The 71,532-nt window shown below is 39.2% G+C and overlaps 5 protein-coding genes across 12 annotated transcripts; all 5 read right to left on the bottom strand.

The window, feature by feature from the left end:
- Positions 1-882: 882 nt before the first annotated feature.
- LOC115756606 (probable carotenoid cleavage dioxygenase 4, chloroplastic) lies at positions 883-4,423 on the bottom strand. Its single transcript, XM_030696441.2, has 2 exons — positions 3,658-4,423; positions 883-2,126 (listed from the first exon to the last, which is right to left on the bottom strand). The coding sequence occupies exons 1-2, from the start codon at positions 4,316-4,318 to the stop codon at positions 997-999; spliced, it is 1,791 nt and encodes a 596-aa protein (XP_030552301.2). The 5' UTR covers positions 4,319-4,423; the 3' UTR covers positions 883-996.
- A 7,135-nt stretch (positions 4,424-11,558) lies between these two features.
- On the bottom strand, positions 11,559-15,950 carry LOC115756609 (pentatricopeptide repeat-containing protein At1g31790). Of its 5 annotated transcripts, XM_048285748.1 has the most exons (6): positions 14,197-15,950; positions 13,510-13,608; positions 12,614-12,679; positions 12,238-12,337; positions 12,022-12,143; positions 11,559-11,811 (listed from the first exon to the last, which is right to left on the bottom strand). In XM_048285748.1, exon 1 carries the CDS (start codon positions 15,909-15,911, stop codon positions 14,592-14,594), a length of 1,320 nt encoding a protein of 439 aa, XP_048141705.1. In that variant the 5' UTR covers positions 15,912-15,950; the 3' UTR covers positions 11,559-11,811; positions 12,022-12,143; positions 12,238-12,337; positions 12,614-12,679; positions 13,510-13,608; positions 14,197-14,591. The 5 variants fall into 5 exon arrangements, with proteins under 5 accessions (XP_048141705.1, XP_048141704.1, XP_030552308.2 ...); XM_048285747.1 differs by having other exon boundaries at positions 12,022-12,337; XM_030696448.2 differs by having other exon boundaries at positions 12,078-12,337.
- A 5,015-nt stretch (positions 15,951-20,965) lies between these two features.
- Positions 20,966-27,766, bottom strand: LOC115756605 (protein root UVB sensitive 1, chloroplastic). Of its 2 annotated transcripts, none has more exons than XM_030696440.2 (7): positions 26,902-27,766; positions 25,851-26,126; positions 24,924-24,980; positions 24,549-24,747; positions 22,934-23,046; positions 22,185-22,362; positions 20,966-21,845 (listed from the first exon to the last, which is right to left on the bottom strand). In XM_030696440.2, the coding sequence occupies exons 1-6, from the start codon at positions 27,679-27,681 to the stop codon at positions 22,279-22,281; spliced, it is 1,509 nt and encodes a 502-aa protein (XP_030552300.2). In that variant the 5' UTR covers positions 27,682-27,766; the 3' UTR covers positions 20,966-21,845; positions 22,185-22,278. The 2 variants fall into 2 exon arrangements, with proteins under 2 accessions (XP_030552300.2, XP_048140918.1); XM_048284961.1 differs by having other exon boundaries at positions 20,966-21,815.
- A 4,342-nt stretch (positions 27,767-32,108) lies between these two features.
- On the bottom strand, positions 32,109-36,540 carry LOC115756608. 3 transcript variants are annotated; one of them, XM_030696444.2, is made up of 10 exons: positions 36,314-36,540; positions 35,766-35,831; positions 35,342-35,507; positions 35,056-35,133; positions 34,406-34,769; positions 34,121-34,233; positions 33,869-34,033; positions 33,610-33,749; positions 32,567-32,659; positions 32,109-32,483 (listed from the first exon to the last, which is right to left on the bottom strand). In XM_030696444.2, the coding sequence occupies exons 2-10, from the start codon at positions 35,813-35,815 to the stop codon at positions 32,327-32,329; spliced, it is 1,326 nt and encodes a 441-aa protein (XP_030552304.1). In that variant the 5' UTR covers positions 35,816-35,831; positions 36,314-36,540; the 3' UTR covers positions 32,109-32,326. The 3 variants fall into 3 exon arrangements, with proteins under 3 accessions (XP_030552304.1, XP_030552303.1, XP_030552305.1); XM_030696443.2 differs by having other exon boundaries at positions 35,766-36,540; XM_030696445.2 differs by lacking the exon at positions 35,342-35,507 and having other exon boundaries at positions 35,766-36,537.
- Positions 36,541-45,746: 9,206 nt separating this feature from the next.
- Positions 45,747-51,334, bottom strand: LOC115752921 (probable aquaporin NIP5-1). Its single transcript, XM_030691336.2, has 4 exons — positions 50,400-51,334; positions 47,714-48,133; positions 47,493-47,554; positions 45,747-46,401 (listed from the first exon to the last, which is right to left on the bottom strand). The coding sequence occupies exons 1-4, from the start codon at positions 50,604-50,606 to the stop codon at positions 46,206-46,208; spliced, it is 885 nt and encodes a 294-aa protein (XP_030547196.2). The 5' UTR covers positions 50,607-51,334; the 3' UTR covers positions 45,747-46,205.
- Between the last annotated feature and the right edge of the window lie 20,198 nt (positions 51,335-71,532).

Here is a 71,532-nt window from a genome sequence, read left to right as displayed (position 1 = left end):
ATATTTGCTAAATGAGAATCATCCGGATCTCTTCTTTTTGGTAAAATGTGTCGATCTATATAAGTATAATTAATTCGAAAGCATATTAGTTCAAGAAAAATTCGAAAACAAAATAGTTTATTTCTAAATATAGCATAGTGCATATTTCAATTTTCTTTTTTCTTTTTAATTGCGCCTTCTACAATGCTGGTCTTTTTCCTTTCATTGCCAGAGGGTCGAGATAAAGGCAATGCGTTGCATGAACAATTCGTTCATGTCTGATTAATAAGGACACGTATGATAACGTTTTTGATTATTTTTTTTTTTGTTCCTTTATTCCTCAAAACAGAAAAATAATAGAAATCCGTTTGGAAACGTACATTGATTTTTTGCTCTCGAGGAGAGAATAAGAAGTAAAAAGAATTTCACTTCTTTGTTCTCACGAACAAAAAGAGAAATAATGACATTTTAGAAAAACAAAGTCAATGTGACTTAATACTTGTCTTTACAATCACGAGCTTACCGCCCTTGGCGACAATCCGTAATCACCATTGCCGGTCACCGATCACCGCCGCCTCCACATATATATTTATAGTTAAATAAAAAAAATTGAGAACAAAATTTTTAGAGTCGTACCAAACGTATTTCTTTCTTTTTCTACTTCGGGAATAGAAATTTTGTGTAGTTATCAAATGCGCTCTTCTGTTCAGAAAATGTTTCCGTGAACGGAATCATAAAAAAATCATTACCGATTGGAAATTGTTCCCGAGAACAGAAACGTTGCCAAATGCACCACTCCGTTATTGAATACTTCAAAAATACAAATTTTCTAGAGCATTTCCTAACTTAAAATCGATCTAATGTGCAAGAAAATTTTTAAATCCCGAATTTTATTAGTTGGTGCGGGTAAAAAAAAGTTACATCCTTTGTCACATTATCATGTAACTGTCTTCTTCGCTCATGATATCATAACTTGTAATGATTAACTTAATACCATTTCGATCTACATCCTTCAACTTAGTAACAATCCTGGAGCTTATTTAGGTCACTATTCCTAACGAAAATTCCATGGAAGCCATAAGGAACGCGCTGGGGTAGCCTCACAGCAGCCACCACATGAAGGTCCGGCGACTTGGCATCCATCACCAAGAACCTCGACTCGTTAACTTTCTCATCGTGGACATAGGACACGATATACCCATCGTCTTCCTTGGCCTCTGGATATTCAGGATCCCTCGCCACGAAGAACGGCTCGCCTCCGTAGCAACCTGGCCCATAATTCCGACTAGCCACCACACATCCGCCGATACCCACTCGTTTCGCCAGATCTAGCTTTACTATCCCGGACATTTTTGGCGTCGGGTCGGCAACCCCTGCATATACATATCTACTATATCTCCCTATATACGCCGGATTTATCACCGGAATATCCAAATTCATAGCCGAAATCGGTCGCCTCAACGCTCTTCCGTCCTTGAGGTTGATCGTAATCTTCTCCATTAAGCCATGGACAAGGTCCAACCTCTCCAAAAAATGTTCCGCTGACATTATGTTTGACGCCACCATCACCACCACATCATTGCCATAATCGTCTTCTTCATCCCATGCGTTCACAATGTGCATGATATTGCAGCCCGGCACATCGAACCACCTCATCTCGCACCCGCTTCCCGCGTCTCGACGGACGATCCCAATCCTCGGCACTTTGCGTGGGTTCAGGCCCACTAAGGATCCTCCCAACACCAGTCCCATGGGGTTCACTCCCATCTGGGTGTCGGGGAACACAGTATACTTCCTCGTGATGGCGAAGTCGTGGATGAACGGCGGGCAAGAGAAGGAGAGGACTGGCATGTCGGTATGTTTCACTCCCTCCCGGTCAAACTTGAAGAGGGTCAGAAATGGAGGGAAGAAGGGGTTATACTTGTAAGCGTAGGCCTCACCTGTTTCTGGGTCCACCTTGGGATGGGCAGTCATGCTCATGGAAAGCATGCCGTCAAAGTCATGCCGACCGAGGGTCTTGATGTCGCCATCCGGCATCAAGCGCACGGAATAAGGGAGGTCGGACTCAACGAGCGCGTAGAGGCCGTTGCCAAAGAAGGCCAAGCTGGTGTTTGCTTGACCAAAGCCATTGAAGGGATTGAATTGACCTGCAAAAGTGTGCGAGGCAAGAGTCATCAAGAGTCATTACCAACAAGCATAGAACCACATACGTAGTAAGGTTAATCTTTTTGGGATAGCCTGCATACGCTCTTTCTATGCTTATGAATTTTTGGGTAGGGAGCTGCTAGCCCGATAGTTAAGTTATCATGCTAGCAGCTTCCTTAATTTATTGTGTTGACTAGACCCGTCAAACAGGTGGGCGATTAAGTTTCGATCAAATCATAAAGGTTCGATATAAATAGATCCATTTAATCTATTTATGACCCATTTATTACAATGCAAATCTAGTCACTTATTCCCGATCCGAGTCATATCCAATCAATACCAAACTGAATTTATATTCCTAAAATACATGTATATTTAATTCAGTCTAGAAAAACTCATGGCTAAATTGAGGTGAGAGTGCGGAATAAGTGAACGCTCGAGATCAAGTGAGGACTAGAGAAGATGAAGAGAGAGTTATAAAAGTGGATTGGGTCTAAGTAAGTTGTACCCCCATTTATGATCCATCCGACACTTATTTTGTGTTTAAACCCCATTTATTCTCTCTCTCTCTCTCTCTCTCTCTCTCTATATATATATATATGTGTGTGTGTGTGTGTGTGTGTGTGTGTGTGTGTGTGTGACCCATTTTGACAGATCTAATTCTGACGAAACATGTCGAGACGCACATAAAGTGGGGTATATAGTTTTCAACGAAGTTTTTTCTGTTCATGAATCTATGATTATCCTCATGGACCATATTCAATCTTGAATGGGTCCAAAAGTGCTTTTAGTCCCGTGTGTATTTTATTTTATTATTTGTCACAACTAGAAGCAAATTAAGACGAACATTATATTAACACTATAACAAATGTATGAGGTACAAAATCTAATTTATGAAATGAACTTATATGACTGATAAGGCAATACTCAATAATGGGTGTACGAGTCTGGTCCATATATAAATTGACATTGACAGTTTGACACAATTTCGAGTCGATTAAATTATTCTTGAGTAACTAGTAATATTTGGTGTGAAGGAGCTTTCACCGAAAATTTCTCTTAGCCTTAATAAAGGTTTTCTTTACTACAAGGATCCATTTGTCTCAATTTACTTGTTTCCTGGTTGGAGAGAAATATCTTCATGAAAATCGCTTTAAACAAGCCCCATCTTTCTGCACCAAAATCACTTAAACATTCTCTACTTTGAAAACCCTAATTTTGCTTCTGGGGACGAAGCTCCATAGCCAGACCAGGTTTACATTATTTACTTTCATAACCCTACCATTTTCCATAGTAGATAGGTATGGTCAAATTACCCTCCCTAGAGAAAAAGGAGAAAAAAAGAAAAGAAAAACCCTATCACCGAATTGTCACAAAATCTAATTGCCAAGTAGCCAATTCCTAACTACATTGTGTGTTTGGCAAACTCAATCCAAAAATTTAAGTCATGAAGTAGGGGAGACTAAATGAGTGCAACCTCGAGACTTTAAGCAATTAGGGATATGTGTTTAACATCAATAATGTCTCACTGACCGGTGACCGCTCTTGCTAAGAAGAGAGCGGTACGAGCCACCGAGGCCATTCCTCCGCTGAAGCCCGAGAAGATATTGGGAACCACAGGAAAGCCCAGATTGTGCTCGACGGTGTACTTGTTCGTCTTCACGTATCGGCTACAGAACGTGGCACGGCCTCGAGAGATCCGAATGGAGTGAAGCATGCCATCGCCGTCGAAGAGATGATAGGCCCCACGGGGGACGAACTGCGGGTTCGGGCCATTGCGGATGTATGCGCCATCAAGGCACTGCGGTAGCGAGCCCTCCAACACCTCGCACTCGGTAGGAGGGAGCTCATCGACCGGTGCAAAGTTCCCGGAGAGCACAGTTCTTGGGTCAAGGGACGGCTTGATAGGAGGGTCCAAGAAGTCTACTATGATATCATCTAGCGCTTTAAACATCAACGCCGGCAGTGAGGGGCTCTCTCCCTTCTTGCGTGATGTCGGCGAAGGAACATGGGACTTTGAGGATTTCGGTTTTCCTCCAGTTCTATTGGAGGATATGGTGGTGATATAAGCACAAGACGAAGACGACGGCAGCGGCAGCAGCGCTGGTGGTAATCTCACGGTTGACATGGGCAAAGCTTTGGTGATCAACTGATGTTTAATGTCTCGGACGAAGGAGGAAGGCAAACTATCCATTTTAATGAAGTTGAGGACCAAGAACAAGAGAGAGCTAAGGAAAGAATTCAAAAAGATTGAAGTTACGAGAGAGAGAGTTCTGCAAGGGGCCAGCGAAACCTAGCGTGGTGCAGTCCTCAATTGGGTAAAAAGATTGAAACTTGCTAGTAGATACATGCACGTGATTTTATCGACAATAAAAGAGACATAAACGTGATGTTGTCGGCAAAATAAAAGAGTGGCACGACTTGGTTACAAAAAAAAAAAAAGCTAAAGAACACTAGAAGTGTCAAAACTTGTGTATGACGCTCATTTTAATGCCAAAACTTTCAAAACGATCACTTAAGTGTCAACTTTTTTAAAAAACGATCACTTAAGTGCTAACTTCTTTTAAAAAACGATCACTTAAGTACCAACTTTTTTAAAAACGATCACTTCGATACCAACTCCAATTTGAGCCGACTTAGCTTGTCAGAAATTCGACACGTACTATTTTTTATTAGTATTTGCGCCGACATGGCTCGGTGGAGTTGATACTGAAGTGATTGTTTTTTTTTAAATTACAATTAAATTATCGTTTTTAAAAAAATTTGACACTTAAATGATCGTTTTGAAAGTTTTGGTATTGAAGTGAGCACCGTACACAAAATTTTGTACTTGTAATGTACTTAAGCTCCAAAAAAAGAAGTGGAGTGACCCCTGTAACATTACCCTTTTGTTAATTCCCAAAAGTGGGGTTGAATACACAAAAGGAAACGAAAAAAGGAAGTGGACTTCAGCCTTTTGAAAAGGCACGCATGGACAAGAAAGAGAACAAGATAGAATCAAGGAGAAAGAAAGGGAAAGGAGAGGCAGAAGGGAAAAAGAAAAAGGAGAAGAGGGACTCGCGCATACAAACGCCGCAGACACCTTATCAAGCCGGATTTATTTCGATTCGCAACACTCGGTGAAAATTCAAACCCTTTTTTCGTCTAATCGGAATAATTATCGAAATTAAGCCACAAATTCAATTGGGAAAAATTATCTGGAAATTTTTAAACTTATTGCACTTTTTGTCAATTCAGTACTAAACCTTTTAATTTTGTCAATTGATTCATAAACGTTTTCACGTTTTGCCAATTGAATCCATCCAATCAATTTTGATAGGAAATCGTTGACGTGCCACATGGCATAGCTAGTGATGCGTGCACGGGATGGGCCAAATGTTATGATGGATGAAGGAATGGAGGATAGAACAGAATGTATTAGACGAATGCCAATGGATGAATGCGAAATGCCGGACAGATAAGATCTACACCGAGGCACAAAGAACACGCCACCAACCAACAATACAGATCATAATTGACGAAGCTCACCACGACGATCTAAAGGCAACGCCATCGACTAAGGATGGAAGGCTTAGGGATATAAAAGCTCACCACCAAGGCCTAAAGTATATCCACTAGCCAAGGATAAAGAGCTATTTGGCTCATCTCTAAGGAGTAATTCACTCTTCAAGGATAAAGAGACCAAGGAGTTATCCACTCTCCAAAAATATTAACTTAACAAAGAAAAATCTCACAAGTTTTTATATTCATCAAATCATCAACAAGTCTGCGTTGTAATTGAGATTCTGTCTCTATTTATAGAGGGACTAGGACATAGAAAATAGAAAAAATAATAAAAACTCCAACTAATAAAGACATAGAGACTAGACGAATATAGATACTCCTTGAACAGTAAAGACACATGGGAACTACCAGAATATTAAAAAGACACGAGAACTAGAAAACAATTAAATTCCTAGTAACTAGAACAACATTAAATAACATGGAGACTTGTAGTCTTGACTGTTCAGCCTTGTGGTTCTTATTCAAAATTCGTCTATAAGTCTAGTCCAACAAATAACCATCTTAAGTATCACCAAATGATCAAGGACATTGCTCAGAATAGCCTTCCATTGATATGTTGATGATTAGCTTCAAAATTAGCAACTATTCTGGTGGACCAAAACTTAATTGGCTAGCAAGAATCGACATCTTTCTTATTTGGTTTCTTGGTTGCTAACCTTCATATCAATAACTTGAAACATAATCAGCATGTAAGAATCAGCAACTCCTTAGTCCGCATCTTGGTCGTCGGCAACTCCATTATTGATCCACCACAGTAAGTTATAACCAAAATTTGCTTTGGCTTGAATGCACACCAATGTTGCTTGACTTTCTGATGGAACCATGTTGGAATTCGAATTGTTCCGATGAATTGACCGCTTCTGCATTAGCATCTTGACTAACCGATGAGAACCGTGTTGAGCTTGCGAATGGTTGAGATTAGACTATTGAGATTGGACCAATGAAGTTCGATGCTCCCGCATCGATTAGCGCTAACGTTGATAAATTTTAATAATTTTTTTAATATTTTTGCAATTTTTTATTCTTTTTTTTTCTTTGATTTTTTTTTCTAAAGGTGGCCAGCGAGGGAAGGCCTACCACTTAAAAAAATCAATAAAAGAGAAGAACAGAAAAAAAGAAAAAAGAAAAAAATTTAGTAAAGAATTCCAAAAAAAAGTACAATAATATAAAAATTGTTCATGTCGGCATTGCTCGTGTCATGTGGGACAGCCTGCATCTACATTAGCGACTTTAGGCCAAAATTGGCCGAACGGACTCTTTGGTAAAATGTTAAAACGTTTAAGAATCAATTGGAAAAATTAAAAGTTTTAGAACTAAATTGATAAAAATGTAATAAATTTATGGCCGTTTGAATAATTTTTCCCCAGGAATTTTAGTTGAGTGTACCCACAAGACCAATCGTAACAGATTATTCGAATAAGTTGAAACAAACCAAAACCAAGAAAAATCGCGATTTAGCTCTTAATTTAAATTTCTAGACCAAGAAAATGAAGCTCCCGGGGGTAAAAATTACATTACCCTACTCTAGTAACAGTCTTTTCACAGTTTCCATGGAATGAGGAATATCTATATCGATATGATTGCTAAAAACCTATATCTTGATGATGTACTTCGTGCTTCTTCCATGGTACATTTTCTTCGACTTAACTTTGTGGTCGCACCAACCCAACTTACAATCGAACTCAGAGCTTGTTGAGGTCACTGTCACCATCCCAAATTCCAGGCAAGCTATTGCGGCAGCTTTCACTACAAGCACTAAAAAAGCGTGTCTCACAAATTACAAGAAGAGATTTTTCCTTTTTTAATTTCTCTTCTTCGCTAAGTTATACACATAATATTATTCATGTTTTTTCTAATATTCAATACGAAATATAAAAGAAGATCTATTGTACCTTGGAAGGATAGCCGCTAAAAGCCTTACGCACCAACTTTTGTACTTCGAGAGGCGAAATTATTCTTAAGGACAGTACTTGCACGCCTCGGATAATTTGTTCTTATTTTCTCGTCTTTTATAATATATTTCCTACAATTGTTATTTTTATATGTTATATAATATTTTTCCAACAATCTTAAGGATAATGCCTTATGTATTTCGAACTGCCACAGCCACAGTTGATGTGTAGAATGATCGTGTTGTTATCTTGGAGTTGCGCCCTAGAAAAGTTATTGTTGATATGAAGAGACCTCCTAGAGAAGGGTTTATTGCACCATGGGCTTTTGCCTCAGCTAACGGATAGAGAAAAAGTCGTGCATATGATGGATCCTGCATCAGATGTCGCTAGTGTCATCGCTCAACTGCTAAGCAAAATCATGGGCGAACTTTGGTTGTCGTTCGCGCCGTAACACCACACGAGAAAGCGATGGACAGTAATTACGACAGAAGCGTGGTGAGGTCATCGATGGGGAGGAGTAGAATGATTAATCGGATAACGATATTACTGATTCAGGTAAGTGAATGCTCTCTTGATGATGGTAATTGGTTGTTTTCCGTTAACGAATGAGGTCAAGCTTTTCGGATCATTGCTCTAGCACATGAAGTCGATGAACACACACGTAGCTTGTCATCTTTTCATTCCAATTTTTGAAATTCGCCGTCATGTAAGCGAGTTTCTGTTGAATTCTTGTCATGTGTGTTCTCTTCGAATTTGATTTGATCGAGTCAAGCGTATTTCATGAATTTGTGGCTTTATGCGCTTTATGGAGGATGCTTACACATTTTGGAATTACTTATTGGAAAAATCTTTATAACCACGTTGTGATTCTGAGTGGCACAATTGTGGTGGAGGTATGTTGTACCGGCCTCCATGGAGCTGACTTTGACCATTGCACCTTCTATAAAACTTGATGCCCAGTGCAAAATTAGTTATGCCATTGTCTTCTTGCTATTTTTTTTTTTTTTGGGGGGGGGGGGGAGAGAGAGAGGGGCTGGGTTGTGTAACCTGCTTGATACAGATGGAACGTGATTATTTATGATCCTCATTGTCAACATTGTGGAAGTTCCTTCCCTGAATCGTGTCGTCAAATTTATAGAATAGCAAGAACAACATATGTCTAGCTTTATAGCGTCGAGTTGTTTTCAAGGTCGAAATAAGTCGCACGTATTGGTAACATGTATTTTATTTGGTGGAAAAATGATGTTTGATTCGGTGGAAAAATGTTGCTTGATCTATTATTTTTCAACACATAAAGTAGTCTGGTAGATTGCAATTGAGATTTATAGTGATGCACTTGGAGATAAACGTATATAATTGGCATCGTTCGTTTTATAACATGAACATGAACATGAACATGAACATGCACATTTTATTTGTTTGGTATGATGTCAATATAAGTCAAATTACGTGTTTATGACATGGTGAATATTTGTATATGATATGGGCTCTAGCCATGGACCATTCTTCTCTTTCGATTGACATTTTCCGTTATTAGGGATGTCTCATTTATCGAGATTATTTTCTAGTCTGACAATATGAGATGGAAGCATGGCTAAAGGCTTATGTTCCTAACTCTTGGAATGCCTTGCTATGATATAATCAAGGAATTTTATGTCGTGGATTTTTCATTGTATCATAAGGATACTATAATGCCAACTCGAACTTAGATTCGAATGAGACAAAATCCACTATTTAATATGTGTTCACCTTTGGTGAAGATACTGTAGTTTGGAACTCAGCCAAACAAAATATAGTATGGGAAATGGAAATCCTGCTAAATTAAAAGTTGACTTGGTTAAAGCAGATGATTCTAATGACGGAAATTGTTGCGGTCATTTCTCAAGCTAATATTGTGGCCAATGTGAAAAAAGATAAGTGGTAGACTAAGCTGCTACCAAGCATATATGTGAAAACATAATGCTTTATCCTCCTACACTTTAATAGGAGAAGAAGGAGAAAAATATATTTATCTTGGTAATTCGAGAATTCCTCAAGTTCTTCAAAAAGGGTATGAAACCGACACCTTACGTGTCTATGCATTGTGATTGCCAAGTGACAATAGCCATTGCAAAGAATGACACTTTATATGTTAGAAAGAGACACGTCCGCTTGAGACGTGATGTGGTAAAGCAATTGCTTAAAGATGAAATTATGTCCATTGATTATATGAAGTCAGAAGTGAATTTGGCCAATTCTCTAACTATTCATCAAGGGAAGTGGGACAAGCTAGTTGAAGAAAATCAACGGTGATGGTAACCCAACCTATGTGATTGGCGATCCCATGAATTATATTCATATACGTAATAACAGATCAATTGTTGATCAAGCTATGCACTATTAAAATTTCTCTCCTAATGTGAGAATAATGGAAGACTACAAGAAAAAGAGGTTGAGCTAAGCTCTTAATGAATTCCATAGCTATTACTAGTGGTATATTAAGCTGTAGAACACACTTAATGGAATCATATATAAGTGTGGAGTGGGGCCGCTTATATGAGAATTATTGGCGATAATCTCTAGAGCACCGATGAATAAACCAAGCATGCGCATGGCCTATAGGGCAAAATCATGTTGAACAACAAACCTTATAAGAGTGTAATGCGATTGGTGACAATTATAATCCACAAAAAGGAATTCTTGGACCATAAAAGTTTCAGGCTTCACCAATGATTTCGTGTATTATATTTCATTCTTTTTAGGTCTGGTTCATAACCTAATAAGCACCATTTCCGATGCATTGCGCTCCAATAACCTAGCATTATTCTATTTTTACTTTTTAAAACTTTTTGAAATATGTGGGGGATTGTTGGATATTTCAATAGTTTTGAAGTATTCTTTTACAAAGGTTTTGATAGAATTATCGTAGCAATGATTAGCCATCATTATTTTCAACATTGATTTTGTAACGGTCGTATAACAATTTTCTAACGGTCAGATTCCCAACGGACATATAACGATTTTTCTAACGGTTAGTTTTCTAATCATTTACTAACGGTCTTGTAACGATTTATTAACGGCTATTTCTTAACGGCTCTTTCCTAATTGCTCTTTTTGTTTGAATATAAATTCGCTAATCACAACTAAAAAAGAGTGTCTCACAAATTACAAGAAGAGAACTTTTCCTTCTTTAGTTTTTCTTCTTCGCGGGGTTATATACATAACATTGTTCATATTCCTTCTAATATTCAGTGCGGAATATAGAAGAAGGCATGTTGTATCTTGAGAAGAGAATAGCCACTAAAAGCCTTATGCACAGAGTTTCGTACTCCGAGGGGCGAAATTATCCTTAAGGACAGTGCTTGCACGCCTCGGACAATTTTTTCTTATTTTCTAGTCTTTTCCAATATATTTCCTACGATTGTTATTTTTATATGTTACCTAACATTTTTTCAACATTTATATGCCATGAAGGACTCTTCAGTTTTAGGAGGAACAATATTCATTGATATGGAGTAGCTGGGAAGGAGGAAGATAAAGCACTCACTATTGTTAAAGCCATGAAGACACTTTTAAAAGGGAAAAAAAAACACACACACTCAGAGTGACCTGAAATAACGTACAAATGGCCTAATTTCCTAAAAACCTTCAACTTTAGGTCAAATCCTAAATCTGGCCCGAACTTTTTTTGGTCTAAAAAAACCCCAACTTCCATATCTATCGCCCCATTAGTTTACTAATGTGGATTTTTTTATCAATGCGGAAATATCACGAAGTTGGGACTAGATGAAGAGGTAGATTTGAGAATACATTGAAAATTTGTGATTTTTTTAGATAAAATAAAATTCGGGGCATATTTGAAACTATACCTTAAGTTTGAGGTGTTTTCCAAAAAAAAAAAAAAAAATTGGGACAGAACCTAAAGTTGGGGGTTGTTTGGGAATCAGGCCACAACTTAGCAGGGTAAAAAAGTAATAATGTCATTGCATCCAAGTTACCCAGCTGAAAGCGTAATTCCTATAGCATTTAAAATATCGTATTATTCTATCTCTATTCACAAGGCCAATAAACAGGAAAGTTGCTCATATCTACCGTGACTTAGTTCTTCCGGTTTATTTGGACTATTCCTCTTAGTGTCGGCTGTTGGATTCTTGTTTTTTTCTTTCTAGACAAACAGGGTGTACACATTCCAGTAACAAGAAATTGTTGGTTTCGTGTACTCTCTGAGAGCGTCCGATACTCCATAGAAGATCTGCCAGCACCCAAACAGTGATGTGAACCAACTGAAATTCAGAAGCTAATAATTATAAACCTGGACCTTACACGAGTAAACATTACGCTATAAAATCAAAGAAACATTTTGCTTGAACTACAATTATGCAAGAATCATCTAGCATCACGAGTTTGGAAGACCAAGGATGATTAACAATGCCTACAAACCTTACGTGATGCAAAAGATTACCTAGAACAAAGTCAAAACACATGAGTATGCTGCTCAGACAATCCAATAAGAATTACCATCTAATCATCGAGAATTAACCATGCTAGGGTCATGCCACCCAGTATCCCACTCTGGAAACAAATCTAAATGTTAACTGAGACAGCCTCAGAACTGAGAATTCTATGTAGACAGATTTTAAGATAGATTTATCAGACTGGGATATTTCATAGTTTGTACCCCAATCCATGGTAGGGAAACTGCTTGTATGTGTAACTGCCCATCTTCGGGCATATTTGACTCGACAAGTTCTACAATGGGCTTCCAGAAGTACTTTGATCTGAAAACCCGACCAATCAGGTTAGGTGTTGGTATTTTGTTTGGATATTTGTAGCGAAGCAATTGCCAGATGCGATTTTCTTATAATTTATGACTAGTACTTCATATAAACTAAAGATTCGTAATAAACTGTCCAATATTTGTGAAAGTTTGGCAAACGATTTTGATGCAAATTCTGCTTCTTCATACTCATGTGTTTATTTTGCATATGGGGAGATGTTAAAACTTTATGTCTGATTCAGTTCATAGTTGAATGTTGCAATAAATGAGAACTCACTGAGTTGATGAATTATTTGCAGAGCTTTGAGGCCGACTCGGTTGCAGTTTCAGAATTCATAGGATTCTGAGGAAACAAAATTGGCATTAGAGTCATGGCAAGTATATGTCAGTTAGTTCTTAATTATTTGATTGCTTTATGGTACTGGCATCTTGAGGATTCGAGTTTGAAAGCATCTAGTAATGTTTCAGGTTCAAGGACATTTAAGGATTCTGTGGTAGTAAATCCAAAGAGTTTATAGCTTTTAGTTTCTGAACTTTTTTCTTTTGGTTCACTTCTCAAGTACAGCATCGATGATACAACCTCTACTAGTTGTGGGGATCAAGCATGTAGTATGAGACCAATAATTCTACATAAATAACAAATCATTCTTCCAAACTTAATTAAAACTTCACAAGTATCATGTAAGAAAGTATCACAAAAAAACAATATTTGAATCAAAATATTTAGAGAACACGACTATACAAAGAAAACGATGACCATAGTCCTATTACGGCACAAATTCAAACAGGATGCCAATGCATCACCCATCAGATGTCTTCTATGGTCCCCTACCAGCTTCTATTATAAAGTGGTCAACACAAAACATGTTCAACTGCTGAAAGCCACATATGCAAACAGATATCCCAGCCATAACACGAAATTAATCAGAAAAAAGCTTTCAAATCAGTGGCCAAACGAGTTGAACAATTAAATCTTCAAAATGCTGAGCTAAAACTTGGACCTATGCTATTTTAACTTTTTTTTTTTCCTTAATTCTTCTGCCCAGTGCAGCACACACCTCTCTCTCTTCCTTTTTCACAAGTAAAATTTGGTATATAAATAAGAGTTCAATGCATGAAACTAGGCAATTAAGTGATCTACCAAGACATTAAGTGCAAAAAAGTAGTATATACCTCGTAAATTCTGAACTGTAATTCTGGCAAAGTCCAGCTATATGCTAGAACCACCAAAACAAGCTACACGAAACTGGGGAAGAGATAGTAAAGTGTTTCCTGTACAACCAGAGGATGAAGGTTATAATAATTAAGACCAGTTTTTCTAGGAAGCAAGATCCAGTAGTATCTAATGCATGAGAGGTTGTATGCAGTTGCTTATCCAATTGTGAATACTATTATGCTTGTGTAGTTAATGCATAAAATAAAGTGAACTTGAGTAATATCAATATTTGGTGCTCAGATAATTTGCAATAGCTTCAGTACCATCATTTATATCGCCTAAAGAGATTGTGACAATAATACTTCAGATTTTTTTTTTTTCATGAATAGACTCAGGAAAAGTAAAAGATCCATCTCTGGCACCTTAACATTCATTACAGAAGAGATGCTACAATCATAAGGGGCTTCATAAAAATGTCATGAAGTGAACAAGACTAAGCACATGATTTTGGGGTGGAAAGAGGTCACGAGTCAATATACTGCTGCGATTGAATCTCAATGAAGGAGAACTTCACGATGCCCTTAAGAACAATACAAAGCATTGAGGCAATAATTCACTCTTTCAGCATCACTATAAAACATATATCTCCCGTACTACTAAAATAGCCCTTTACAACCTCACGACCATAGAAGCTTAGCAAGTACCTGAAGAAAGGCAAAAAGATATGGTCTCAAAAGCTCCAACTTTAATACAGCTGCATTTTTACCCAAAAGACAAAAAACTTGCAGGTTCACTGGACCACTTGATAAGAGCAAGGCAACCTCCTTCTGCTGCATAGTTGAGTCTACATACAGTATGATTCGTTGATCGTCTCATGCAACTCATCTGTAGCGGAGTTCAGTACCACCCACAAGAGCAGCAAAATCAACAAGCTAACCCATGTCTTGGCTCTATCGACCTGTCTTGTACACCGCCTTAAAGATGGAAAAGACTACTAGTGATAAGTAATGCCAAATACTTATCGACACAAAATTTCCCCTACAGAAATCCACGATTTCTGACTAGGAGGAAAAGATTTCCTTTAAGTTCCTTTAATAATTCAACTTCCAGAAGCAATGCGCACTTCATCAAGGATATCTTCTCGCAATATCAACCCTGCTTCTTTCATCTGATATAAAAGCTTAATGGCTTCAACTGAGAGCCCATGCTTTATGTAACCCTTGATCATGGCATTCCAAAATGCAGTGCTCTTCTTGTTCCTAACCATGTCAAAAACTGTCCTTGCGTCTCTCAATAAACCCAATTGTCCATACATGTCAACCAACCCACTCTGCACGAACGCATCCGACTCCACTCCAACCTTAATGGCTTTAGCATGAACCTGCTGACCACATTTTCTGTCGTCCTTAACCCTGCCACATGCCTTGAGAACACTCAAAAACATGGATCTACTCTTCCGAATTCCCGCCCTGTCAATTTCCCTGAAGTTACTAAAGACCATATCGTACTGATGCCCACTGCAGTCATACGCAAGTTTGGCCGTCCAGATAGCGGAATTGTGGCTAGGCAATTGCTGAAAGATAATGTTAGCACATTCAGGGCAATTGAATTTCCCATAGAAATCGATCAACGACCTAGGCAGGGGATTCTCACCCCCACTACCCTGCTTCAATAACCAACCATGAACTTGCTCACCAAGATCCTTATTCGCACTACGTACACAAGCCTTCAATATACACACAACTATCCACGGCTGAATTTCACTCACATTGATACAGCAAAGCATCCTCAAAAACAGCCCTATAGCTTCCTCATACTCACCCTCTTCCACATGACTGACAGTCAAGATAGCCCAAGAACTGAAGTCTCTCTGGAGCATTCCCTCAAATACTTTGCGGGCACTAACCAAGTAACCACAGACCGCGTACATTAGCAAGACCCGGTTAAGCAAATGCAAACTGGGTCTCAACCCGCTACGCCTGATGTGTTTATGGAGCTCAAGTGCTCCGGCAGAGTCACCATTTGCCGTGCACTCTTTGATCAACGAAACGTAGATATCAGGTGAAACAGTCACGCCGAGGCCATCCAATAAGCGCAAAACGTCCGTGGTCGCACTCGAGGCGTTGTTTTTCTTCTCCTGGGTCGGAGTCTTGCAACTTTCGGAGGCGGGATGCGGGTGAACTGTGGAAGGATTCGTTTGTGGGGGTGGAGTTTGGAGTTCGAGGGGGCGAGCAGCGAGCTTGTTGGGGCTGCGAAGAGGAAGATGGATAGGAGCGCTCGATGGAGGGTGACCTTTCGTGGTGCAGGTTTTGGTGACCATCAGGGAGCGAATTTTAGCTGTGCGTGGGTAAAGAGAAGTTCGAGGCGGTGGTGTTGAAAATGGAGGTGATGACGAAGATGATGCCATTTTCGATTTCATGCGATGATCATTCAGGGGAGCGAGTGCGAGCTCAGTTAACTCGAGTACTCTACGGCTACGACTCCGACCTTGAAGACGAGAGACGCACGTGCGGGTGACGAAACTCGAAAGAGAAATCCGGGTCTAGCGTCATATGCAGAGGGGAGAGATCGCAAATGAGCTTTTTAGTCACCAACCCGACAGTGTGAGCGGTTGTGCATCGGGCAAAAAAAGAGTGTGAGCGGTTTCGGATCTGGTTTCAGATTCTAAAGCTCACGCGTCGAAATCAATTCTCTAATTTTTTGAACTTGAAACTTACCGTGCATTGCTTGAATTCAATTACAGAGACACATCATCTTTAATAACTATTACTTGTATTACAATCCACATACCACAACCCTTATTTAGATCCACGGAAAAAATGAAAAAAAGTTCAAAAAAAAGGGCTCAAGTATGCTCATTTTCTTAAATAAAGGGTTGAAGTGGTTATTCTTTCAAATAAAAACCTAAAGTGCCATCATTATCTCAAATAAAGATATGAAGTGGCATGATTGTTTCAAATAAAAGTCTAACCTCGTTAGCCAACTAAATATTTCGGTCAATCAAGAACATTTTCATCAAATACAATTTTAACCTTATTTTTAATTAAATTAAATTAAAAAAATTTAAAGTGAAAAAAAAAAAACTAACAAACACAGGCGAGAGGGAGGGTTGCCCTCCCGCTTGCCTATGGCTACTGCCCCATTGCTGGTGAGGCAGCGGCAATGGCCAATAGGCCCATGCCTCTTGTCAACGAGGTTGTTTGCCTGTGGTCGCCGTCCTAGGCAGGCAACCCCGGACCTAGGCAAGTGCTGATGACCCTATCCCAAGTTCAGGAGAGGGCCAACAGGCCCTCACCTCTGGTTGATGGGCTCGTCTGCCACCCTGCCTGTGTTTGCTTTCTTTCTTTTTTCACTTTTAGTTAAAATATAGGCCTAGCCAGCCCATTTTTCTTTAAGCCAAACTCAAGCGCAACCCATTTAATTCTTCCTTCAGTAGATATGATCCTGATTGTGGGAAGCGACGGACAAAACAAGAAAAAAATAAGAAAGTGATCGTCCATGAAGAGGAAGGGGAGAAAAGAAAGAAAGAGGAGAAATCCTTGTGCGTTCTCGATCCGAGGCTGAATTAACATCGTTTCGCAATGCTCAGTAAGTACCGCGCCCCTCGTTCTTTTAATCGAAGTAGTTTTGTGGATTATGGCTCAAATTTGAAGTTTTGTTGATTTTGAGTTGCGAGGTCTGAGTAAGGGGTTGTTGAGCTGCGTATATTTATGAAAATGAAATATTAGGGTGTTGCGGAGCCATGGAAGTTGAGAAATCTCAATTTGGACTTACGATTTGACCGAAACGAATTTTTGGAGTTGGATTCACATGTTGTATGGTAAATTTCGGGCCATTTTTTGGCGGTTTCAACTAGATATTGGGTCAGCCAAGTTAGAGGCTTTGTAGTGCACTGAAAGTGCTTTTCATAGACTCTAAGCTTATTTGAAAAGGAATTCCGTGAAGGGAGTTATGGCCTTGACAAATTAAGTGTGCAAGCTATCCATAGCGGACAGTGATGGGTTTTCGCTATGGGCAAGCTTTTTGTTGGCACATAGGTTTTGTTTTATCGATGGATAGGTTTAGTTTAGTCGAGTCGTTCGTTAAAATATTATTTTACTCAGTTTTTCAATTATTTGTTAGGAATTCAAGTATGTCGACTCGAGTTACCATAGGTTGGTGTTTAGCTTTCTTATGTAAGTGGTACTATCTCTTCTATGAATTTTGCAAGACTTACATCTTGAAAATGATAGGAATATATATTATGAGTTAAAGGCATCACATGACATGATATTCTTTTGAAAGAAAAAGTGGTGCTTAGGGCATATTGAACGCATAAAAGTTTGGATCGAGCATTTATCATGTTTTGGTATTTGATAATGGTTTGGGAAATAATTTAGGAGATGTATTGTGAAAAATGATATAAAAAATACTGGTTTGTAAACTTGAATTATGAAACGAGTTCCGAATTGATGTGAGAAATGTCTTGTGAAATATATATAAAACGGAGTTGAAAAATGTTATATATTTCAAGTTTGTTAAATCTTTTTGTGAAGGAATTACGAAGAAACTCTTGATTTTGAGTATGTTTATGAAAAGTTAGAATGATTGAATTGTGAAATGGTTCATGAAATGATTGGAATTTGATGAAGTGAGTTGTGAAAGGTGATATGATTCTATTTGTAAATCAATTTGTGATATTGATTGTGCTTTTGGTTTGTGGATTTTGGAGGATGTTGATTGGATGCTCAATATTGTTGTGAACCCGAATAAGGGGTTTGTGAGTATGCACATACTAGTCGGGATATCTTTATGGGCCAAGCCACCGACATTATAGGTAGAGTGCCAATGGGGAAATCTTTGTTGCCTTGTCATGGAGCATTATGCATGATCACAATAAAATAATTGAGCACGAGTTTGGTCAACGGAATAGATCATTGGCTTGTAATTCAATTTTAGTCTATGGAATAGACCATTAACATGTGATATGATTGAGATTTATCAATGGTCTCAACCATTGATATTTGAATTTTGATAGTGATTTAAATGAGTGTTTCTAAGCTATATAAACTTTATTGAAATTAAACAATCCATACTTGATTTGATATATAAGTTATATCTTGGGTTCGAATTATATAGGTATTACTCGCTAAACCGTGGTTGCTCACCCATTCCTTCCAATCTTTTTCAGGTTCTTCAGCTAGCGGCTAGTAGGAAGAGAGTGATATCGACGGGGAACTTTGGTTATAAGCCATATCTTGGATTCGAATTATGAATTTCTTATCTACTTTTGTAAATATGCATGATGGGTTCTCTATTTGCTTAGAAGAGATACATATTACTCACTAAGCTATGGTTGCTCACCCATTCCTTCCAATCTTTTTCGGGTTCTTCAGCTAGCGGCTAGTAGGAAGAGAGCAATATCGACGGGGAACTTTGGTAGTTGCTCTTCTAGTTGGTGTTTGGACATGAGCACAGTTGAGATAGTTCCAAATATATATTTTGATATAAGGCTTGTGTTTGAAGCTGCATCCTTTGGGTGGACGAACGGTTGTGTAATCCCCCTTTTCCGCTAGCAATCGAGGTGTCACAAATAAAGTAAATGTTTTAGTCATGAATATCATTAGAAATGGAAGGTTAGACTAATGATTTCAAATTACATACTCATCTTCGGATGCATGGAATACCACAGAATCGTATGAATACATAGTACAAGAAAAATACAAAGATTTGTTTCAAGTAAAACCTACACGTCGAATTATTTTCTCAATTTTTAAAACCTGAAACCTACCCCGCATACCCTAGAAACATATTCACCTCTAATTTGTCTTGCTTGTTTTTTGCCTCCTATTTTTCCTTTAATTAGGATCTTACAACTCACACATTTTTTTTCATTTTCAAAATCCCATACAATTGAAAGCTTTCGCAAAATACAAATGTAATTTCCTGCATTTTTTTATATTATTGATATTTCGAATTTTTGTGGAAAAATAAAAAAGCATTTTCTGTTTTTTATGATATGAACAAACTGGTCCCTTGAATTTTTATTTCTCCTTGCAAGATATACCCATTTGCTTACATGCTACTATTATTAGTTTATCATTAATATTCCCCCTTCGATTGTCTTTTCTTCATCATACGGTCTTCCTCATTTGATTGTATTGTGTTGATTATTGTTTCATCAATCAGAAGTGGTTTTTTTTTTTTTTTAACTCTTTACTGCTTTAAGTTGTATGAAGTTATGAGTTCAACATTAATTTGAAACTTGAACATGGATAGTTGCCACGATAATCTCTAGATATGAGAAAAAAAAAGGGAAGATTCATAAGGTTGATATATATTCTTTACGAATGTTATTCTCCATGTTTCATTTTCTTATGTTACGTGCATGTTTCGTAGGCTTACTCACTTATATCAATCATTCATTCTAATCGCTACGGCGCATCAGTATGTACTATGCAAGCTTTAAGCGCTTAACCATAGTAATCAACCTGTAAGCATAATAGTTCATCTTAATCGTGAATTTTTTTGTGGCTATGTCAACACAGTTTTCTCTCAGCACTGATCTCAGTAGGATATCCCAATTTATGTAGAATTCAGATTAAAAGAAATTCTGAGATTTTTCTATTTTTGTGAGTACCATACACCTTAGAAAAAGGTGAATATTTGACGTGGTATCTTGCAAACTTAAGAGGTGGATATTCGACTTGGTACCATGCAACCTTATAACGAGAATAAAAGACAACATTCTTCGAATGGTACGGTAGCCTATGAATAAATATGATAGAAGTCTATCAGTTTAAAATACTTTCCAGCCGCGGAGCGCCGGCACATTTCTAGTGTTTTCCTACGCCAAAGAGACCTAAGTTTCTCCTTGTTTCCAGATAGAACTGTAGGCAAACCAATATATTCATGACAAATTAAGGTCGGCTTGCTTTTACATATCAGAAATTGACATTGAGTAGTCAAAACCAGGAGCAGAAACATGAAAATTGTTCATGAAAGTCCGCTTATAAAATTTTCACAATGCAACAAAGTAAAACTCCGACAAGCTCTAGCATCCTATAAGAAGAAGAACCCTGGTGTCCAAGCAAGTGTTTGAGGACGACATCGATCAATTCAAGAAAATAAGACATGAATCATGAGTAAGGGCAGCTTATTACCCTGAATCTGGAAAGAATCTCCAACGATCCAGCTTCGATCAAAACAGACCATGTTCCATATTTCATAAGTAGCAATCCACGTATCGAAATATTGTTTGCCGGGAAAGATTGAATAGAATCAAAGGCCAACTTAATCAACCATAAACATAATATTCGAGTCAATGGAGTTTAAAAAAAGAGAGAACACAAAAGAATAATGTTGAGTTCGTTGGTTGAAAGACATTGGTGATTAGTACCCAGTGCTTCAATCAGAGTGCAATTGAATGAAGAACGCATAGTTGTGAGACGATGCAAAGTCAAAATTACTCTTAGAAACGATATGCTACTTCAAATAAGATGCCAAGGAAGGCTTTTCCAGCTCGCTGAAGATTTGGTTCGCTAGGAATAGGAACATAAACACTTACGATTCTTTCTACTACAGTCACACGAGGGGCAATACCTCCTGCAGAAAGTACTTCACGGGAAGCAGAAATAGAAGTTAAAAAACAAATGCTTTCAGCCGATGCACCGTGTTGATAAGACAATCAGTGGACATGCATTGCTGAAGACAGGCACCACACGAAACTCCTGGAGGACATGGCAGTGACTCGACAACTTGATTGGAAGCTTCTGATTCCCCAAAGCTTTCACCTCGTTAATCTTTAGCTCCTGCCCACCAATATAGCAGTATATTATCGCACCCAAATGACTGGTCCGAAGAAGTACCTCATGAGCCTACTCTCCTAGTCATGCTGGGTAACTGCAGTCACATTCCGTTGAATTTGCCAAAATCTGTACAAGTCACCTGCGCAGTGACTAATGACAATTAAAGAAGTAAACCATGCCAAAAGTTTCCTGGACCATGTGAAGATCTTTTCTCTGACCAACTCAAGGCATCACCAAAAGCCATGCAAGGGATGAGCTCAGGCCAAATCAGCATATTTAGATCACACTGCACCCCAAGATGGCATGTGACCTGGATGAATCCTAGTAGGTAAAGGCCTTGCAATGAGTCCATCACTTATCCAGCCCACTGTCTCTGCATCATCTTTGACATGCTTAAATTCCCTCTGCACATACTCCAATGATACACGTAGCCTTCCACTGGCTCCACAGTCACGAGTGACACCTGTGGCCATAATTCCGGCGTTTCTCTCCAACCAGTACAGATAATTGACATGGAACAATGACTTAAGCATGTCTTGTGGTGAAGAGTTCTCTTTCAGCACAACCTAATCCACACCAATATTCTTCTTTGTTAGTAGAATTTAATGGATATAAGTGAAAGTCCTAAACCAACATGAAATGAAGCACAAAGGCTTAACGTTACATGAAGAATGTCCATTTTCAATTAACCGAGTCTCCAACCTTATCTTGGTAACTTTTGTACTTTCACAAAGTCCTTTGGACTAGTCAACCTAACTACAAGGTACCCCTCCAATGAGCAAGTGATGGAGAGCAGGAATCTCAAGGATGTGCTGGATGACATTGAACGATAAAGCTAGATATGATATAAGGAAGGGAAGAGCGAAATTGTCAACTCCGAGCAATAATATCCAAATTTTACTTACACAAAATTTGCCAAGGTATTCTGTCAGAATGTAGCCTTCATTTCTGAATAAATCAAACAGTGCCACAACATCCTCCTTTTGGTTGATAACATCGCTAAGCTTGGAACCTAGCTGCAGTCGCCGCTCTATTTGAGCGGCTGCTTCCTTCGCTCCCCTGAGATAGTGCACTGGATTGTGCCTAAGGTGAAAATTATTGATGAGATTCCAACACCACAATTATTGAAATCCCATTTTCTGATGGTTTTCACTCTTCTTTAATGGATACTAAAGTCATTTGAGAATTTGATCAAAGAAAAGGTCATTTAAGAAGCTGCAACAGAAATTGTTGAATCAAGACTTGGAAATTTATCATCAATACATATTTAGAATTCAGGACACATAACCAAGTAATTAATTAGCAGTTATGGCAAAGCTACCTCATCACAGATGGAAACTTGAAAATGTGCAGAGAAATACTAATAACAAATTCAGGCTACAAAGAATAGCGAGTGTTTTACAGGCATCTGAGACAAAATGATCTCAGGGAAAACTAGTTCTAGCATCCAAGCCAATATGAGATACAAGCACAACACTCTCGTATGCATAACTGAAACTTAGAATAAGAGAAAGTGATCAATCATGATTTTCCTAATTATTCAACAAAGCACTTCAACCTTAAAACATTCAAATGCTTGGAAATCTGAAATATCATTACCAGTGGTTAACTAGCAGCAGATATAAGTACACTAAAGGAAAGATAAAACTCTCACCTTTTTCAATGTTCCATCAAGAAAGGGCAGAGCTGGGAATAGTGGTTCTTCATCATTGACCTCCTTAACTGAAGGTGCTTGACCACTCAATAGGTACTCACTGAAAACCAAACCTGATCCAGAATATACAGAACACCAAATACCACCTTTAATAAAAGTTGTGAGCTAGGATATCATTAAAACATGTTCCCTCTACTTTTATTTTGAATAGATTCAGTGATCCCTCAGCACTCAATTTTACCAACTACCATAACTGTACTTGAGAAGTATGCACTGAAAAGCATTCCCAAGAATTTGTATATGTCATCATCACCTTAAGGTCTATGATCAATGAGAAAGGCATAAACCGGAGCTTAGTGGGCACACGAAAACATTTCAAAGTGATTATTATTAGTACTGAGGCATAACAAATATTTGCAAGTTAATCAAGCCAACTTGACTTTCAGCTTCATATGAATAATCCAGTTCAAGTCATCCAAATTGAGAGAGAAGTCAATTTTTCATATTGATATTAGTTGGTTTGCAAGCCTACCGGAGCATCGTACTTTGTGCATCACTTTTTTGTTTTAGATTTTTTTTTTTTTGTATACACCAGCGAAGGAGCACCTGAACAATTTGTGGATTATTGAATGCCAAGCCTAAGGGAAGATCTTTTAAGACGGGGATACAACCAGTGATGTGTTATCACAAGGAATGCTTTATGGCCAAATACAGACATGTCTTGATAATGATTATTGCAGGAAAAGTGATTGTTTGCACACGTTGAAAGATGGCCTTTGGATGCTCCCATTAGAAAATGTGGTTATTGGGGGAGATGCGTATAGAAAGAGGCAAAAGAAGACCTAAGACAAGGAGATATGAACAGGATCATATAAAGTATTGATAGAAAAAGGGCCTAATGGAGACAAAGAATTGCACTCAGTTGACTCCACATAGTGAAATGAGCTTAGTTGTTGTATTTACTATTCAAGCTCCTAGCTCAAAGTGAGCTTGATCTTCATAACACAATAGAATCATGCAAACTTCAGTAAATAAAGAAAAAATCATTGATTCATTTCAAGCAATGCAAGAAACACCATCTGCATCAAAGTCGATACTAGTAATATAACGTGCGACAAGACATAGCCTGAGGGATTGCTGTTTTTGACTGTCTGATGCAATTCCTTTGACTTGAAGGTTTATGATCGTGGCAATATTTATTGACCTTACTCCAACCACAAGGGTAAAATCTATCATTCAAACTGACAAATTGCTATGACATTCATTTGTCAAAGAACGTGCTCTATAATTGTTTTGGGGCCAACATGGGTGGGCAGTGTACCCCGAAGAACTCAGACTTACACTTGCCTCTTCCATGTGACAACGACATAGTGGAAGATAAACAAAAACTAGTTATTTTTTTCTGGACCCATGAGCTATAATCCCAATCAAGTACGCAATTCTATATACTTTATCTCATCTATCTTTTGAGGCCTCCAAAGAAACCTGTCTATCTAAACTTCTGAATGACTAGATCATGAAATAGCCTAATCAACAGATGAGGACAGATTCTTTTCTTCATTCGAACAAATTTCATGATAATTAACGTATACAAACAAAAAGGAAAAGGGCTTACTTCCACGATAAGGATTTAAAGTCCTCAGATGAATCGATTGGTATGACTTAAGATTGCAGAACATGTGGACCCAGGTCACCACAGTAAAAGAAGCAAGCACAAGTGGTATAGAGGAGCCTATAGTACTCGCCAATGCTATACCAAGTATGATACCAATAGACTTGCTCACCATTCCTTGTGCCTCACCCTTGGCAATGACCTACAGTAGACAGTAACATTCAGAACTGAGCACAACTCTTTAGCAGTAATGCATAATGATGTCAGCACACAGATACAGATCAAAGGGGTATAAATTAAGGATGTATGTCCATTTGAAGCAAATATTTTTACCAAGCTAATAACAAAACAGACAAAGCCAGTAGAAATTGCATTCACCTCAGCAAAGTTCCTCTGAGCAGCAAAACCAGCATAAAAGCAGCTCCTGGTGGCTGCCTGAGAAGGAATAAATTCCAACTTTCAGTAACAGTGTGACGTTATATGATCTCGGTATGAGAATAATATAAAAAATGCAGGACAAACTATGTACACAGGAAGTAACCACCCCTTATTACCCCAAAGGGTAACACCAATGCCAAGTCATAAGCTCTAGCACTTATGAGTTGTAATTAGGTTACCCTTAAAAGAGAGAGAATACTTATTGATGATTATATATTAGTCAGTAAAAACTAAACAAAGAAGCAATTAATTCAATAATAAAAATACGCCTTAATAACTTGTCAGAAAAATTAGTTGTGAATAAATTGAGAGAAAAAAATCTCAGGAAAGGAATCCAATTTTGGTGAAATTAAGAGGCTGTAATTAAAGTTAACCCATATACATTCCCAGAGGGCTCAGTCTCAGCACAGCTGCTGAGAGAAATGCAAATAATGTGAGAGCAAGTCATTCTAACTTCTATAGAAACAAAGCAAATGAGCAGAATGTTCAAACATCGGACAGAACAGTTAATAAAAATGTTCGATACATACCGACCAGAATAATCAATATCAAAGGTCCATCAATTTATTTCTGCATGACATGGACAAAAGGATTTCATTGTATCAATTGAGATGGTAGGGAGGATTAAAAACTCAAATTTGTCAGACTATTTGACTGAGTGAATGGTCACAAATGAGAAATCCAGGATTCTTCTTGAAGTAATTTCACTTCCTTCAACACTGGATAAGCAAATCTAAGAGCAGGAAGCTTAATCTTCAACAGTGATTGTCTGACATGTTAGAAACAACCCTGTTTTGAACTAGTAGAAGCAGGAATGTGGATGCTGATAAATATCAATATGAAATAGAGGCACAACTTGATAAGCACCTGAATGAGAGCAGCTGCTGAGCGTCCTGCTCCTGCAACAGCACCAATGAAAACAAAAAGATGTGGGAAGGCAGGAGTCAACATTTCCATCCCGAAGGCAGCATTTTCCAACAAATCAGCAAAAAGCCTCCACCCCTTTGGATGGACATCAAAATGCCGTCCAAATTTCGAGAGGAAAATCTTGCTGATATATCCAATCCCATCCTTCAGCACCCAATTCACAGCAGCAGCTGTAGGAATAGCTCCTTTTCCTAAACCAACAGCATAAAGCAAGGCCTACACAAATAACATATCATACGTACATAACCACAAGGCACACAACAATTGCAACAAAAACACTTTGGTCATGTTGCTGAGCAAATGAGAAGAGGATGAATCCAGGAAAAATAATATTATGCCTCACGTAGTAAGTAGTAGAGACCTGCATCCTTTGCTTTCAAAAATGCGCATGTTATATCTTTGATTTCAGTTCTTCAGCTTTTCAGGCGACAAACTTTTGCTTACATCTTAGAAGAGGAATTCAAACCTCTCGCTGTTAGTTCTTGTGGTTTGCTGTTAGTTGATTAGTCCTTTATGACCCTTGCTTGCTTGCCATTGCAATTGACAAATCTCTCAAATCACCAGTAATATTGGGGGCATATTACATTCCTCACAATCAGTCCCAACAGAAGATAAGAAAATTACCAATTACTCTCTCCTCTTCCTTTCTCTCCTCCATTTCAGACCCAACTGAAAGTTGAAGCTCAATCCCACAGCTATAACAAGTTGTTCAGAATAATTGAGCTATTTTTTTTCATCTTATAGGTGTAAAATGAGATTATATGGCCAAACCAACCAGAATTCCTAAAGCGATAGTCATGAGGGACATCTCCATAACTAGTTACAACTATTGCCAAGGAACATTTACAACGATGCATTAACGTTAGCAATTACCCCACTAAGATGCATAAGTATACTCTTTCCTACATTAAACAGGCGCTCTAAAAGCATCACTAGCAAGTAACAGAGTAACACATGGCTTTAGAACTATTTCGAGGAAACATAGTACTACCTGAGTGGCAAGAACACCACTGATTTGACTCGCAACGCCTTGAACTCCTCTCCAAAGAGAATAATCCAAATAATCACTGGTAACGCTGTCAGGAAATCCTTCAGGAAGCATCAACCGCATGAACAAGCCCCTGCACTGCACCCACAAACTGGGGATGACACCGGGAGTAAACAACTTCTCATCTCCGAAACCGAAGCCAACCGGCGAAGCAACCACGAAAGCGTCTTTGCTAGGATCACGGACAAGCTTGGTCCACTTGCCTCCCTGCACTTCCCAAACAACACCTTTCTCTTCCTCCTCCTCCTCCTCCTCAAGAGCAGCTCTCGCCAGTGCCGAAGCAGGTATTTGAAATGCGCAGAAATGAGACACAAACGAAACGATGATGAACAACGCCGATTTGTTCAGGAAGCTGCTCCTGCCGGTCAGCGTACGGGAGCAGAGAAAGAGAACGAGAAGTCTACCGAGTGGAGCGCCTCCACCGCCTCCGCCGCTGTCGTCGTGATTCCACCACCCGGAGAATCCATCGAAACCGCCGAAATCGCCGCCGCCGCCGGAGTTGTCGTTTCCACCGCCGGGGAAGGAGGGCTCAGGGCCTCCGGGGGAAGCGAGTGCGAAGAATTGGGAGGTCAAGTAAGTTGACTTCAATAACTTGAGAGGGAATGGTGGCAACGAGAGGGAGCGCCTAGGCGCCGGCGCGAGAACGAGGTCGCTTCGGTGGGGACGCTGTGGGGGGAGAGGCGGAGAGAGGCGGAGGAAGGAGAGCCTGCAGGCGCAGGCCATCGTTTCGCCGTCTTCGTCCTCGTCCCCGTCCCTGGTTCAACGCCTTTCCACCTTGGTTAGCGAAGACGGCGGTTCATTTTCCTACCTTGCCAACCAATACAAAGTTACAAACCCACGAAACAAAAAAATAAAAGAACTATTGAAAATTACATTTTTGGTCCATGTACTTTTTGAAGTGTGCAAATTTAGTCCTTGTACTTTCTTTTGTTACAACTCTAATCCTCGCACCGTTTGATTGACTAGATTTTAAGTGCGATTGTTTGCATTTCCATTCAAAATAAGACTTACATGACATTGGCTATTGTTTTAACATGATATTTATATATGTGTGTGTGTGTGTGGTGTGTGTGCGCGCATAAGTCTTCATAATTAATATTGATGCTCTCGTTAGCGATAATTGAAAGAAATTTTTTGTATTCAAGGATTGAGATTAGACAGGAAGAATTCCCATAAATTGTCTAAAATATCTCGCCTCATTGAGTTAAAGTTGTGATTAGAATATTTAAAGTTGTATGGTATCTAATCGTTGTACTACATCCGTCTATATAGATCAAAATTGAAATGAGGATTCTAAAATTGAATTTAATGGAATTAATCTCGATGTTATTGGAAATCAGATTGTACACACTTAAAATGTAGGGATCACCGACTGCGTTTGTCTTGATTGTACATTTTCATATGGTATCGCATCTAAATGTGACGATAGTAATTAAGTTTCCGTTGAGAAGTAATTAGTTTTGTCGCTCAAACAAAACCTATAAGGATTATAGTTGGGGGTATGAATGGTAATTTTCTAAAAAGAGTTGGCAACATCGACAAGCAAGACAAACAAACGTAAAGCTGGTAAGTCTTAGAGAAGTTATCAAGTTAAACGAATAAAAAAAACACACTCGTAAACATTTATAAGCAACTCGAATGAGATTTTGTAAACCACAACCAAGTGATAATTAACCTAATGTGAGACTACCCGATACATCACACAAATAAAAGATTGATAAATCCCCGAGAAACTTAAGGCGTTTGTAAGAAAGACAACTAAAAGTCGATAAACGGCAACAAAAGTCAATAAGTTGAAGGAAGGAACCAAAGTAGTGTTATTATGTAAATCGAGTGAGAGTTGTTAACCCAAAACTAGTTGGCAATTTAATTGGAAAAAAAAAAAAGGTTGCTGAGTCATTTAGATAAGGATCGATTGATTCATATAAAAGTTTATAAATTGAAGTCAATGGTAAGAAAGATAAACGAATATTGATGAAAAGATAAGAAAAGTCAATAACTTGCATGGTGAAACAAAGACTTTGCGATTACATGAAAATGTCGGCAAGTTCGAACAAGGTTTTGGCAACATCAGATGATTAGTAATTTTTTTCACCCACAACTTTTTTTACACTTATCAACACCATCGGAAATTTACGGGGGCATGGAATAAATGACAGAACCATTCTAATTAGACATAAAGTGACTATTGAACCGGGTGTTGGCACATAGGGATCGTTATAGTAACGACATGGATTAACGTTAAACGTATTGAATTATTGGGACCGGCTTTTCTTTGCAAACTTCGCTTCCAACCTAGCTACCTACCTAAACCAAAGTTCTTCCAAAAGATGATGACTAGACAAGGATAATTCAGCATCCTACCAATAAACATAGAGCTAACTGTGGAGATTGTGCATGCACCCCCGTTGCATGGAGCACACCTCTATTCCCTAGGGGTGTCAACGGGCCGGGACCCGGCCTAAGCCGGCCCGAAACATAACAAGACCGAGCTCGATCCGAGCCGAGCCGAGTTGGGCCGGATTCTGGTCTAATTCTTTTTTTTTTTTTCCTTCTTTTTTTGGAATCAAAATCAATTAACAAACCCATCAAATGAAAGAATATAAAAAGAAAAAATAAAAATAAATTAAATTAAAAAGAAAAAATTGGTGTTAAAAAAAAATCGGGTGATGGGCCGGCCCGGCCTGAAAAGGCCCGAAAATTAAGTGAATTTTCGAGCCGGACCGGCCCATTTGGCACGGGCTTTTTTGACACCCCTACATGTCCCTACTGTCATTGACCATAGGCCACTTCTGAAAAAATTACTAAAAAAATCTTAAACCTATTGCAATTGTGCCAATTTAATCCATCCCGCAAATTTTGGTTGACCGACACTTACATGGATACTGGCCGGTCGATAACTTGATATTTTAATTTTTTTTTTAATTCAGCGACCGCCCGGAGGAAGAAGAGGGAAGGGAAACGAAAAAAAGAAAGAAAAGGAAAAAAATTTAAAAATTCAAAAAAATATTGTATCGCCGGTTGGTCAAAATTCGCCGACTAGACCGAATTAGCACAATTGCAAAAGATTTAGAGCTAAATGATTAAAAAAAAATGTTTATGACTAAAGTGGCACATTTGCAATAAGTTTATAACTTTTCCTAGCCTTTTTTTGGTGGATTTGGGAAGTAATAATGGTCAATAATTTAATAATTTAATAATTTATATCATGATCAAATATTGAGCTTGAGCTAGGTTACGGAACGTATTTTACAAGGAATGGCTCTTCCTATGCTTATATAAAGGCGTCACGCATGTGACATTTGTCTAACCCATGCCTTCTTACACAAATAATTATAACTGATTAGTAAATATTTAGTCTATAGAATCGGCGAGACGAAACTTACGACTAAAGCACGAAGATAAAGAGAACTATATAGAGTCAAGCACTCAAATTCTAAATCAACATTCGACCCTTAGGATCACGAGAACCATGTTAGATACAAACTCTACACATACATACCCACTCAGGCAACGTGAGACTTCATCTCGACTCGACTATATTGGTGTTTGATTTTCATTTGAAAAATGATTTCACTTTAAGGCTTGCCAGCGGCTGCCGCCGACCAATCGTGGTGAGGGAGGAAGAAAAGAAAAGGAAACAAAAAATAATGTTAAAATATAATATTAAAACATTCAAATATTTTAAAAAAAAATTAAAGATGAGCAGTTTTGGAAAATGTTTTCATCTCTTCAGATTGAGGAATTCACTTTCTTGATTTTGTACATAAACTTTTTATTGATCGGAAAGTATTTTCCTTTGATCGAATCATTTTTTCAATGAACCAAATGGGTGAAAGTCCGTAAAACTAAATATGAGAAAACACTTTTCCTTGACACAAACACACCCTTAGTTTCTAATCACATTCTCCCGCGAACACAAATCATTCTCTTTTCGAGCGATTCAGAAATTCATATAACTTGCTTCAATTTTTTTTTTTTTGGGAGAAGATAAGAAATGATTAAAAAAAAATGTCCCTCAAGCGATCTAATCTAATCTACTCACGATATAAAGGAAAAAAATGCTTCCGAAAACCTTAAATTATGTTCAATACATTTACTCCAAACTTTTTTTTTTGCGACACAAAAAATTTCAAACTTGTACCTATGTGACACATTTACTCCAAACTTATATAGCGGATAAATGTGTTATATGGGCATAATTTTTTTTTTTGGATTTTTGGTGCCTCACAAAAAACTTTGAAGTACCACCAAAAATCTTAAATTATGTTCATTATGACACATTTATCTCAACATTTTTTTGTGACACAAAAAGCCATAAACTTACACCCATGTGGCCCATCTATTCCAAACTTATATAAGGATAAATGTGTCACATGGCTATAACCTATAAGTCTAGAATTTTTTGTGCCTCACAAAAAAATTGCGAAATGAATGTGTCATACGGGATACAAATTTGAAGCTTTTTGTATCAAAATTTAAAAATTTGACGTAAATATAGCGTAACGAGCATAGTTTAGGATTTTTAATGATTTTTTCCGGTACAAAACTGAAAATGACCTGAGCATGTTGGTCCCTAAAGATGCTGTCTCGGGTCATGAACCACATGGTGACGTCCCCTATACATAGTTTTCTTCCTTTATGGCGAGAATATCCGTACTCCTTTTTTGATAATTATAATCAATGACAGTCGTACCTGATGGACGCGCAGCATTAGAAGATAATTTGCTTACAAGACCGTAAAATCTTGCACATATGGTTAATTAGCATTTACTGCTGATTATAATTTGTCTTTTTCTTCGGTGGCATTTTTTAATTTTGTCTTCGGAAATACAAATTCCCCGAAAATTGAAAATCAAGATGCAATGTTCAGAACAGGCTGGCGTTAGAAGACAACTGAACTTCATGCCCAGTATTGAGGAAAAAAAAAGAGAGAGAGAGAGAGAGAAAGATCGAGAAATGCACAAAGGGGTCGTGTTGAAAACACGGTACCGAGCATGTTTATTGACGAGCGGGAAAGAAATTATAAACATAAGACAGTTTCGCGAGAATCCGGCAACAGCAAATGTGGAAAAGCTGTGTCTAAAACCGAAGGTACTTGATAGATCAAGAGAAGGACAATGCCCTCAAGCAAGACAATGATGGAGTAAGTGTCAAGAAAGCAAATGCCTCCGAGTTCTTTTTATCTATATTGCCATATATCGGATCGTATGCGCATACAACAGTCAGGGACAGATTGGATTAGCTACTCTGGCCTTGAGATTATACAGCCTCAGATTGTTTCAACACTAAGAAACACACGATCGAGAGAGAGAGAGAGAGAGGATGTTAAGGGCGGAGTGCAACCTGTTATGGGCAGGAGTACAATCTAAGGAACTGTCAATTGATTATGCCCCATGGACTTCCACGAAGCTTCCAGACGCAGCAAATGCAGCTTCTCGACAAACGGTTCCAAAATATCCGCCTCTTCTTCCGGCGCAAATGCCATACAAATGCTAAGTTCTTGAACCGCCTCCCCGTAGTCCCTGGAATTATAAGTGTAAGAAGGTCATCGATCGATATGAAGGAAATAGAGTCTTTTTCAAGGAAAATCCGTAGCGGTTCATACTTCTTGTAGTACAACATCATCCCTTGGTCCCTTCTCAGAGACCAGTTATGCGGCTGCAGAATCAATAATCTTTCGGAAGCCATAATAGCCAACCTGTCGAGTTTCAATTCAAACGCCATGATGAAGTTTACTCGACAAAGATGAGAGGCGAAAATAATCCACAGACTTGAGAAGAAAGTTGAGTGAAGTGACCAAGGAAAATGTACATTGACAGAAGAAAACTTGCTACTATCCAATCCATTAAAGCCAAACTCCAAGAGCAAATGTTTGTTATGAAATAAACAGATGACCGATAAGCATTCATAGAGTAAAAAATTATTCGGTCCATCTCAAGTTGTTGTATAAAGGATGATTAATGACTCATATCATTTCTTTGGCAGCTACATACCTTTCCAGATATCATGAAGACAATCTTAGATTACAATATCAAGAAACATCCGTCAACTCTAGGACAATATATACTGCATTGCAGAGACTGAGTTTATTACCATCACATAACTGCAAGTCAAAATACAGGACATCTGCTCAAGACTAGAGGTATCAAAAATAGAAAAACATATCCAAAGCCAAGCGGATAGAACTAAATGAAGACAAAGCAAAGAGGAGAAGGAGACATGCCAATCATTCCAAGTTAGGACAACTGTGCAGTATGAGATCTGTAATTTACAAGTAGACACTCGGACAGTAAATAATCAAATTGAGGGGAGAGTTAGCATTGATGTGAAGCCAACCCCTTTCTAACAAGAACTTATCCAAGCAAAAAGACCATCATGATCTATGGCATGACCACATATGCCAGTGGGATAAGGGCAAAAAACAATATTTTGATTGGTGCGGTTATAAATCACGAAAATTTGGTAGTCTCAGATGACAAATATCATTTTCCATGACAAATGCAACCAAAATGTACGGACAGCACAATTTTCATGCACCTTCATATTCTCAATTTTCACAAGGAACTAATGATCAATGTTAAAACAAAACATGACATGGGAGAAAGCTAAAAACTGAGTCACAATCATACAAAAGAAGCAAAGTATTACCTAAGATCTTGGGGCCGCAGCACAGGAGCACTTGAATCGTCAAATTTGTTGGATTTTTCAGAAGCATAGTCAACATGCCTAAGAGGAGTAGTCAACATCAGCCCATGATTCAGCCTCGAAGCGCGTTTCCAATGAAGCCTCTGCAATTTTTCAGGCATAAATCATGAAATTCGTAGCAGAATGCTGGGAAATAAATAAAATAGGAATGTAATGAGGAAATCAAAATCAAGTAACAAATGCAGAACGTTGCAAAACTTACAATCAAGTTTGCCAAAGCAATCCCAATGATATCACGGTTTGAAGCTATCTCAAGTCCTAAAAGTGAATTGCTAGTTAAGTCTGATGCCCTGGATCTGGGGTCATCAACACACCTTCCATTGACAATAGCAAACAAGCTCTTTCCGTTAGTTACCTTGAAGAGCTCCTGCAGGTGGAGTACAATACATAAATCTGTAATCAGTCCCAAGATATAATATCCATCACAATGCAGTTATATCCGCAGCCAACGCACCTCTGGGTTCCCAGTTTGGGGCCATATCAAAAAATCTTCCCCAACACGAGATCCCACAATGGTCAGACCAAGTCTTCGACAAACCTCAATGTAAATAATGCTAAGCAAAATCGCTGTCATCAAGGGAAGCATGAAGTGTACCATCAGTCATCGGATCTAATTCAGATTCAAAGGAAAGGCATATCTCACAACGTCTATATCCAAATTCAAATGAATGGGACATGAGGTGCACAAGATATGCAGAAAAAGCTATCTACATCTGCATTATGCGGATCAGAATATTACCACTGCCAAATCTAGAACTCAGCACAGAGTGCAAGTATGAACATTTGGAATCTACAAGAACAGGGGTCCGCTTGAAGCCTTTCAACCCAAAAAGGACTACATTAACTGCTTCTAAAACCTCAACCAAATGGCAGCCGATATCTCTTGAAATTAGTTCTGCCTCAACTTCTTTAGCAATAGAATCCAGCTCACTCAGCCACTGAGATATTGTCCTTCCGGACAAAGGCATATTGTCTAAAGAGTCCCACTTTTGGGCATCAGATGGAACAGAAGCTGATCTTGTTTCTTTTGAAAGGAACTCTGCATCCATTTCTCTGTTGAGAGCCAGAAATGCCTCATCTTCAGCTGCCACATACAGCAAAACCTACACAATTGCATCAAGAAGGATAGTATGTTAAAAATGTGTGTCATGGGTCCAAGCAGATTAAGAATAGCTCCCAATCCACAAACTTGTAAGAACTTGAAGATGAAATATTCCGGTGAAGGGGACTGGAAGATCAATTGAGATGGATCACGTTCCACAATAATTTACTGCATGAGAATGAGCTTTACACAAACAAACCATAAGTAGTACCACTACAATGAATTTATGCAGTAGCACTTAGCGAATCAATAGAAAGATACAGAGACAGTTAAAAAAAAACTCATACTTTTGCAAGAGAGATGTCTTTGTCCTTGGACTGGAAAGAAATTTCCTGAGTGAACTTCTCCCTGGCAGCTTTAAGAATCTGGCAAACCAATAAGCATGATGTGATGAATACTCGGAAATGGTGAAGGACATCAATATTTCGAGGCAAAAGCAAAAAATCATTTAAAAAAAAATATGAGCAGGTGCAATGTAACCAAAGAACTGATGCCATCATATGAGATAAAGATCAAGATATCGCGATGTGACATAGTTTTCAAGCACAACGGAAGGACCGGTATGGAATTAACCTCCAGGTAGATTTGGGAACGAGACAGTTCCTTTGTCCTGTGATTGCTAGAAAGAGGGGAGGCCAAGGCCGAAATGGAAGCAATTCTTGAGAAAGGGCTCTGCTTGGTTCTACTTCTCAGTTTGTTCCCCTTCTCATTCCAACGGCAACAAGGGACATGATCACACCTGATGATCGGAAATAACAAATGGGATATTCCAGAATCCTTTGGCCCACCTCAAAATTCTTAAAAGTGCAAGATAAAGCACGACTAAATAACATCAAACACCATTAACACATTATCCCTCATCTGACTCAAGATACAAACATAAAAAGCAGAACATAGGCTTCCCCAATGCTTCCGCATAAAAAACAACAGTAAAAGAACAACTCTAAACACTTGAATGGTTGGAAAAAAGGCAGCACTTGACTGAATAAGTCATTACCTGATGCCCGTCACTGTAGCAACAGCAGCCATCGCCGGAGATGCCAACATCCCAACACCCGAAAATCTGGAATCAATATCTGTGAGGCAAATGAGAAGAAAAAAAAGGAAGGGAAAGAGACGGTTGGAGTCGTTTGCTGATTGATGATGTTCACTCTGTCAGAGAATGTGGTGAAAAGGGTAGCGAGAGCAACAATAACCAGCAAAGCCCAAGAAACAATCGAGAGGAAATTATCAGGATCAAGTACTCATGCGTCTCCAAACGCAAGACCAATCTCGAATTTGGAGTCCACGGAAGAGGCGAGGTTCATGATGGGCACTGGCAAACACGAGGGGGGTGGTGATCTGGAGCAGGAATCGGGACCATAAGAGGAGGAAACGGAAGAGGGAACTTTTGGGTGATTCAAGAAGACGCCGCTTCCGAAATTGCCAAGATCCATTAATGGAACACGTGTCTCTGGAATGATAAGACGCAGAAGAAGAAGAAGAAGAAGAAGAAGAAGAACAACAACAACAACAACAACAACAAGAATCCTTCTTCCTTTTTTCCCTTCCCTTTTCTTGTTTTTACTTGGAGAGGTTTCGCAGCATTAGGAAATAAGCTTCTTCCCAGTGTTGTTCTCTTTTATGGTGAGTGCAGATGAGAGCGCTCTGGGGCAACACCGCCAGCAGCCGAAGCAGCGTTCCACCATTGTCGCGCACTCCAAAGGAAAGACTGGTTTTTTAGTTCGTTTGCTTTGGGTTTTGGTATTTGGGTAAAACGCAGTGAATGAATTATATGGGAAGAAAAAGAAGGAGAGATTGCTTTTTTTCACTTTTCCTTTGATTTTGCCCATCCTATTTCGCCAAAAAGGTAATCATGATAGGATGAGAGTGAGACCCAAAAAGAAAAAATCTTCACTTTCTTAAAATGACATCATTTTTTTTTCCTTATTTTGCCTCTACCTTGTGATAAAATGAAAAATGCTTTACTAACAATTCATTCATAACCTGTAGGCCTTCTACCTCCATGCTGCATTGCTCAGTCAGGCTTTTGCCCATCGCAAAAAATTCCCCATTGTTGCCTTCCTTAGGAGTGTGGGTCGTGTCTCGGTCCCAGTGTAACCGATCATCTCCTCGGACTAGCTACTAATCATCGTATTGGTAAGCTATTGCCTCACCAACTAGTTAATCAGACGCGAGTCCCTCCTCGGGCGGATTCCTCCTTTTGCACAGCACAATCTCAACCATAAATTCACACATCATCATCTCGTATTTTGTATAAAGTATTCATTGATTGAGAAATCGTGTAGTCAGAAATAACTTATAATACTGTTACACCGTTAGTCTAACAACTTCCCGATAAAATTTTGCATGATGATTATACAAAAGTCATGTTTAAAACATACTAGTTTGAAAAATGATCGTTAATGGGAATTGGAAGAAAAAAGGCATCGGGGATCTTTTCACTTGCTTAAAATGGCATCATTTTTTTTTTTTTTACTTTCATCTTGTGATGAGATTTGACATTACAAATACATAAAATACAAAAGCCATGGTTAATCATACATCAGATGAAATACTCGAAAAGAATTTGTAGGCTATCTCGGAAGTCGGGACGTCACGCAGTCTTTTCTTACAGCAGGATACAATTTACAGTAATATGTATTCTACAACCTTCTATTTTTGCAACGAAAATAATATAACTATGCTTAAGTGTAGAGATTAACTAGGCGGGCGAGCCAATAAGCATGCAATCCTACTAGTAAAGAAATTAAAGGATGGGGACGCTAGTATCATAGGTGCGGGGTTTGACTTTCGCTCTATGCAAAGAGTTAGATCATAGAAAGATGAGATTTAGAAATAGGACAAATTAAAAAAAAAAAAAAACTAGGTAGGAAATCAAGTGATGGCCCATGATTACAATTTTTAGCTTATAATTAATCCACATGATGAGTGGGATTAATTGGGGGAAAAAAAGAAGGCCTACCATAATTTTTTACCACTATAAGCTTGACTCGTATCTCCAAAGTTGGCTCTTGTCTCTGTAGCGACATGAGACGCGGTGAGACAGGAAGACGGCATCATCCGTGGCATACGGAGATGAATAGTTTAATGACACTATGGTTAAAGTACCATGTCATAGATTTGTTTATTTATTTGTTTTCTTAAGGGTATGACAAAAAATATATTGTTGTCCCACTAGTGTTAGGGTTCATGTGCTGACAAATTATGCTACAATCAATGTGTGTGGCCGCGCTTCAAGCCCTACGAAATCGATCGAGTCATGGCACGTAAGTAGGAAACGACCATCTCCTTCGAATAGATTATACGGTCGGATCCATAGAAACGTCTTATTTCCAAGATATTTCCTTCACGGGAATCTCGTGTTTTCTTCTTATGTCAAATCCGGGCATTAGAAAAGCACCAACTCGTTTCCGAAATACGAGCGGAAAATTAGTATGAATCTCATTATTCTTGATGGATGTAATTAACTTGGCCCCGCAAAAGCAACTCTCTCTCTCTCTCTTTTGGGTTAACTTTTGTTGACAAGGGGTAGATAAGGTTGAATGATGTGACCACAAGATATATATATACCCTTCCCCCACTTAAAAGTATTCATTTATCAAGAAGAGTGGATGATGATGCAATCGACCAAACATTTTGTTATGTATAACCCCCACTTGCAAAATTAATTAAGTTTAGTGGATTAATTTAAAACTTTTCATGCTGAATTAAATTGATATTTTCTAAAGAGAGCTCCCCAAAATATCTCTTTTGGATCCTAGTATCTTCTTCTCTTTTGGGCCCCTCACGTCTCCATTTTTGTACTTTGTTTAAAGGGGGGTAATTCTGTCATCAATCACTGTTTATTCCATCGTTTGATTGAAGTTTTTGTCTTCCACTCTCTCTCTCTCTCTCTCTCTCTCTCTTCAATGGAGGAGAAATTGAACATGAACATGTCAAAATGGACCCGAGTCTAAGATGTCATCTTCATGTCTCTTGGGACCCCGGGAGTATCCATTGGAGTCCATTCCCTTGTCCCAATCCTTATCCTCCTCTATCAACCTTGTGTAGCTTTCCTTGGATAAGGTCTCAAAAAGTGCCAGACATATGTCTCCCAATTCGCCCAATTCTGAGTATTAGATCCCGTCCTTTTATGGGGGCAAAAGCTATTGCCCACAATTTGATGCGAATTTGGACGGAAGTGAAGCCCACAATTTCTCATGAACAACGATAATAAAGCGGTTTATTCGGATCGACCGTATCTGTAAATGTGTTGCATAACATGAGGTACAAGGCGAATAGGTCAAGAAGAACCGCCAGGAATTGAAGTTGAGACTCTCGGGGATATTTTGAGGATGTTGGGTTTGATGCTCTAGGCATTGTCGCATCGTCTCTCTTCACAACTCACCTGCAACCAAGATAGGCCCTTTAAAATCAGATGAGACTGGTTTGAGATGGCACGTGACTTATCTACCGACTCAATAAGCTCCGGTATAAACAAGAGCGGATCGAAAGACGTCCTGTCTAACACTCTCTATGGCCAATGGGATAAGGACAACATAGAGACCACATGAATCTGGATTATTGAGAACACCCTTTTGTTTGCTTTTCATTGTGGAAGATTGAGACTCGACCTAAAAGACACAGGAGTCATTTGCTTTCTTGTTCATCCATTGACGTCCTCTTAAGTAAAAGATTTCTTACAAAACCTTTTCTTTACACTTGGACCCGAATAAAGTCCTTAAATTGTTTCGTCTGAATTCTAAAACATAAAATCCAAGGTATTCTCCGAAATAAAAGAAAGAAAAATATTTTCTCTCAACTTAGAGAGTGATGGTAGGGAAGGTAAACTTAACTTCATTTTCGGGTAGGGTCGAATAGTAATGTCCGACGCCAAGGGTGAATCATCAAAGCTCCACCTTCCTAATCGCTTCGTGGTCACTCTTAAACTCTTTTTTTAGTGTTTTTGAACCAATTTGTCAGCCAATTCCCTTTGATTCAAAGACACTGTGCGAACAAGAGAAAAAAATTATCAAAAAGGTCTTAAATTTCTCTTCTTCTTTTTTCTACCAATTCCCTTCCCCTTAAACTTTCTTTTTTTTTTTTTTGCCGATTCAGTTCTAAACCTTTTACAATTGTGTCAATTCAATCCATTTGACGAATTTTGGCCAGGTGATCCTGACGTGGACGCCACCTGGCCAACGACCTAATATTTTAATAATTTGTTTTATATTTTTATTTTTCCCTTCCCCTTCCCCTTTCTTATTCGATCTCCAAGCGGTCGTCGAAACTTTTTTTTTTTCTAATTTAGTTCAGAACTTTTTACAATTGTGTCAATTCAATCCATTCAACGAATTTTAGCCGACGTGAACGCGACGGCCAACGACCTAATATTTTAATATTGTTCTAATATTTTAATCATTTGTTTTATATTTTTATTTTTCTCTTCTTCTTTTTTTCCCTTCCCCTTTCCCTTTCCTATTCTATCTCTAGCTGTTCTTCCAAACTTTTTTTTTTTGGCCGATTCGGTTCTAAACCTTTTACAATTGTGTCAATTTAATCCACTCGACGAATTTTGGGTCAATTAATCCATTCGATGATTGGATGCCCGATCTGATGTGGATGCGCCAACGACCTAATATTTTAATAATTTTGTTTTATATTTTTATTTTTCTCTTCTTCTTTTTTTTCCTTCCCCTTCCCCTTCCCCTTTCCTATTCTATCTCCAGCCGATCGTTGAAACTTTTTTTTTTGTTTGGCGATTTAGTTCTAAACCTTTTACAATTGTGTCAATTCAATCCATTCGACGAATTTTGGCCGGCCGACTGCCAACGTTCTACTTTTTTTTTTTTGGCCGTTTAGTTCTAACCTTTACAACAACCTAATATTTTAATAATTTGTTTTATATTTTTATTTTTCTCTTCTTCTTTTTTTCCCTTCCCCTTCCCTTTCCTCTTCCCCTTTCCTATTCTATCTCCATCCGGTCGTCGAAACTCGACGACTAGCTAGAGGATGACTAGCGAGGCTCTTGCTAGTCTCACCGTGGCCAAGCGAGGTTGAGCCTAGCCAGCCTAGAGCCTTGTCAAATCTGGGCTATTGAAGTCGGCCTTGCCGGTCATCCTCTCGCCGGTCGCCGAGGTTCGGCAACCGGCTGGAGGTAGAACAGGGTCGGCGACCGGTTGGAGGTAGAACATGGACAAGGAAGAACAAGGAACGGAAATGGAAGGGGAAGAAAAAAATAGAAAAAAATTAAAACATAAAAAAATTCAAAAATATTATTCAAATATTAGGTCGTTGGCCGGCCAAGATTCACATCGGCACCAGCTGGGCAAAATTCACCGGATGGATTGAATTGGCACAATTTCAATAGGTTTATGACTTTTTTGGAAATTTTCCTTAAAACAAAATGTGAAGAAAGCCGGCATGTATATATTTATGGTTGAATCAAATATCAACTACACATCGCCAATATAATAAAGACTAAGTAATTACAACTCCCGAATCAGTGGGGATTGAACCCTGTTGTGGAACTTTCTTTTTGGACCGGCGGACTGACCGTGTGCAATGTTTTAAGTATCAAAATCACATCTTTTATTCGATGGCTTTAATCTTTTTAGTGCAGTTAACAGTAAAAAGTGATCGTTACGCGAACACCGGCTGGGCCATTTAGGTCAAATCTTAACTTTGTTGCCCTAGCCCTCCCATTAACAAATGCCCATGCTCGGGTTGGCCAACTTTGCCTTTGTGGCCTTTGAGGTGTAAGCCAGCCTACAGTTCCCCGGAAAACTAGTCCAAAAAGCCTTGAACAAAGTCTCGAACTTATTGTACATCGATCAGTTCGTTCCTAAACTTTTTTATTGTGCTAATTTCATCTTAAATCTTTTGAGAACTTGTCAATTTAGTCATAGACCTTTTAATGTATTATCAATGTAGTTCTTCCAGTTAATTTTGACAAGATATTGTTAACTTGGATAATTTTTAAATTTTTTAAAAAGTTCTCCAAACATTTTTTCATTATATATATTTTTTCTTTTCTATCTTTTCTTCTTTTATTTTATTCATAGAGCTGGTGACCCCGGCTGGTCCTAGGGTGGGGGCGCGTGGCCCTACCGGCCTTGTGAATAAATCAATAGAAAAAACAAAAAGAAAGAAAAGAAAAAAAATCAACACAAAATTCAGAAAAAATTTATAAAAAAAATTTAAAATTATCCACGTCGGTGCCGGATGTTCCACTAAGGATAGATGGCATTGACTAGACCACAACGATTTTCAGTTAAAATTTGTTGGAAGGACTACATCGGCAATTCGTTAAAATATTTAGGATTAAATTGGCAAATCTTTAAAAAGTATAAAACTAAATTCGCACGATTAAAAGGCTTAGGGTTGAATTAGCTGCCGTACAATAAGTTTAAAATTGAATTGGTGAAATTGAAAGGTTTATGATTAAATTGGCATCGCCGCACAATAGGTTTAGGACTGCAGTTGACAATTTTCCAATTTTGTTTTCCCCCCAAAGACCTTCATGATATCAAGCAGACGGTTTCATATCCAATCTTTCTTAATTCCTTATTCGCCTCTCTAATATCTGCTTTCACACTTGTTTCTTCAACAGTTGATGTTGGAAACGAGTCTTCCTTTTTACCCTTTTGTGCTTTGATTTGGATTGAAATTTACTTAGACCACATTTCAACATGGCCAATCAATGCTTTCAGCGGTCGTAATGATCACGACCTCTCTCCTTTATGTATACATCATTGATTCCACGAACTGCCCCACGATCTTAGCATGTATGGAAGCCACATTCGCACCAGAAAAAGGCCTTGATCTCTTCCTTTTTCGATCTCACGGTCTTCATCTCGTCCTTCTGGGTTTCGTATTCTTCCTTGTCACATTCCTCGCTCGACCGACGTCATATCATGGGCAAAAGGAGGTAGTTCAGAAAGTACCTAAATAGGTTGGTTGATGATCATATTACTTCTGTGAATTCCTTTTGATAAGTCACTTTTTTGCACATTCCCATCCAAAGAAGGAACCAGGAAAGATTGCTCGAGGTCATTTGGAGAACCTTGTTGTCATCTCTTAGGGTTTAACGTATGTTTTGGTCCCAAGGGAATGGATGTTGGATGGAACCACCGCACGAATTTTCAGTTCCTCTGCCTTTGTTTGGTATTGCTTGCTTGCTTACGGGATTGATTAGCCACGGAGCAGGGTTGGGACGACCGACCCTCGACCTTGCCTGCACGGCGACTAGAGATGCCCCTGATATCCACTCCACGCCCCCATGCGGGCCATGCCCAGTGCCCTAGACATGATTGTAATGCCACCCCTTACGTATGTCTCGTGTCACGGACCGGCATATTTCAGCCTTAGAATTAGCCCGTGCAGCACCTGGCAAGCCAAGCCAGGTCAGCCTTCCTCCTCATGTTGCTGCCAAGAACAGGACGGTGAATAGCTTCATAGCACCGGATCATACCACGCGTAGCTCGGCTGAACGGATCATGGAGCAGGATCACACGGTTCACTTCGGTGCAACAACCGGTTTCGACCTGCCATTGCCTCATCAGAAGAGCGATATTAGTTCCCGATCGGTTTGTACACGTGAGGCCAACTCTGCCTTCACAGCTCCATAAAGATGTTATCCATTTATCCTAAAATTTTTAGCACAAACCGTCTTGACACTACTCCCATAGACCAGTTGCATCATTCTCCTGTGCATCCCACACTTTTCACGATGACCACAAGCTCCACTCACAAAGGTTAAATGAGTAAGAGACTGGGAGGAATTGGGACACGGGACTTTCAGTTCGTCGCATTGTACACATGTACGGATAGGGACAAAGAACATCCGGTCCGTGCTCCGAATAATCTTATTTCAAGCTCTAGTTCAAACAACTTATCAAATGTTAGTATTGTCTCCAACTTTTAATTCCAAGGAAGTAAGATAACTTATTGTCAAATTAGTGAACCCTTCTCTCTCTCTCTCTCTCTCTCTCTCTCTCGTCATGGTCCATGATCAGCACCGAATCCGAATGGGCTTGGGAAAGCCTTTATACAAGAGAAAGTGCCATTGCCCGAGCGCTCGGACTGGACATCTTCGCAATCCACACATCAGCCTTTCGATGTGTCAGCTCATGTAACCAGGCCGATCATCTCGGCGGCATGTTAATGTTCCGAGGTAGTTTTTTTTTTTTTTTGGGCCTAGCGATAAAAGGGTTCATGATATTACGAGTTTGATGGGCGTGGGCTAATTACCTACCCATTACTATCGCGATTAGCGAGTTACTCTAAGAGAAGAACAAAGCTTTTCTAGATCAAACAACTTCCTCTCGTGGTGGGTCGACTAGCGTCCTCCACATTAGTACGTGCACTCATCACTCAACAACCTGCTCATTGTTGGGAATCCATGGGTGACCTTAGGAGAAGATCTCTTTTTAATTAGTGAGTTTGTTTTCTCAAACGTGAAGCCGGTTGGAACGCATGTCGCGAAGGCAACGCGATGCGGGCCATTCCAGGTTGGCCGTAGCATAAAATGCCTTTGTGAATTCTAGGGCAAAGTGAAAAACGGAAGGGAGGACCGGTGCTTATTGAAGTAACAAATCAAAAAGCAAAAAAAAAAAAAAAAAAAAAGGGATCGTTTGAGTGCACCATCTTCTACAAATTGGCATAAAGATAACATATTAAGCAGATCCTTATTTTTTTTCTTTTTGATTTGTTTTTTTTTTTCTGGTCGGAAGCATTATTTTCATTTCACTTGAAAAAGATGAAAATTGCTTCAAGATAAAGATTAAAAAACAAACAAAGCAAGTAAATCTAAAAGACAAATTAACTTGATACATTCCGCAAAGAGACTCGCTCATTCCACTACAAAGACGAAAACGGGTATGTCATAACATCAAATCTCAAACGGTGATTGATCACTGAATCTTGCACCAATGATGAGCACACATCGAGATAGCCATCTCTACTTAAGGCTTTGCCAAAAGGAGGTGCGCGCCTAGGTGCGAAGTCCCCAACACCATCACTGAATAGAGATAACAACAACACCAACAGGTTGAAAGAGTACAGAAAACGCCTTGTAAATCCCAAATTTATTTCTAGAATGGAATGAAAGAGCACTCAAATCTAAATCTAACTATAAATTGCGTGAGAAGATCTGAAAAAAAGATACTAATTGATAACAAAATAACTTTTAGATAAGTTGACTGCAAAAGTAGCAGAGAGGAACCGTGCTCGACTATAAGGAGCAAGCACCGGAGCCGAAACAAGCGAGCATAATCGAAATAGCTGATACTTCTAAAATGCTCACATTTCGAACTTCTGAGCTCACCGGATAAAACTCTTCACAAGGAAGAAGTCGACGGGATTATCCGAAATCAACTAAACAAATAAACTGCAAGAGGAAGTTGAAGATACAAGGAATAAGAAAACGAAAGGAAAATGAAGAAGATGAGGGGTGAGGGTCTGTCCCCATCAGAAATTTGCCGCAAGGGGGGGCTTGGCGACAGTTTGAATTGGGGGAACCCTAGGGGAGCGAAAAAGATTTTGTTACTTCATTAGTGCTTACGCATGTAGAAATGCGGGCTAAGGACTTTCTTTCGGCCTTTTCTTTATTTATCGATTTTCTCTCGACACGGCTTAGGAATTTGGTTGTGATAAAGAAACATATCGTAGAATCCCCTCAAACAATTTCGGGGAAAAGGACGGCCTGAATTACAATTCCCCATCATTTCGACGGGATCGCGCTTGCGCTAAAGCGATTTCCCTAGCTCTTATCTTTTCGACATTTCCTTACCACCCGATCTGATAAAAAAAAAAACAAAGGAAATAGCGACGCCCATTAACTAAATGAAGAATCTAATCTAATTCAAGCTTTTTATTGGTGAAGAAAACGAGGGCTAAGATCCAACGATTGTAGAGAAGATTAAAATCACAGTGCTTGATCTGAATCCTTGAAGCCATCAGCCAGTAAAGCAATCACACGGTACTGCACAAATGCTACACACGAATAATCACACACACGTGCGACTCCCACTTTTTATTATTATTTATAACACAAAGGGAATGAGCCAAAGACACCAGAGCTCTCGGTAGAAGACAAACCACACTGAAATATTTAAAAAAAAAAACACACACCCACACACACACATCGAATCCGAGTCAGTGACTCAGTGAGTTCCCATGGGTCCACCCGCGCTCACGATCCAGCTGCGGTGCCCAGCAAACTTTATTCAAGCACAAACATTCCCAAACTATAGAGCGTGGACTTTCGGTCACATCCATACCTCGCTCTCAAACTTACATTAAAAACCTTTTCTTTTTTGAACTTTTTCTCTTTTTTGAAGACACTTTTTATCTCACACCATCGATTCTTCCTCACCCACCAACATGCCCATGATAGTGAATGGAGCGGTCTCTCAATGGGCGGGCGGGGGGACGCAAGAGAGGCGCCTCCTCTCTAGCGCCGGAAGCTCCGGACCGGGCGGGGCGGGTCGGCCTCGTCGTCCCGGAGCTTGACAACCGTGTAGGTGCCGGCTCCGGCCAGAGCTCCGAGCGTCGGGGCCACCAGGTAGATCCACAGGGCTCTGTAGTTCCCGGCCGCCACGGCCGGGCCTAGGGTGCGAACTGGGTTCATCGAGCCGCCGCTAGCTGGCCTGGCATGGGAAGAAATGGCCCCTGTTAATTGGTTGTCAAACCGAGAGAAGAGAACTGTTCGGTCCATCGACACCGCTTGTGAAATGATTAAAAGCCCCCGGACAAGAAATCGAAAAGAAGCAAAGGAATGCTAGAGCCTAGAGAATGATTTGCATGTTTGTCGGAGAGAATCTTTAATAATGTCCGTCGAAGATGCAGACATCTCGACTGACAGCGGAAAGGATCGCCTTCTTTTCAACAGAAATGAGCGATGCGAGAACGTGGCGTGACCGACCAGCCCCCCACTTGGTTTTAAGTTGATTTTTGACTCCATGGGACGTACGACGCTCTTGCCCATTTTTAATAATTCCCAATCCCTTTCGTTTCGACTTTTTGCCCAAAAAAAAAATTAAATAAATAAATTTTTTACATTGATGTTAATTCAGTCGTAAACCTTTCAATTATATCATTCAGTCCTAAACCTTTTATGCTTGTACCAATTGAGTTCAAATGGCCAATTAAAAAAATCAGAAATCGCTGAAGTGAACGTGAGTCATACTACGTGGTATGATCAACACTATCGTGGACATTTTTAAAAGTATCTTTCAATATTTCTCATGGTTTTTTTTTCTTTTCTTCTTTTATACTTTTGTTTGCTTACTGGGCAAGGGTGTAGTGGCCCTCGCCGGTTCTGGACAAAGACAACGTACGATCGGAAATATACCCATACAGATAAAACATTCGTATATTATCATGCAACTTGGGTTTAGAAAAATGAAAATAAAGAGAGCAATCACTCTGTCTCTAGGTAGAATCACGTGGAGGAAACAGATGGAGTTGAGCTGGTTAGCTGTTCTTTCATTTGGGTTCCTTCTGTTTGACTCGGAATCGTTTTGAGGATCGAAAAAGTTTCGGACACAAAATCTTTTTTTCCCAAAACTTCAAATCATGGTCGTTAACCCTCATCAGCTGAGTTGTAATTATAAGAAAGTTCTTAATGTAATTCCAACCTCATATGATTGGGAAAATATTTGTAGACAATGCATAGGAGATGAAACCAATCACAACATAAGGAAGAAGACATGAATGAGGAGTGGAAAATGTCACGTACCCCGAAACAAGAATGTTGAGCATAACCGTGGCTCCAACAGCTATACCCGCCAACTCTCCAACCTATACAAAACCACAAGGAGATTAATATTAAGCATGGTAATAGTGATTTAGAGAGTAATATGACAAGCTGTTGTCGGGTGTTAAATATGTCCGGCGCTATGTAAATGCCCACCAAGAAAATTTCCCGTCATTTCAAGAATTTAAGATACATATACGTACCGCGCGAGTGTCGGTGGCGACGGCGGTGACGACGAACAAGAGGTTGAAAGTGATTAGAAACTCGAGCGCGAAGGCTTGGCCATGGCTGACGGAAGGGATAGTGACGCCGCCCGCCATGTACGGGTGGAAGACGCCCTTGAGAGCGAACGAAGCGCAAATCGAGGCCGAGACCCGGGCGGCGATGTAGGCGGGGACGTGGACCCAAGGGAAGTGGCGGAGGGCCGCAAAGGCGATGGTGAGGGAGGGGTTCAGGTGAGCTCCCGAGATGTGGCCGGTCGACAGGATGATGATCATCACCGCGAGCCCCGCGCACGCCGCGCTGCCAATCAGCGTCTCGGAGCCGGTGTACTTCTGGTTCACAATTGACCCGGCCGCTGCCGCGAATATCAGGATGAAGGTTCCCACAAATTCAGCTCCAACCTGCATCGGCAATACATACTCATGAGCTGTTCATTTGCATTAAGGATCAAAGCAAATTAGAATCAATGATGGAAATTGACAACCAAAACTGGCGAAAAAGAAAAAAAAGGTAAATGAAAGCTGTTCATTTTACTCCAAACATGAAAAAAAATACGAACTTCATACAGGTTAATTGACATTGAGCACTTTAGACATTGATATGACGTGACCGTCCAAAGCTTCAAAATCTTCCAATGAAATTGATTTTTGTATCCAAACACCTACTTAACTGTGAGTTGACCAATTAAGTGGCTGATGACGTGTGAGCACCGACGTCCGAACAGCAACAGTCTTTTGCATAGTGAATATGCCGGTGGGACAACAATTTAATACCAAGCATTGACCCAAAAGTTCAACAGTAATTTCAGAAAAATAGGTCTCCATGCCATTCATTTACATATATTCTCCCATTCAATGAACCCTCCATAATTCAATTTCCCACTAGTAGCAACATTGCTATTTGGATTGCGCATGCGCAAGTGAAAGTGTCTATTGATGATTGATCTCGATTCAGAAAAGTTAAAATTGACATTCTCATGGTTCCGATGACACCTCGTTGATAAAGGGTGTCTCTAGGATAAGGTAATTGAAACCCGAAAGGAAAGAAAGCACGTAAGAAATCTGCATTAATTCGACACATGTGCACCAAAAGGGTTTCATAAACCATGACGATGAGATCGACCAGATCATGATGTCTATGTCTATCGATGCATGTATATGGAGTATAATAAGCGTACAAATGCCAAGTACAACTTTTGACGTGGCAGTTTCATTCAATCCTATATACCATTTGGTAGTCCATAGATAAGGTCTACTTGAAAATAATTGGAGTGGGTGTGGTTAAAAAAGCATTGAAACTAAGCAAGACGGCTTGGACTCTATTATCACTATTATTTTTTATATTCGTTGTGAAGAAAACTAAGTAAATCCAAAATGGATCCACACCACCATTGGTCCGTGCAGCAATTTTAGCGTTTGGTGTTTTGCGAGGAAGATGGACACAATGAAGCCATGCCCCCCACCAGCTGTTCGATGAAATAACAATTGTTCTCTTATCTCCGCCAATATTTTAATGTACTACTTTTGGTTCTATATGCCAACAAAACCCACCAAATTGAAACTATAGTCCGGCCAAATTATTCATTAAACTAGATAGATGAAAAAAAAAACAAGATAAATCGAGACATAATCAGATAGGAGTCACCGTTATACAGCCCTGCGTCAGCTCCAACCTAATTCCCAAGTACTTTATGGCATTCAATAACTAGTTTGACCTTTCTCATATGGTTTTCCTGTGATTTGTTTTCATGGACGTATGTAATCTGCACGACCCCACCTATTCTTTGTCTGTCCTATGAGAAATTGCCTTTCTTTTCTACCAATTATGCAAAATCAAGAGCATGCCCAACAACTTCCACGCAATTTTTTAAAAGAGGTGCCCAAAGAGAATTGTGTTGATTCGCTCCAAGAGAATCATGGGGAAGTGAATACAGATGCACCCTAATCTCAAAGTCAAAATACATCTCACGAATTCTGTTTTTTCCTTTTCCTCTTTCTTTTTCAATGCCTATTTATAGATCTCTTTTTCGTGTGAAAACCATTAAATTGTGCGAGGTACTTAAGCAAACTGAATTAAGTCAAAAGACATCTTTTTTTTTTTAATTTACTCTGATGGGGTACAAAGGACATAAACAAAAAAAAAAAAAAATGGAAAATCTCCCAAGAAGCACCCTTCGGACAAGAAGACAAAGGTTGCACATTTTGTCAGAAAGAGCTATTTCGCTTTGCGTCTTCCTCTTCGTGAAAGTCAAAAGTACGAAAAAAGAGAGTACCCAATAATGCGTTTTTTTTTTTTTTTGGAGGGCATGACTGCACATAACTCAGAAAACACCTCCGCATGTGGAAGATAATGATCCGTGCAGGTGCGGATGATGCTTCCCAGTATTTTCAAGATTGATACAAACAAACTGTGTCAATTCTAACTTTTAACACAAGTCTCACGAGGAGCAATATGAAGAAGCAGTCATCCAGACACGTCCATTAATGGATCGGGTGAAATGGGGGTGGATGTGATGGGTCGAAAGAGGTGATTTTTCCGATGCATGGCGAACCGGCGAGCGCGAAGAATCGCCCGCCATTCAACTCTAGACCTTCATTAGCACCGCTAAGCAATGATCTCAAATCACAGAAGAGAGAGAGAGAGAGAGAGAGATAGAGAGAGAGTTACCTTGCGTGTGAGAGAGATGTCCGGAACGGGGAAATCGGTGAAGCACGTGTGGGGCTCGCCCCACGTGGGAGCGTTCACCGGGAGGCACTTGCAGCGCGGCATTGACTTCCTGTCGTACGACAGCGAGTCCACCCTCATCCCTGGGAACAGTGGCGCCGGCGTCCCCGGCGTCGCCGGCGCTGATGCTGCTGTTGGCGATTCTGGCATTTCTTTCTTGTCTTTTTTTTTTTTTTTGGAATTTAACCAAATAACACGGCTAGAGATAGCAAAAGTGAAAAAATATTTTTGGGTTTTTTTTTTTTTTGGGGTGGGAGAGGATAGCTTGGAACAAGATAGAGCGAGAGAGAGCGAGACAGACAGAGGAGACTGTTACATGATTCGTAGGCTTTTATGAGGCTGTCCTCACACTTTCGTCTCGATCTTCTCCAGGATTCTCACCACACTAAACACCAAGACTGCGCTCAAATCATGACTAGGGCAGTGACAATAATTACGATTTTTTTTTTTTTTTGGGGGTCCTGGAGTGAGAGGTAAGAAAGGGCAGGTATTACATGCTGTGCAGGTTTTTCTAAATGTGTCTCTAAGGAATGATTGGAGAAATGAAACGAGCCACTTTAGACTACGAACAGACAGACAGAGAGCCCCACTGTACCATGAACAAGAAGTGAGGAAACTCTCTTTTTTTTATCCTGAGGGTTTTCAAGATTTGGGTTTTGCAGAATTCTGGGTTGATGCGACGAACTCTTACATGATCTGCAGGTTTTTATGGAGCCGATCTCAAGGAACTGAGGAAACCGCCGGACCCAGCTTCGAAAGGACGAGACTAACTGCAAGGGCTGAGAGATCTCATGGCTGTGCAACTGAGGAAGAAGAAGAAGAAGAAGAAGAAGAAGAAGATGATGATGGTGGGTGAAGGAGATGGTGTTTTCCCTACGAGAGAGTGAGAGAGAGATGAGTTTCAGTTTGTGCATAAATGGCATGGTTATATAACACAAAACGAGGCCCAATGAACATGAGACCTGAAATCGTAAATCGGAAAAAGTCAATGCTCCATCCCATCATCATCTTCCTCACAGCTAATGTAACCTCCCGCGTCGATGCTCTAGTCACCTGTGTAAAAGAGATTTCGCGTCTCACTGCCGCTTCTCCACCGTTGGATCACGACCGAAACGCGCGACATCGTCAGATCGGCGAGCATGACTTGGGGCTGTGACGCGCCCGCTTTCCTTTCGTTAAAAAAAATAATTCCCCCCACCACCACCCAACCCAATAATGTAATGAACAAAGCATACGCTTTCACGACTTTTAAAAACCCTAAAATAATGAAAATCATGTCAAGGAGCTTGAGCTTGTTACTGATGAATCTGGTCTGCATTTCTTCTCTTTTTTAAGGGACGGCTATGCCCCTCCTCATTGCATGCTTTGGCTCACCCCCAATACAATAATCATTTTTATGTCGGGATGATTCTTAGTTTAGCAAATTTTTACAGCCTCGCAAGGAACCCCACTATACATAGTTCATCCATATTTTACATGTTTTTTTTTCTTTTTTTTAACTTTCATTACTTCCCCACCAATGTCTTTCTTTTATAGCCTTTTCACCTCATTCGTCAAATCCTCTTCCTTAAACTAGCCCAACAGGCGAGTTTAAATATAAAAAAAAGGGGTACCCAGAGTACTATACTAAATTAGGGCATGCATGACAATATTTTTGGAGTAGAAATTCGTTTGGTAATACAACTCTAGGAGCAGAAAAAAGATACCACCTAAAATTGAACCTCGTTATAACCATGAGCCTAGAGATACCGCCTGAAAAAAGATATCGACCTCCGACCAATTTTTCGCAATAAGCGGTGATTAAATGCTACTCGATTTCAATGTCTAATGCATGGTTGGTAGATGGTTGACTGTGAAATGTTTGTTTTCTGATCAAACGTTCGAGCACGTCTGCATGTCATAGAAGCATGGGCATGTTAAGTTCTTAAAACTTCTCTTTTTGTGATCATTGAAAGGAAAAATATTCTTTTTTTTTTTTTGTAAGGGAAAAATATTCTTTTTTGGTCACACGTATTTTCTGGAAAAAAAAAAAAGCGTCAAAAAGAGATTCTATCTTGCAAGCAATCAATAGAGCTCCTAGGATAAGTTTAAGGGCACACGGGAGCCTATAATGTAGGTTCCACCAATATTCTTTCAGAGGCCCGCCTTCACAAAATACAAGATAGCTAGTGTCCGAGGGATCTTGCCCTAAACTTACCTACCTCCTACTAGCAAACATGCTTCTTATACATTGTGATTTCGTTTCCTGACGATAAATTATGTCTCAAAAAATTGCTTTATGCATTTTATTAAAGCACACGACATGTTGGAATCTCGGCACTCTCAAATTCTATCGCTTACTCTCATTAGCGTGTCTATTTATTCATAATGCGGGATGTTTGAACGAATAGATGCGAATCACCACATTCCCGTGCTTTGGTTTCGGATAAGGCTCCACCAACAGGTGGTGAGCATGACATCCAATTCAGGTTAGCATGAGTGGAGAGGCTATGATTTGAACATGGGATTGTGTTGCATCAAATCCAAGTGCCCATCCATTCAGTCAACCCTTTGGACGGTTAAGTTCGTCTCTTTTCCGACCTTCAATTGTCTAATTCATGTCATTACTTTCCCATATTGTGTCCACATGTGAGGTCCACTTACATGCCATAAGGTGGGTTCTATTTTCCTCCATCCTCGTTTTCCTTTCGATCGTGCCTCTAATTGATGAATCACAAATTGTGAATATTAATGACGTGCAAATTCAACTAAATACGGGCGATGTTCAAATTTGTAACTCATCGATCGGAAGATTGATAGGAAGTTTTTGCCAACCGGAGATGGAGGAAAACATGGCCCGCAGGAAATATGTTAGATTCAAAAGAAAATAAAACATTTTTCCTACCCTTAACCATGTTCATTACATCAGTTTGTTTTGTTTTTCTTGGCTGAACGTTGTCTCCGAACACAGCCTAAATGTGGTATCAGGGGTCGGCGCACCTTTTGTTCCTCATTCTAAACTAATGAAAAGAAAGGGGAAAAAGGTAAGAGGAATCGAGAAGGTTAGTGAGTGGGGTTTAACCAATCGTTAGATGTGTCTAATCATTGATCTTTGAGAATCAAAAGAGAATATAATTAACCATTCTTGTCAACAAAACTAGCGCAAGGCCCCGCACTCTCGCTGGCTATACCTTTCCCCATGCTTTAAAAATAGAGAAGAACATTGGTCTTCCCGAGTGAAATTAATCATCTTTTGGTATGTTATAAAGGGGTATGGGATGCTAATTGTACTTATGCCCAACCATTCCCCCCACCCCAAAACAACAACCAACACAAACACACTAGATAGAGAATTATTTGTTTTTTAGGGTTTCTTTTTCGTCGTTTCATTAAGGTTGTTATCCAAATCTCAGCTGATTAGAGGCAGTTAATTAGCCCTTTTGATTTTGTTATAATTTGTTGGCGATGCAAGTCCCTCTTTTGGTTGAACACTAATCTATCATCATCAATCAATCACGTTATGAAATAGGAAAATGATACAAATGGTCCATCAACTTTTACCCAATATGCAATGGGGTCCGCGACTAATTTGTTCAATGTGGTCCAATCCCTGAATTTTTAATTTGTTCAATGTGGTTCTTGAATTTTTGGTATATATTCAATTTAATCCCCAATGTTATCTTTAATATTGAATTAATGAAAGGACAATATTAATCATTTTCATATAGTTTGAGGATTGCATTGAACATGTACTACATTGAATAAATTGAAAGTTCATGGACCACATTACATATTGGATTAAAGTTCACGATTCACATTACATATTGGACCAAAGTCCAAGGTCCACATCGTACAAATTAAAAGGTCATGAACCATGCTGCACATCGGGCCAAAATTTAAGGACCATTTGTGTCAGTATCCTAATGAAATACTCAAAGAATATGCCTGGATTAGAAGAAAGCGATTGATTTTAAGAAAATGGTTTGATTAGTTTTAATTGAACGAGGGCCCGACAGAAAGCACGATGCCAAGGCAATTAGAGCACGTTAATTTAATCAACTGTGCTCATGAAATGTAAATTTGGGCTAAGATTCTTGCTTTAGGCTTATCATGTAGAAAGCATTTTGCTCTAGTGCCACAAAATGCAGTATGGAAACTTGTAACAATGTAAATCATGTCAATCTTCAGTAATTTTTGAAAATGATGGATAACTTTACAGTTAGGGTAGTGGCAAAAAGTACCAAATCAATTCGGTCGTAAACCTTTTAATTGAGCCAATTTAGTCCTAAACATTTTTGTATTGGCTCCAACCGAGTTCATCCGAATAATTTGGGCCAAAAATTGCTAATGTGGACGTCGGTCATTCCATGTTGGATGGTTGGCGCTAATGTGGATATTTCTAAATAATATTTTGACAATATTGTGAATTTTTTTTATAACTCTTTTAACCTTTTTCATCTTTTTTCCTCTCTTTTTTATTTTTTTCCTAAAAGGCCAGCGGGGGTTGGCTAGTGTGTGGGCTTTGAGACCCTCGTTGGCAACTAGGGCAAGGGCATTGTGGCTCTCGCCGTCCCCGGGTGAGGGTCGCAACTCCCTCGCTCAATCTAGGCGAAGCCACCACGCCTAGATAGCGCGGCCTTACCCATCCCCATTGAGGGCATCCCAGCCTCAACTATAAGGAAAAAATAAGAATAGAAATGAAGGGAAGAAGAAAACAATTATTAAAATATTTGAATATAATAAAAAATATCCATGCCAATGTCGCCCGTGCCAAGTAGGACGACCGACATCCACGTCTTTCTGCAAAAATTGACTGGATGGACTCAATTGGTACCAATTCAAAAAAAAAAAAAAAGGACTAAATTGATCCGATTAAAAAAATTAGGACTAAAGTGGTACAAATGCAATAATGGATCGATCACATTCGGTGGGTTAAGCACCACTTAGGTAGCCCATCCTTTTGCCACCGCATTGCTAGATTTGCCTTTGGAGCCTTATGCCATATCATCTGGATGGAGAGGAACAACATTATATTCAGAAACAAACACCTTTTCACACCGGCTATCTTAGAGCATCTCACCAAAATGGTTAGAGACAAAGCCGTTTCCCTAGCGCCCATTCGAGACCACTCGCATAATAGAAGCATTCGGGCAAATTGGGGACTATCCACCACCATTTTTGAAGACCGCCGTGATGCTCAGTAGATCACCCATGGCCCTTTTCTGCTCATTCCAAGGCGCAAATGGTGTACTGGGCTGCTATCACTTCCTGACCGCCCGCCCTCATGCCGTGCTTCTCCTCAACTTATCCTTCCGGCGTTGTTGTTATGTGCTGCCCATCCAAGCCGATGGTGCTGTTCTTCTTGCAACTCCGGTCCGCACCTCTACTGGATCGACGCTCAGAAGTTTTTTTGCTCGGATGCCTTTGTTCTTACGGCATTTTATGCTTTCTCTTTACCTTCTGTTTTTGTCCGTCTCTTTGGGCTTTGTATCAGCCGTTTCCCTTCCCCGTTGGTTGGTTTCGGCTTGTTTTTATGTGCTTGCTAAGTTTCCATGTATTTTGCAACCGACTCACCGCTGACCCCCTCTCGGCACTATAGGTGCCATTTATGGTTCAGGGTTTTTGTGCTCGGTTTTTCTACTTGTACCTAGTCTTTTTGCAAAGTTCAATATACTCTTACCTTACCAAAAAAAAAAAAAACATGCAATAAGTTTACGACTTTTTGGTGCTTTATCCAGGTAGTATGGGTCTTACCCCAAATCTACTATTAGCATTTTCTTGGGAAAACTACCTAGAAAGTGCTAAAAATATTACATTTATAACATTCAATCATAATGTGGCCAATTTAGTAAAGGAAGAGGAAAAGGTAAATAAAAAAATAATAGATAAATTTGAAAAATATTAGAATTAAAAAACCTGCCACGTCATCGCCGACCATACCATGTAGGGTGGATGGCATCCATGTCAGCAATTTCTGACTAAAATTGCTCGGATAGACTAAATTGGCATAAATACAAAAAGTTCAGCACTCAATTAGCAAAAAAAAAAAAAAAAAGTTTAGAGCTGAATTGGCAAAATTGTTATAGGTTTATGATTTTTTTGATTTTTTTTTTTGACATAAATCACATGTGGCATGAAAAATCAATTAAAACCTAGATAAGTAGAGAGAGACCGGATGAAAGTTAAGATACGCTATAACTATGTACTTAAGCAATGAATGATATAATTTATCATAGGGAAAAGTATAAAAAAAGTTATAAATCTATTGCACTCGTTTCATTTTAGTCATAATTTTTTTAATTATACTAATTGAGTTCTAAACTTTTTTACAATTTGACAATTGAGTCCATCCAATAGGTCTATGATTGTTTTGATACTTTCCTTGTTCAACAGATGCGGTTTCAATTGCAAGTCGGTTGAATGAGCGAATAAAGTTTCGCAAACATTGGGATGTTATGCTTGCTGGATATTATGCTTGGGTCATTAACGGGAAGAAAACACAAAAGGAGATAAGGTTATTCATGAAAATATTAGGGTTTATAATATGTTATCATCCTGTATCCATCATGCAACTATTTTGCCCGTTTGCCAATAATGCATCTTTAGATTCGTTTGTCCTCCACTTGTTGCCTCCCTATTTTGGCGGAACTTTGCTGTCCATGAAATTCCAATTGCGGAGGTACCCACGGGCTGGCAATTCGTCACATCATTATGGGGTGAACATTGACATTTTTGCCAAATGTAGAATTTCCTTTTACTTCCAAAAAATTAATCTTACTAGAACACTCTCTCTCTCTCTCTCTCTCTCTCTCTCTCTCTCTCTCTCTCTCTCTCACGATAGGTTATCTTGGTACTTTTCGAGCATCCGAAGTATATTCATTCTAGAATATGATTTCGACTTCATAAATTTTGAGCGGTTGCCACTTCAGCAACTCCTTCCGTTAATTTTTATATTTCAACATTTGATACTTTGGCCATATTTCTAAATGCCGATTTATTACTAAGGCTCTATTTATTTTGCGAAAAATGAGATGTGAAAGTCGTTTTTTAGAAAAATGTCAATATCTTTATGTGTTTGGCTAAAATAAAAAAATGAGTAGGAGAATATTTTTTCCTGTTTGGTATAGTAATTATGATTGATTTTCCTGAGGAAAATTGCCAAAAAGTTCGAATATCCAATTTTTTTATTTTTCAGTTTTATTTCTTCCTCTCGCGGTCACTAGCCACGGCGACAACAAGCAACTAGCTGAGGAAGAAAGAAAAAGAAAAAGAAAAAATAATTAAAAAAGACAAAAAAGGTGAAGGAGTGCATGGAGGAGAATGAAGGCAAATGATTTCTTCTTTTCAGGAAGAGGAACACATTTCCCCCACTTTTGAATGTATTTTTTTTTTCACCGACCGAAAATTTTCTTCTTGAGTTGTTTATCTTCTATAAACCAAACGTAAAAAAAAAAAAAAAAATTATGTTTTATTACTAAGCCTCTGTTTGTTTTTCGATAATGAGACGTAGAAGTCGTTTTCCAGAAAAATATCAATATCTTCCGGTGTTTGGCCAAACCTGAAAATGAGTAGGAAAATATTTTTTGTTGTTTGGTACAAAACATATGATTCGATTTTCCTAAGAAAAATTGTAAGGCCACGAAAATGGCACACCCCGAGAATACCATAACCAGAATCAGAAACACTACATGATAGAGGAAAGGAAACTTGCACATCCGGTTTAGAATCCATCAAATTTGATGCGGAACAGTAATGATTCAAAACTCAAGTGCTCCCTCTCTATTTCCCTTTTAGAACAACGGCCGAATGAGAATGCCACTCACGAACGGATGTGAGTGTGTTCGTGCATCATAGAGTTAGATGAGGGACTTAAGCCCTATTTATAGAGTTTTAAGACACGGGCCCTCTCATCACGGGATAGGTCGAACTTGGCCTACACTAACCAGCCCAATATCAAACTATTAAGGATCTATACATATTTTACCTTAATAGAATAGCCCCATTAAATGGTAAATATCAACTCAATTTATGTAGCCCACATTAGAACAATTCTTACATTCTGCCACTTAGGCTACATTAATTGAAACTATAATACATATGTCCGCACATTTATGGTGGACTAGAGATTATTCTTAATAGTCAATCCGATCCCATAGAGTTTCTAACATTGAATCTTGGGCTTAAGTACACTCCAATTGCCATAAGTTGTGTACGACGCTCACTTTAGTGCCAAAAATTTCAAATCGATCACTTTAGTGTTAAGTTTTTGTAACTTCGATCACTTCAGTGCCAAAACTTTCAAAACGATCACTTAAGTGCCAAAACTTTCAAAACGATCACTTAAGTGCCAACTTTTTTTAAAAACGATCATTTACGTGCCAATATTTTTAAAAAACAATTACTTTAGTGTCAAATTCACCGAGTCACGTTATCTCAAATATTAATAAAAAATACCACATGTCGAATTTTCGGCAAGCCACGTTAGCTACGGCACTAAAATGATCGTTTTTAAAAGAAGTTGGCACTTAAGTGATCAAAGTTACAAAAACTTAGCACTAAAGTGATCGATTTGAAAGTTTTGGCACTACAATAAGCGCCGTACACAACTTATAGCACTTGAGGTGTACTTAAGCCCCGAATCTTGGCAGTACTCGCATCATAGACACATAGCTTTCCATAGTCATGAATGCCTTTAACTCCACCGAGATGGTGTCAATATGGTAGTGAGACAAATGGATAACACCTCACAAATGATATCTTTTTATATGTCAATCCCTTTGTCAGTCACATTCTCTCTCCTTATGTGTCATGAAACTTGATGTGCCACCATAGAATTTCCTTATAATTTCAATGAACTTACATATGTCTTACTCTTATAGTTAACTTTACTTTATGTGTAACAAGACATATCCTTAAGGTTAATAACTGAATGCCTATATATATATATATTCAACATCAACACATTCATAAACACTTAATTGAGTGCAAAAGAGTCGATGCATATCAAAATATTACAAAATGTAACAAATATATATGTAAAATTTATGAGAGCAAAACCAAAACAGCTCTCACTGAACAACAACATCCAATGATGATTCTAAGCCCAAGTTAATGACATGTCATTTAAATATATAATGTTAAAGACCTTTAGTTAGTGGATCTATAACCTAGGAAACGCGGACACGCGAAGAAGGTAGCCGGGTTGGTGTCAAACACTGACTTACGAATGATACGCAGCCTACGCGCCAGACACATTGTGGAAACGCATATTGGACACGTACGGTCCTTTTTTGAAAAAAAAAAAAACTAAGTTGCACCCATGTCTCTAAATAGGCCAGATCTAGATCCGAGCCAACGATGATGGAGAGGAGCGATTAAAGTAGAGACTTCCGGGAAGGTGGAAAGGAGGGCTTTGATGTTGAGGAAGGCCGTAGGTTACGGGGAGGGCTAGGAGAAAAATATAAAGGAGGATGCATATCGGAGAAGCAAGCCAAAGAAAGCAAATGATGGACTTACAAACTCAACCGATTACATATAGAGATGATTGCGATCGAGGATGAGATCAAGCGACTCTGAAGCCTCTTGGAGAGAGAGAGAGAGCACGAAAGAGGGAGGTGATGATAGAGAGAGAAAGAGAAAAAGGAGGAAGTCTAGTTGTGCTGATTAAGGTTTGGCGTTGGGGAAAGCGTGTTTGGGGGGAGGGGTTGTGGTGGAGTTCAATGAAAAGGAAATCTTAAGAATAAAAGAGACTTTTGTAACTTTTAAGATTAGCTTGATGTTGACAATACTCCACTCATGTGACAAGGTTTCTTTAAAGATAAAGATAGAGCGGGAAGAAATAATGAATATATTTTATTTAAAATTCTATAAAAATAAAATAATTTCTCACAAAATGAGGTTTTTATAACACTATTCTAAAATCATTGCATGCCTAAATATAATAATATTTCGTTGACATGCACACACACACACATATATATATATAATAACATATATTTAATATATAATGTGTCCTAATGTGTCAGAATTCTCTATTTTTTAGAAATGACGTGTCGGCGTGTTGTGTATCCGTGTAGATGCAACTTAGTCTGCAACCATATCATTTGTGGAAATATGCTTTATTGCAATGTCATCATTCTCAATAATGTCCTTTATGGTAAAAAAAACTTGACCGCTAAATGCTTAGACTCTTTAAGACCTCTATTATTATTAATAAACAACATTGCAGAGCTATTGTCACAATATAATTGTATGGGTCTATCTACAAAATCAAATATTGTCAATTTCCTAATAAGATTCTGAAGCTATATATCTTGAGTAGCAATCGAAACACATGCTATAAACTCTGCTTGCATGATAGAGGATGATATAAATTTATGTTTCTCGCTTTTCCATGATACTGCACCTCTTACTATCATAAAAATGTATCATGTTGTCGATCTCAAGTCATCCCGACAATCAACAAAATCTGCATCCTATTACTCTACTAGTTGCAAGTTCCGAACATGTCTTTTAATTAGTATATAGTCATTTCTCCTCTTTAAATACCTCAAAACCTTCTTGGCAGCAACCGAGTGATTGTGTCTTGGAGTTTACTGATATCTACTTAGAAGTCCTATTGCAAAAGCAATGTCTAGTCTAGTGCAAATTTGAGCATACATAACATTTTCAAGTGCATTAGTATAAGGTACATTCCTAATTTGGGCTTTCTAAAAATCCATACGAGGATATTGTCACATAATCAATTTATCATCCTTAATAACAAGCGCAATTCCTGACTTGCAGTGCTGCATATTGAATTTTTCCAAAATACAATCAACGTATGTCCTCGAAGACAAACTCAATACACGATGAGAACGATCCCTATGGATCTCAATGCCAATGATAAAAATGCCTCACCAAGATCCTTGAGGTCAAAATGCTTTGACAACTTCCACTTCGTCTCATGCGATTGTTAACACCTAAATTTTGGCTTTCATTAAATCATTCATATTTCCAAAAAATGAGAATTAAGTTTAGTTCTCGCAAAAAAATAATCTTAATGCATAGCATATTTTATTTTTTCTCATTCGCGCATTACATTTTGCATTATCGATATTGGTGGTGTGGGTTTGTGTTTTATTTGACATGCGACTGGAATGCATCATGAAATTTTTGACCATGGTAAGAATGTGTGCTCCGAATATTTATTCTAAGCTTAATTCTATCCATTTTAAGTTTTTAATTTGGGAAAAAGGATTAATTTAAATGCATATTTAGTTGAAAGTATTGTGCAATTGAGCCCAAAATTAGATGTGAAATTCGGCAGGCTCGGGAGAGGGGCGAAAATTCTGATTTAAATTGAAGTCAAGTTGATGTATTTTAGCCCTTTGGGACTTGATTTAAGTCATGTTTTAAACTCGGGACTATTTTGAAAAAATTAAGAAACTTTAAACCCCAAGTTTGCAACAATTTTCACTATAAATAACAAGCTTAGCCTAGGGTTTGAGGGGGGTCGGAATAATAGAGGTATTCGGAAAAATTGATAGAAAAAATCGTGAGAGAGAGAGAGAGAGAGAGAGAGAGAGAGAGAGAGAGAGAGAGGAGTTCTTCGGCTGGTCCCTTTTTCCCGCGGTTTATGGAGCTATTGCTGCGGTTTTCTTTCTTTTATCCGGATTGCTATCTTGGATTATCCGATTGGATTGATATACTACACCTCTCTCCTTATGTGTCATGAAACTTGATGTGCCACCATAGAATTTCCTTATAATTTTAATGAACTTACATATGTCTTACTCTTATAGTTAACTTTACTTTATGTGTAACAAGACATATCTTTAAGGCTAATAACTGAATGCCTCTACCTATATATATATATATATATATTCAATATCAACACATTCATAAACACTTAATTGAGTGCAAAAGAGTCGATGCATATCTAAATATTGCAAAATGTAACAAATATATATATGTCAAAATTTATGAGAGCAAAACCAAAACAGCTCTCACCGAACAACAACATCCAATGATGATTCTAAGCCCAATGACATGTCGTTTAAATATATAAGGTTGAAGACCTTTAGTTAGTGGATCTATAACCTAGGAAACACGGACACGTGCAGAAGGTAGCCGGGTCGGTGTTAAACATCGGCTCACGTATGATACGCAATCAACGCACCAAGCACATTGTGGACACGCATATCGGACAAGTACAATCCTTTTTTGAAAAATAAAAAACTAAGTTGCACCCATGTCACTAAATAGACTAGATCTAGATCCTAGGCAACGATGGTGGAGAGGAGTGATTAAAGTAGAGAGTTCTGGGAAGGTGGAAAGGAGGGCGTTGACGTTGAGGAAGGCCGTAGGTTACAGGGAGGGCGCGGAGAAAAATATAAAGGAGGATGAAGATCGGAGAAGCAAGCCAAGAAAGCAAACGATGGAATTACAAACTCGACCGATTACAGATAGAGATGATTGCGATTGAGCATGAGATTAGGCGACTCCGAAGCCTCTTAGCGAGAGAGAGAGAGAGAGAGAGAGAGAGAGAGAGAGAGAGAGAGAGAGAGAGAGAGAGAGAGAGAGAGAGAGAGAGAGAGAGGAGGAAGTCTAGTTGTGCTGATTAAGGTTTGGCGTTGGGGAAAGCGTGTTTGGGGAGAGGGATTGTGGTGGAGTTCAATGAGAAATAAATCTTAAGAATAAAAGAGAGTTCTGTAACTTTTAAGATTAGCTTGATGTTGACAATACTCCATTGATGTGACAAGATTTCTTTAAAGATAAAGATAGAGGGGGGAGAAACAATGAATATATTTTACTTAAAATTCTATAAAAATAAAATAATTTCTCGCAAAATGAGGTTTTTATAACACTATTCTAAAATCTTTGCATGCCTAAATATAATAATATTTCATTGATACATATATATAATAACATATATATATAGTATATAATGTGTCCTAATGTGTCAGAATTCTCTATTTTTTTAGAAATGACGTGTCGGCGTGTTGTGTATCCGTGTAGATGCAACTTAGTCCGCAACCATATCATTTGTGGAAATATGCTTTATTGTAATGTCATCATTCTCAATAATGTCCTTTATGGTAAAAAAAACTTGACCGCTAAATGCTTAGACTCTTTAAGACCTCTATTATTATTAATAAACAACATTGCGGAGCTATTGTCACAATATAATTGTATGGGTCTATCTACAAAATCAAATATTGTCAATTTCCTAATAAGATTCCGAAGCTATATATCTTGAGTAGCAATTGAAACACATTCTATAAACTCTGCTTGCATGATAGAGGATGATATAAATTTATGTTTCTCGCTTTTCCATGATATTGCACCTCTTACTATCATAAAAATGTATCATGTTGTCGATCTCAAGTCATCCCGACAATCAACAAAATCTGCATCCTATTACTCTACTAGTTGCAAGTTCTGAACATGTCTTTTAATTAGCATATAGTCATTTCTCCTCTTTAAATACCTCAAAATCTTCTTGGCAGCAACCGAGTGATTGTGTCTTGGAGTTTATCGATATCTACTTAGAAGTCCTATTGCAAAAGCAATGTCCAGTCTAGTGCAAATTTGAGCATACATAACATTTTCAAGTGCATTAGCATAAGATACATTCCTAATTTGGGCTTTCTTAAAATCCATACGAGGATACTATCACATATTCAATTTATCACCCTTAATGACAAGAGCAATTCCTGACTTGCAGTCTTGCATACTGAATTTTTCAAAAATACAATCAACATATGTCCTCCAAGACAAACTCAATACACGGCGAGAACGATCCCTATGGATCTCAATGCCCATGATAAAAAAATGCCTCACTAAGATCCTTCAAGTCAAAATGCTTTGACAACTTCCACTTCGTCTCATGCAGTTGTTGACACCTAAATTTTGGCTTTCATTAAAACATTCATATTTCTAAAAAATGAGAATTAAGTTTAGTTCTCACAAAAAAAATAATCTTAATGCATAGCATATTTTATTTTTTCTCATTCACGTATTACATTTTGCATTATCGAGATTGGTGGTGCGGGTTTGTGCTCTATTTGACAGGCGACTGGAATGCATCATGAAATGTTTTATCATGGTAAGAATGTGTGCCGAATCTTTATTCTAAGCTTAATTCTATCCATTTTAAGGTTTTAATTTGGGAAAAAGGCTTAATTTAAATGCATATTTAGTTGAAAATATTGTGCAATTGAGCCCAAAAATAGATGTGAAATTCGGCAAGCTCAGGAGAGGGGAGAAAATTCTGATTGAAATTGAAGTCAAGTTGATGTATTTTAGCCCTTTGGGACTTGATTTAAGTCATGTTTTAAACTCGGGAAAAATTAAGAAACTTTAAACCCCAAGCTTGCAACAATTTTCTCTATAAATAAGAAGCTTAGCCTAGGGTTTGAGGGGGGTCGGAATAATAGAGGTATTCAGAAAAATTGAGAGAGAGAGAGAGAGAGAGAGAGAGAGAGAGAGAGAGAGAGAGAGAGGAGTTCTTCGGCTAGTCGCTTTTCCCCGCGGTTTATGGAGCTATTGCTGCAGTTTTCTCTCTTTTATCCGGATTGCTATCTTGGATTATCTGATTGGATTGATATACTGCACCTCTCTCCTTATGTGTCATGAAACTTGATGTGCCACCATAGAATTTCCTTATAATTTCAATGAACTTACATATGTCTTACTCTTATAGTTAACTTTAATTTATGTGTAACATGACATATCCTTAAGGCTAATAACTGAATGCCTATATATATATATATATATTCAACATCAACACATTCATAAACACTTAATTGAGTGCAAAAGAGTCGATGCATATCTAAATACTGCAAAATGTAACAAATATATATGTAAAATTTATGAGAGCAAAACCAAAACAACTCTCACTGAACAGCAACATCCAATGATGATTCTAAGCCCATGTTAATGACATGTTGTTTAAATATATATGGTTAAAGACCTTGAGTTAGTGGATCTATAACCTAGGAAACACGGACACGCAAAGAAGGTAGCCAGGTCGGTGTTAAACATCGGCTCACGTATGATACGTAGTCAACGCACCGGGCACATTGTGGACACGCATATTGGACACGTACGGTCCTTTTTTGGAAAAAAAAAAAAAAAACGAAGTTGCACCCATGTCTCTAAATAAACCAAATCTAAATCCGAGGCAACGATGGTGGAGAGGAGCGATTAAAGTAGAGTGTTTCGAGAAGGTGGAAAGGAGGGCGTTGATGTTGAGGAAGGCCGTAGGTCACAGGGAGGGCCATGAGAAAAACATAAAGGAGGATGCAGATCGGAGAAGCTAGCCAAAGAAAGCAAACGATGGACTTACAAACTCGATGGATTACAGATAGAGATGATTACGATCGAGGATGAGATCAAGCGACTCCGAAGCCTCTTGGAGAGAGAGAGAGAGAGAGAGAGAGAGCACAAAAGAGGAAGGTGATGATAGAGAGAGAAAGAGAAAAAGGAGGAAGTCTAGTTGTGTTGATTAAGGTTTGGCGTTGGGGAAAGCGTGTTTGGGGGGTGGGGTTGTGGTGGAGTTCAATGAAAAAGAAATCTTAAGAATAAAAGAGAGTTCCGTAAATTTTAAGATTAGCTTGATGTTGACAATACTCCATTGATGTGACAAGATTTCTTTAAAGATAAAGATAGAGGGGGGGGGGAGAAATAATGAATATATTTTATTTAAAATTATATAAAAATAAAATAATTTCTCACAAAACGAGGTTTTTATAACAATATTCTAAAATCTTTGCATGCCTAAATATAATAATGTTTCGTTGACATGTATATATAATAACATATATTTAATATATAATGTCATGCCCCGTGTCCTTCGAGTGCGCCAACACTCATTGACTACCGTTAACGAATTTCTCACCGGGATCGAAACAGCAACGAACTTAATATAACATGATATGTACAAGCGGAAGCAATACAAAATTTTCCCCATACAAAGAAATTCACTTGATGACTTCAGAAGACAAGGAAATTTTATAACATAGAAATACGATCATTCTTACAACGCATAGAAACAAAATACATAAGGATCTAGGGAGAGACGGTCGGCTTAAGGTAAAAAGGGACCTCCCACGAAAATACTACACCTAAGGGTCAACTCGTCGACAGAGGACTCGACAGCAATCGAAGCATCCTCGGTGGGAACGCTCGCCTCGGGCTCGGACTAAGATGTGTTCGTGGGGTTGTCATCAGCATCCCGCGGCTCTACGATCCCTCTTCCCTCGCTAGGGTCCTCGGGCTCTGGAAACTCCGTCTCGGCGGACTCGTCCTCGGAAACGTTGGCCTCCAACCGCCCTGCGGCTCTCAACACCTCATCCGGTATGACGCACTCTCTTAGGGGCCCAAAAAGCGTGTCTCCATCCTTATACGTCCAGCATACAAAAGTATACGGTGTCCGACTATCACCTCCATCATCTACCCATAAGGTGTCAACCTTCCTATGGTACACGTGACTCGATCCTCTTGGGTACGATGTGGTTACTGACTCAAAATCCTTCGGTGATCCAAAAAGTATCGGCATTTTCGGGGTCGGGGGTCCGAAAGGTTTTGGAATACAACTATGAGAATAAATCTCAATAAGCTAACCCCTAAGCCTCGCTCAAGATAACAGTACCTCCAAGCCAATTTTATTACAACACTAAACCTAACAAACACCCGCAATTAAAACATTGAAATCGACATTTAAGGAGGATTGACACTAGACATGCTTCAAATCAATATTCAACCTATCATATAGTAATAAGTTTCGTACTTAAGCACTTACCAACATTTCAATCACAATGCGCGGCAATAATTCAAGTGGATCGGTTCCAAGAATCGAGTCCGTAATTATCGTTTCGGACTATTCAAAATCACATTCCTCGCTTCATATAGGCGCCTCGGGGTAATCGTATCACCTTCCCCGCGTCATATAGGCGCCTCAAGGTATTCATATCACCTTCACATTTACCAACACATTTCCCCGCATCTTATAGGCGCCTCGGGTATTCATAAACACCATCTCCGCGTCATATAGGCACATCGGGGTATTCAAGTACACTCTCCGCGTCTTGTAGGCGCATCGGGGTATTCAAGTACACTCCCCGCGTCATATAGGCGCATCGGGGTATTCATATACATACTATCACAATCGGTGCATACAATTGTATTTCGTGCCCACGCTTCGACCGATTCACATCATTAATACTTCGTGATCGAATATAAGGCGATTAAGTCAATATAAAAAAAAATCAACTTGCGTCATTCATCACATGACCTAATGCACTAGGGCACATCAACGATTCAATTAATAATTTCTCAACTCATCACGCCATAGCCAAATAGTAATAAGGCCCAATCGACATCACAACATGGCATAGCACATACATTAGCTCTAGCCGCATAATCGGACTCTCAAGGCAATATCATAGCACCCATTGCACCCATGACTAACATCGCACTAATTGACATCTAGTCATGCACATAAGCCGCAATAAATCACTTAGCCCTTACATACACAATAGGTCAACATGATACCTCTAATCCAAATTTTAACCACCTAAAACTCCAATTCAAGTCCCCAAGATCATCCAAACACTTATTTCCATTTTCGGTTCTACCATGAACAAGAACCCGTCGCGATGAACAAGAACCGTCTTCAATGAACAGTAATATATCTTTAATGAACAGTAATTCGAGATCTCATACCCATGCTTATTGACCTCTAATTAAGCCCGATCATCCATTTCTAGCATAAAATCCCACATTCCAACACGCAAGATCACCTAAACCACATTTCTCATTTTCGGATTACTCACTGTGAACAGTAACCCCGGGCCCAAAATCACTAAATCCACTCCTAAACATGCTCATTAGTAACCCATTAGCCTACTCAAGGGTTAGGGAGTTGCTTACTTGAGTTTGAGCTTGAAACTCCACCAAATGAGCCTAAATCAACTTCTCAAGTCCTCGACAAACCCACGGCCGAACGATGGCGGCACGGCGGCGGTGAGTGGGGCGGTCGAGCGAGCGAAAGAGAGGGAGAGGGAAGAGAGATTTTGGGTGAGTGAGACAGAAAATGTGTGGGAGAGTGAGTGTTATCCAAGAGTGAAGAAGAAGAATGGAGGGAAAGCTTGTGGGAGAAGCTTGGGTTCTTGGATGTGATATAAAGTGGTGGTGGTTGAGGGAAATTAATGGGGAAAAGATTGGTAGGTAGGTGGTTGAGGGGAATTAATGGGGAAAAGACAAAAATTCAAACCCTATTAATAATTTTGGCTCTTACAATTAATATCCTGGGGCAATTTGGTAACTTATAACTCTGACTAAACGGAGAATTCTGAAACAAACACCGATAGGCGGACCGATGAGCACTGGACTAAATGAGATGACATCAAATTAATAAATGAAGAAATCCTCGGATGTCCGGCCTCTAATTTCAAAGTCTACTTCGCGCTCAAAATCAACCGATTGAGAATTCAAGACATCTCGGATCGACGGGCGGCTCTCGGGAGTTACGCGTATCGACTCGTGATTTGCGTCACGTTTAAGAATTATTCGAATCACGGTGACCCTGGTTGTCATGTAATTGTAAGGGTAATTACCAGGCCCATAAGGACGCGATCGTCGGACATCAATTCAAGTTGATTCGCAAATTATGCCATGGTCGGGCGGAATCACCCGCGAACCAATTGCGCAATGCTAGCAAATCGTTTTGACACAATCCTAGATCGGTCCACGATGGCTCAAAATATACTCTCGACAATCCCTATGGTCGGGGTATTAATCCGCAGTCGAGTTCTTTAGTCAACGTACTTAGATCCTATTTAGCCATTCCCTTTTGGTCGATCGACTCTAGAGAGATCAATTACGAGCGAGATTAATGAAATACATCGATACTCATTTTATTCATTCATAGACTTCGAAATGGGGTCGGAATCCAGAATGTGACAATTCTTCCCCCCTTACAAAAATTTCGTCCTCGAAATTTACAAAACCTAACTATTCAAACAAATGGGGATATCGATGCTTCATAGCTTCTTCGCTTTTCCAAGTAGCTCCTTTAGTCCCGTGATGCTCCCATATCACCTTTACTAGCGGAATTGTCTTGTTTCTCGGGACTTGCTCCTTCCTCGTCCTCAACTCGGCCGGTCTTTCCACATACGTCACTTGGTCGTCCACTTCTATAACTTCATGATTCAACACATGTGTCGGATCCGGCTCATACTTCCTCGGCATTGACACATGAAAGACGTTGTGAACCTGCGATAGGTTTGGCGGCAAGGCAAGACAATAGGCTAAAGTCCCAATCCGTTCTAGTATCTCAAAAGGACCCACGTACCTCGGGCTCAGCTTTTCTTTCTTCCCAAACCGAGATAGTCCTCGCATTGGTGACACCTTGAGGAATACATGGTCTCCCACTTGGAATTCTAAAGGCTTACGCCGTTTGTCGCTGTAGCTTTTCTAGCGACTGCGGGCAGTCTTAAGTCTTTCTCTAATCACCTTCACTGCCTCAACCGACTGTTCGACCAACTCCGGACCCGTTATACTCCTCTCACCGACTTCATCTCAATAAATTGGTGTTACGTACGCTCCGCCATACAGTGCTTCGAACGGTGCCATCCCAATACTCTGGCGATAGCCGTTATTATAAGCGAACTCCACAAGGTGCAACTGTTCCTCCCAGTCTCCTTTGAAATCTATGACATACGCCCGTAACATATCTTCCAATGTCTGAATAGTCCTGTTAGATTGTCCGTCCGTCCGGGGGTGATAGGCGATACTGCATCGCAATTTCGTCCCCATTGCTTCCTGCAGACTTTTCCAAAATGAAGCGGTGAACTTGGAGTCTCTGTTTGATGTAAATGTCACTGGAACTCCATGAAGTCGAACGATTTGTCGCATATACAATTCGGCGTATCTATCCATGGCGAAGTCCTTTCGCACTGCTAAGAAATGCATAGACTTAGTCGGTCCGTCCACAATCACCCAAATCGAGTCATGACCTCTCTGACTCCTTGGTAAGGCCATAATGAAATCTATCGTAATGTGTTCCCACTTCCATTCGGGAATCTCTAACGGCTGAAGTAGGCCACCCGGTTTACATTGTTGTGCTTTCACTTGCTGGCACGTCAAACACTTCGCTACATGCTTCGCAACGTCTACTTTCATTCCACTCCACCAATAATGCTGTCGCAAGTTCTAATACATTTTGGTGCTACCCGGATGAATACCGTAATTACTTATGTGGGCTTCTGACGGTATCCTTTCTCTTAGTTCCTCGTCTTTGGGCACACACAATCGCCTGCGAAACGTTAAGGTTCCATCCCCGGATACTTGGAAATCAAGTTTCCTTTTCTCTTTATTCATCTCCAAAATCTTCTGAATATCATGGCCCATAGGTTGTAAAGCCTTAATCCTTTCTCGAATCTCAAGTTCCACTCTCAACGTAGCCATCAGTCCGGACAACCGACATACTTCAAGCTTAAATCCGGAATCCCTTATCCCTTCCAACAGAGTCCACTCTTTGATCATCAAGTGTGCCATGCTTGATTTTCTGCTAAGCGCATCCGCAACCTTATTTGCCTTCCTCGGGTGGTATAGAATATCACAGTCATAGTCCTTAAACAATTCCATCCACCGACATTGCCTCATATTCGGTTCCTTTTGGGAAAACAGGTATTTCAGACTCGGGTGATCGGTATTGATCCGAAATCTTTCCCCGCACAAGTAATGCCTCCAGATTTTTAACGCAAATATAATTACGGCCGGTTCCAAATCATGCGTCGGGTAATTCATCTCGTGGGGTATCACTTGTCTCGATGCATACGCCACAACTCTTCCATGCTGCATCAAAACACATCCCAATCCCTTGAGCGATGCATCACTATATATTTCATAACCCCCGGGGCCAAAAGGAATCGTCAAAACCGGTACGGTCGTCGGGCCATGCTTAAGTTCCCGAAAACCCTTTTCACATTTGTCCGTCCACTCGAACCGTGCATCCTTCCCGGTCAACTTCGTCAAAGGAGTTGCTATTGACGAGAACTTCTCCACAAATCTCATGTAATAGCCGGCCAGTCCTAAGAAACTCCGAACT

Source organism: Rhodamnia argentea, chromosome 9 (assembly GCF_020921035.1).
Source record: "Rhodamnia argentea isolate NSW1041297 chromosome 9, ASM2092103v1, whole genome shotgun sequence".
In the NCBI taxonomy this organism is placed as follows: domain Eukaryota; kingdom Viridiplantae; phylum Streptophyta; class Magnoliopsida; order Myrtales; family Myrtaceae; genus Rhodamnia; species Rhodamnia argentea.
The sequence above is the reverse complement of the archived record's forward strand: the minus strand, read 5'-3'. Positions and strand labels throughout refer to the sequence as shown.

Coding starts and splice junctions, on each gene's coding strand:
- LOC115756606 (XM_030696441.2), bottom strand. CDS start 4,318: ATGGATAGTTTGCCTTCCTCCTTCGTCCGAGACATTAAACATCAGTTG. Junction 2,127..3,657: donor CTTAGCAAGAGCGGTCACCG/GTCAGTGAGACA, acceptor ACACTTTTGCAG/GTCAATTCAATCCCTTCAAT.
- LOC115756609 (XM_048285747.1), bottom strand. CDS start 15,911: ATGAAATCGAAAATGGCATCATCTTCGTCATCACCTCCATTTTCAACA.
- LOC115756605 (XM_030696440.2), bottom strand. CDS start 27,681: ATGGCCTGCGCCTGCAGGCTCTCCTTCCTCCGCCTCTCTCCGCCTCTC. Junction 23,047..24,548: donor TTTAAATCCTTATCGTGGAA/GTAAGCCCTTTT, acceptor ATTCTGGATCAG/GTTTGGTTTTCAGTGAGTAC. Junction 22,363..22,933: donor TTGATGGAACATTGAAAAAG/GTGAGAGTTTTA, acceptor TTTTCACCTTAG/GCACAATCCAGTGCACTATC.
- LOC115756608 (XM_030696443.2), bottom strand. CDS start 35,815: ATGTTGGCATCTCCGGCGATGGCTGCTGTTGCTACAGTGACGGGCATC. Junction 35,508..35,765: donor GCTACAGTGACGGGCATCAG/GTAATGACTTAT, acceptor TCCGATCATCAG/GTGTGATCATGTCCCTTGTT. Junction 35,134..35,341: donor GTTCCCAAATCTACCTGGAG/GTTAATTCCATA, acceptor TTGGTTTGCCAG/ATTCTTAAAGCTGCCAGGGA.
- LOC115752921 (XM_030691336.2), bottom strand. CDS start 50,606: ATGCCAGAATCGCCAACAGCAGCATCAGCGCCGGCGACGCCGGGGACG. Junction 48,134..50,399: donor ACATCTCTCTCACACGCAAG/GTAACTCTCTCT, acceptor TTGCCGATGCAG/GTTGGAGCTGAATTTGTGGG. Junction 46,402..47,492: donor CTCAACATTCTTGTTTCGGG/GTACGTGACATT, acceptor TTCCCATGCCAG/GCCAGCTAGCGGCGGCTCGA.